This window comes from Cryptomeria japonica, unplaced genomic scaffold (genome assembly GCF_030272615.1).
Source record: "Cryptomeria japonica unplaced genomic scaffold, Sugi_1.0 HiC_scaffold_12, whole genome shotgun sequence".
In the NCBI taxonomy this organism is placed as follows: domain Eukaryota; kingdom Viridiplantae; phylum Streptophyta; class Pinopsida; order Cupressales; family Cupressaceae; genus Cryptomeria; species Cryptomeria japonica.
The window spans coordinates 988,803-1,060,891 of NW_026728834.1; the positions used below are offsets into that span (position 1 = coordinate 988,803).

Here is a 72,089-nt window from a genome sequence, read left to right on the forward strand (position 1 = left end):
AGGTGCCACCATTCAACATTCCTCTATGGGGATGGTCTGAAACCCTGGGGAATGTTGGTTCACCATGTATACTAAATTATTTTCTTGATTTTGGAAGTAGGAGACCTCATCTTACATTTTTGGAGTGATTCCCTAGACTTGACATTTCCCATGTGGCAAGTCTATGCAGTGAATGATTGATTGAATCCTTGGTACAATGGACCAAAAAATGGTCAAAAATTGCATGGAGGGGACCCTTATACATGTGTAGACCTTTTAATAAAGTCTAATCTTTATTCCCATATGACTTGTGAAGACTTTGAAGCCCAAAACCTCTATACCAACTAACAAGGTCAAAATAGGTAAAGTAGGGTTTGAATACTTACATTCAAAACATAGATGAAAAAGTTTGAAATCCTTGAGGGGATCCAAATGGGTGTCTAAATATTAATTTTTTTCAAGGGGTTGTTTGGAGATATTGGTAGGTAGAGAGGAAAAATCCTAAATAAAGGCCTAATTGCTTGTAGCACTATTTCCTAGGTCACTAAGAACAAAAGACAGAAGGGTCTTGTAAGAATAGACCAAAGAGGTCCAAATAAATGCAAAGACCATGTCAAACATGTTCAAACACCCATGCATGATATATTTCACCATTTGAACAAAAGGTCCTTTCGGCAAGGGTTTGGAGTTGTGAGGTGTCTTAGTTTAGGGGGTTGAGCACATAGGAGTAGGAGTCTCCTTGTGAAACCAAGTTGTCCTAAGTGGATTGATCCTTGGAAGGGGTCAAGTGAAATCTTAAGAACCTTTGGAAGGTTGAAGGTATTGGACCATTGGATGGTGCTAAGTACTAACCCATAGAAGAAGCCAAGGAGATTGTTCATTATCATCAAACCCTTTGCATCTAATGGCATGCTTGATTAGCTTCATTAGCACCATGGACTCTCTTTCTCTCTCCTCTCTTTCTTTTTTGTGGTCCTTCTTCTATTTGTTTCCCTATTCTTCTATTTGTTGTCCCTAGTGTTTTCTACTTGAGGATGATGCAAAGAATTGAGATATCTTTTGGTCTCTCCCATGTTGTCTCAAAAGACACATGTGTTCCCTTCTTCCATGGTGGTTTCCTTTCTTTGGGGGATGATGACAATTCTATGTACACACATATATATGATGTACATGAGCTATCATAAAAAGCATGCTGAATCCAAAATTAGGTGAAACCACCTCGTGCTTTGTGTTCTTCATTCATTATCTATTGATTTTCTCTCTCTTGGAAGCTAAATTATTGTGATAACATGCTTGTCTTTTGGGTGAATTCTACCTTAAAGCCATTTCTCCTAGCAAGGCATGTGCAATTTCTTTAACGTGGGGGCATACACTTTCCTCATGACTCTCTCTTTTTCATGCTTAGTGTTACTTAGCGAACTTTGTCTTTGCTTTGTAATTTTTGGTATTTCTCTTGTTCATGACTCATAGTAAGAGAACCTTAGTATTTCTAGTCATGGTTCTTTATTTTCCTCTCATGATCTTCCCTTCTACCTTATCATTGAAGTTGTAAGATCTTGAAATCAACTAGGGGCTTGGTGTATCTTTCCTCTTTGACATGGTGAAAGTCTTTCAATCTGAAATCCTTGTACTTTACCATGATTATTTGCATAAGCTCATACTCTCACTAAAGTGGGGGCTAAATGTAGCATCCTAAAATTGCACCCCTTGCAATTTTCGATCGCATTTGGGTCTTTTCCTTAGTGTTTTGTGCCCCTTGACCTAAATAAATACCTAATTATGCTCATACAATTCAAAAACGTCATCTAACTCAAAGTGCACTTCACATGCCACCTTGATCCCGCCCCAAAATAGGGCATGACTAAGGTGTGGCACCTTGGTCCTCCTTAATGGGGACCCATTTTGGACCCCCTAACCCATCTCAAATTTAAGTGGAAAAAACTCCTCCATGTCGGCTCATGTTATAAAATTAGTCAATTAATCCGACAGGCAAGTGTAACATCCTAAAATTGCACCCCTTTCAATTTTTGATTGTATTTGGGTCTTCGCCTTAGTATTTGCACCCCTCAGCCTCATCGAAGACCTAAATATGCTCATTCACATCAGAAACACCTTGTAACTAAACAATGCACTCAAAAGATACCTTGATCCTGCCTCAAAATAGGGCGGGACTAGGGCGTGGCACCCTGGTTCCCCTTAATGGGGACCTATCTTGATCCCCTCCCCTTGACCTAACTCAAACTTATAGCGAGAAAATCCCCCCTATGTTGGCTCAAGTGAAAAAATCAGTCAATTAATCCTACTGGAAAGTATATATGAGGGATTTCCCCTCTCATTTGACATAACATGAAATCCATCGGCAATCATTATCAAGAATTTGAGCATTCAAGAGCAATTGAACATTTTCAATCTTCCTTCAAGATATGAAGCAATAATAGAGTCAAGAATGCAAGCATTGAAGAGGAGATCATCATCCTATTACATGAAATCATAATTCCATGTGGAGGCAACAAAAAATTCACAAGGAAGTATAAGCATTTCATTTTCAGTCAATTCAACATCCCCTCAAAGAGCAGGATTTCTACTTTCAGTCATTTCATTTACATTATTTCAACCACTTGGTTAATTCCAAAATTGGGGTTTGACCTGAAGGCAAACCCCTATTCCCAACATATTTCCCTTTCTTTATGTGTGCAGGAAATAGATCTACAACTGTACTTATGGAATTAACCTTTATTCACAAATATGAAAAACCCTTTTCGACATGCGAAACATTTGGAGGACTGATTGGAGGGTGCCCCTGTCCAAACACACGGTCTCTACAAATTTTTACTGATTTCATGGAGCAGCTCCGAATCATCTCAAACTTCTTTGATCCATGTGCACGACTAAATCCCGAATATGTATCTCATTGTTTTCTCATACTTTGTCTTTATTTCTAGCACTTAATCTTAATTCAATTAATCAAGTTATAAAAGAGGATCAATTGCATTCTAATTTCAACCAATATACATAGTATTCAGTCCTCGCATGTCATTTAGGATTGGATCTAGTAAATTCAACCCCTCTTTTGAATGTAAAGTTTCCCCAAGTGAAAATTGAGCTTACTGAATCCGCATTTCCCATGTGGAGAATTAGCTAAGCTCTCCAATTTTTTGCTTTACATTTTGGTGAGCCCAACTCCTTACACCCTTAATTCTGATTTTATTTTTCAGATCTGAGTGTATGCAATTCAAAATTCAAATTTTCATTTACAAGTTTAATTTCCTTACAATTTTTAAAAATTTAGAGGTGGAATTCACAAAAATCCTAATTTTAAGATTCAAAATTGAGCTTGTCATTTGTCTAAATTGGATTGATTGTTTCAGATCTGAGAACTCTTCAATTTTGTAATTCAAAGTTTTCATTTACACTTTCAATTTTCAAAATTTTAATATTAAGTGGTTAAATCACAAAACCCTAATTTTTAATTTTAAAATTGACCTTGTGGATTGTGTAGATCTTGAATTTGGTCTTTGCTTCAATTTCAAAAATTCATTTTCCCTCCTTGCAAAATTCAAATTTTCAAATTTAAATTTTTAAAATTAAGTGGTTTATGCAACAAATCATAATTTTTAAAATTAAATTAATCTTGCGTAATTTCTTATTTTCCTTTAAGCATTTAATTGGCTGAATTATGTCTAAGGCCTCTTGTTTTACTATTGGCAATTGACACTCATCCTATGAATTTTGTTGCATGGATAATAGTTTTTGGGTTGTCATTGATGGAAACTCTTCATGAGAATCATATCTAGTAATCACAAACCTTGATTACCGGAAGTGGATGTGAATCGATAACCAATTAACCCATATTTCAAGTTGAGCAAAGCAGTTTTGGTGTGGAAGCTTTCTAGTGATTGCGTTGTTATGAATCGTGCATGGGATGATAGGGATAACATAGAGACATCATTTTATCATCTTTTTTATGATCCACTTTTGTTTTTGGTTATCCAATCAAGCCAATTCAATTCTACACTTTACACTATGGGTCGACTTGATAATTATCTATTTTGTGACTGTGGATATATAAGACCAATAGAGAAGATCTTTTTTGATGTATGGTATGAGGTAATATGAGTGAGTAGTGATCAAGAATCCCTTTTGGCATAGTTACACATGCACATTCTTGATCTGGTAGCCGACTGAGATAGTAAATAGAGTAGAGTAGCATAGGTGATACAATCAGAGTTTTGCACTTAATCAGAACTCATCCAGGCATTGTTAGGTTCTATTTTGGAGTTCTTTCATTTTAATTCATCATTGTAATTGATATGTAAAGCAGTGATCCTTCTGGGGTTGTAGCCCTTATTGTAATTAAGTTGTAAGCTCTAGGCAATGTGCTTGAATGCTTGTGCATTCCCCTTCATGTAATATTGTTTTCCTATTGGCCATAGTAGAATAATATTGTGGGTTCAAATCCCACCATGGTTTTTCCCATTTGGGTTTCCACATAAAAATCCTAGTGTTATGATTTTGTGGTTGATTTTTTTATGTTTTTGCATTTCAATTTCATGCTTATGCTTCTAGTGGTTTAAGGTTAAGTCAAAAATTTAATAACTGATAGAACACTAATTCACCCCTCCCCCTCTCAGTGTTCCTTGATTCCAACAATTGGTATTAGAGCGTAACTTCTTGAGGAAGGTCCAAGAGATTGAGTCAATGGATTTCAATTTTCAGAGACAACTTAGTGTGGCACTTGAGGATCTTGACACAACAAGAAATGAGATAAGTTCCTTAAAGACAAACCTGAATGCAGCTGAAGACTCCATTAATGATTTGAAAGATAAGGTCAACACTTCAAGAGACAAGAGGAAATTGTTGATGAACAAGCTATAGGAGAAAGAAGATCAATGCATGGAGAATGAGGACAAAGGTGACAAGCTTGAGAGAGAGACTATTTTTTTGAAGAATAAAATACAATCCATTGTGATGAAGCTAACTAAGGATATTGAAGACCGAAAGAAGAATGAAGAGAATTTGACTCAATCATTGAAGGATAGAGAAGAGGAATGATTTAGGATTACCTATGAGAATGATCAATTGGAGCTTGGGTTGACACAATCAAAGAATAATGGTCAAGAACTTGAGTGACAAATTATTGCCCTAAGAGATGAACTTTCTACTGCAAATGAATACAAAGAAAAATTCAATGCTAGCTTCGCAAGGCTTGATGAGATGCTGGAAAGTCAAAGACATGGAAAGGAAATGAGAGGAATTGGATTTTAGAAAGGAGAATCCTCCCAATCTGGACAAAGCAATGCAAAGCCAAATCAGAAGAAGAGAAAGAACCCTTTGGTAAGATAGCCTAATGATCATAAATTCAATGGTAGATTTTTTATTTGCAATAAATTTGGTCATATGGCAAATCAATGTAGAAGTAGGATGAATAATGAAATGAATAATATGAACAATGGTCCTACCTTTTCCGGTCACTGTTTCATATGCAATAATTTTGGTCACAGGTTAAATATGTGTAGTGCATTAATGAATAATTTTCAAAACAAGAGATGCTATGCTTGTGGGATGTTTGGACATATCTCTAACTAGTGTAGGATGATCTCATCTTGGATGTTTATCCTTAGGTTGTTCAAGTACCTGGCCACTTTCTCTGACTTTTCTTCTCGTCTCTTTGATCTGAGACCAAGTTTATGAAACTCTTCTGTATATGCATTCACATCAAGGTCTCCCTGTTTGAGGTTTTGCAATTTCCTATACATCTGCACTTCATAGAAAATGGGCATGAATTGTGCCTTGACTTTATCTTTCATCCTTTCCTAGGAGGTTATCATACTCTTTCCCTCCTTAACTCTATCCCCTTGTACATAGTTCGACCATGTAAGGGAAAACTCCTTCAACCTCATTTTTACCAACTTAACTCTCTTATCTTTAGGGATTTCTTTGTACTCAAAATGATAGGTCAATGCCTCAATCCATCCCATCACCTCTTCTACTTCCGTACTTCCACTATATATAGGCAACCCATCAATGGTGTCCCTATTGACTAACCTCAAGGCATCTACAAATACCCTCTGATCTGCAGGTATATCCTCTACCCGCTTAGAGGATTCCCCATCTTCTTTATCCCCTTCTTCATCAGTGTCACTTTTGTCTTCCTTATCCTTAGTCTTTTTCAATTCTTCAAGCTTGGACTGAAGCATCTCTTCAATCATCTTCACCGCATCTTATGACATACTCTTAGGAGGCATTTAGTCAACCCCTATTTCAATCTCTTCCTCTGACATACACTAAGACCACACCACCCAAGTGATCTTCAAAAATCCTTCTCTGATACCAATGTGATGAGGAGGCAACAGACCAAAAGGAGGTAAACCTTGAACCTGCCAAACTCTAAGGCTCATAGACTCAACTGGTAATCCCTGTTTCCAAATATCCTTACAGAACATCAATTCAAGAAATAGTTCAATGACACCAAAAAACACCTTGGACAACCCCAAGGCTCTACTATGTCCACTTACAGACAACTAGCACTTCTCAATTTTTCATGTGACTACACACACCTTTGCATACAATGAGTGGGCTACTACTAGGCTTAAGGGTTTGAATGGACCACTTAACCAATTCAAAACACCAATCCTTGGAAGGGTGTTCTCACAACACTTGAACACAAATGAAATAGGATTTCATGGTTTAGTTCCACAGGAATATCCAATTTGACTCACTTGCCCACAAACTTGATCCAATTGCTATTAGGCCTCCTTTTGAACTATTCTAAACAATATCTCAGTTTTCAGTACCGGATTAACTTGCAAATATTCCAACCGGTGGTGCACTAACATACCTAATAGGGCTTTCAGACTTATTTGACTGAATGCCTTTCACAAACTAGTTTTCTTCTCCTAATGAGTGACCATAACTGACCATGAAATGTGATGTAAACCTCCAAAGTACTCTTCTACCACATTTAAACCCTTTTCCAGTGCTCTACGACTCAATTTTCACGCACTGCACTCATCAAACCAATTTATCACATAGAGATGTTAGACCTAGGGTTAGTTCTCCATCCTCTTCGACCTATTGTATCCTCTTAATGGATTTGGCTACTGACGTATGATATAGTGGCCTATCATCTCCTATAATGACAAAGTGTTCAATTAAGGATTGATAGGCCAAAACCCATTATTGCAGTCAAACCCTAGGGATTTAAGGGTTTAGGCTACCTGGTAGAGATTTGCTTGTAAAATGGGGAAGCGATCACTTCAAGACTTCACACTGATAGAAAAAAAAAGGTAAAACAATCTAATTATAGGATTTATGCTATGAGAACTCTTACCAATCCACCTTCAGTATGCAATCAATAGAAATTAGACAGTTTTTCCGAGTTTCCAATAGTTCTTGATGCTTCAATTTCTTTCCAAAATCAACCAATAGAACCAACATACATTCTTATATTTCTGGGGCCTTTAAATGTGTTTTCCAAATGACAACAACCTACTCCAAATTTTTTTCAAACCGAACTCACCATTGTAGAATCACAACTTACAAAAAGTGCAAAATTGTCAAGACAAAAAATTGACAATATGACAACTTTTGCATAATTCGACCAACTTAGACTGTAGAGTGTCATAGTCCACCAAAATGATTAAATTTGATTCTAAAACATCAAAAAGGACTCAAATAGACTTGTGGTCACTTGATCCCCCAATTTAGACCATTGTGACCCTTATTAACTCAATTTGCTCTACCAAATGCTAGATGACAATTTGACCCAAACATGGACAAACTTGTCACACTCCTAGGAAATTGAATTACAAAAGGGACCCATAGGGTCTTATTACATTTCTTCTAACTAATAGAAAATCATCTTTTTCCTGGCTCATGCCTTCATAGGTAGGTTCTCCTACACCAATTACACCTCTGGGAGTTTATTGATTTATGATTAGCCTTGAGATGTGAGTTGATTATCAAGCTCTTGGTTATTATTTTGTGGGTGTCATGTTGATTTCCTTGGATGTTAGGTGTCAACCTAGTTCTTGAGTGTGAGCTGGAACCCTATGTCATCTCCTAGCATGAGGGGTGGTTCCTTATGGTTCCACATGGTCAGGTATTTTGATGCCTTCTTCCATTGGGATGTTCGTGTTGGATACTCTTGTGCATGGATGTGGAATTCTTATCTCTACAGCTTATGGATGGATATTGTAACAGATGGATGCACATGATTCATATAGCATATGTGTTGTGGATCTCCTAAGATAATTGCATATGTAGATGAGAACTATGACCCTATGATATATATGTAATGATAGCAGATATATTGGGATATAGTTATTACTCTAGTAAGAGAACACATTATTGTGTTTTTTGTATCTTGGATATTGATTCATTGATGGAAATGATGTGAATGGATCTATTTATGTGAATTTAGTGTTGTATGTATGTCTAATGTGGTTGGAACTAGATTAGGATGTGGTAGGATGTGACCATTACCCTTGTAATAAAATATAGTGTAGTAATCCTTGTTGCCCCTATATTGTATCCTAGTTAATCAATATCTATGGTATTAGGGATTAAGGTTCATGAATGAATAATGAAGTTATTGGATTGGGAATATGTGTATCTTATGTGATTGAATTGAAAATCATTCTTTCGACTTGTGTTCAATCTTCTATCAGAAATGAGAAAAGTTTACTTTTTAGAATTGAAGATTGGATATGTATGGATAATTGATGATTAGGAGATTGTGTAACTAATATCCAGTGATTGCACATGATAGGACTTGTTGTCAGTTGAGATCATGATATGTTGTAATAGATTATGAATGTCATAAATGGATATTCTTTATGTATGTAGTTCTAGATTGGAAATGTGATTTGGTTATCTTGTGAGTGTGTATCGATAGTATGAATGAATTGGACGTTAACGGTATCAAGGTATATGGATGTGTTTATGTGTTAATGATAGTTAAGTAATGGTGTTGAGATACCCTAGAGAATGATTGCTAGTGAGATGTATTGTTATTCCGTCGGCGTACTATGTTCATTTGTTTATGATTATGAATTAGATGTGTATGTTTGGATGTTTGCTTAGTGAATAATGGGATGAATATGTTGTATTGGTAGATACTTTAAAAAAAAAAATTCTGTTAGTTTAGTTATTTTATCTAGGGTATTTTGGTGGGCATTAGACCCCTCTATTTCTAGGAAGAATGATGCAGTTGTTCAACATGATACAAATAGACCTATTCTTGGCCCTTAGTCTAGAACTCAAAGTTGGGACAAAGGTAAGACTGTTCAAGCCCGGGTTTTCTAGGATGTGCTAAATATCAATGAAAATATTATTAAGAAGAATGCTGAAATTCTATAGGCTATTGGGTTGGGTCGCCGTACTCTTTTTTTGTCTTTTATTTAGTTGGAGCTAGTTGTTGGTTATCTTTTGGCTCTTTACGGCTAGTTGTCTCTTATTGTCAAGAGTTTCAAGTCCTTTCAAAACCTATTTTACTCTAATCAAAAACATAAAAAATGGATAAGCTATATGAAAAATAATAGATAAAATGGAGTGATTGTTTTATATCTTAAAAATATATTTCAAAATAATTATTAAGTAATTAAAATAAAATCATATTATTAAAATAACATCACATTATAAAATCTTTTGGAAACTCATTTTCCTTCCTTGGTTTGAATGAATGTGTGTATTTATTTTATCTTTTAGATATTGATTCATATATGAGGTGTATTAAAAAGAAAGGAATGGTTTTACATAGAAACGTTGAATTAACATCTTACTTGCTGGAACTAGATTAGGATGTGGTAGGATGTGACCATTACCCTTGTAATAAAATATAGTGTAGTAATCCTTGTTGGCCCTATATTGTATCCTGGTTAATCAATATCTATGCTATTAGGGATTAAAGTTCATGAATGGAGAATGAAGTTATTGGATTGGGAATATGTGTATCTTATGTGATTGAATTGAAAATCATTCTTTAGACTTATGTGCAATCTTTTATCAAAAACGAGAAATGTTTACTTTTTAGAATTGAAGATTGGATATGTATGGATAATTGATGGTTAGGAGATTGTGTAACTAATATCTTGTGGTCATAAATGACAGGACTTGTTGTCAGTTGAGATCATGATATGTTGTAATAGATTATGAATGTTGTAAATGGATATTATTTATGTATGTAATTCTAGATTGGAAAGGAATTAAACAATTAAGTAATGCGATTTGGTTATCTTCTGAGTGTATATGGATAGTATGAATAAATTGGAGGTTAATGGTATCATGGTATATGGATTTGTTTATGTGTTAATGATAGTTAAGTAATGGTGTTGAGATACCCTAGGGAATGATTGTTAGTGAGATGTATTGTTATTCCACTAGCGTACTACGTTCATTTGTTTATGATTATGAATTAGATGTGTATGTTTGGATGTTTGCTTAATGAATAATGGGATGAATATGTTGTATTGGTAGATGTTTAAAAAAAAAAAATCTGTTAGTTTAGTTATTTTCTCTAGGGTATTTTGGTGGGCATTAGACCCCTCTATTTCCAGGAAGAATGATGTAGTTGTTCAACATGATGCAAATAGACCTATTCTTGGCCCTTCATCTACAACTCAAAGTTGGGACAAAGGTAAGACTGTTCAAGCCCAGGTTTTCTAGGATGTGCTAAATATCAATGAAAATATTATTAACAAGAATGTTGAAATTCTATAGGCTATTGGGTTGGGTCGCCATACCCTTTTTTTGTCTTTTGTTTAGTTGAAGCTAGTTGTTGGTTATCTTTTGGCTCTTTAAGGTTGGTTGTCTCTTATTGTCAAGAGTTTCAAGTCCTTTCAAAACCTGTTTTACTCTAATCAAAAACATAAAAAATGGATAAGCTATATGAAAAATAATAGATAAAATGGAGTGATTGTTTTATATCTTAAAAATATATTTCAAAATAATTATTAAGTAATTAAAATAAAATCATATTATTAAAATAACATCACATTATAAGATCTTTTGGAAACTCATTTTCCTTCCTTGGTTTGAATGAATGTGTGTATTTGTTTTATCTTTTAGATATTGATTCATATATGAGGTGTATTAAAAAGAAAGGAATGATTTTACATAGAAACATTGAATTAACATCTTACCTGCTGGAACTAGATTAGGATGTGGTAGGATGTGACCATTACCCTTGTAATAAAATATAGTGTAGTAATCCTTGTTTGCCCTATATTGTATCCTGGTTAATGAATATCTATGCTATTAGGGATTAAGGTTCATGAATGAAGAATGAAGTTATTGGATTGGGAATATGTGTATCTTATGTGATTGAAATGAAAATCATTCTTTAGACTTGTGTGCAATCTTCTATTAGAAAGGAGAAATGTTTACTTTTTAGAATTGAAGATTGGATATGCATGGATAATTGTTGGTTAGGAGATTGTGTAACTAATATCCTGTGGTCACACATGATAGGACTTGTTGTCGGTTGAGATCATGATATGTTGTAATAGATTATGAATGTTGTAAATGGATATTATTTATGTATGTAATTCTAGATTGGAAAGGAATTAAACAATTAAGTAATGTGATTTGGTTATCTTCTGAGTGTATATGGATAGTATGAATAAATTGGAGGTTAATGGTATCATGGTATATGGATTTGTTTATGTGTTAACGATAGTTAAGTAATGGTGTTGAGATACCCTAGGGAATGATTGTTAGTGAGATGTATTGTTATTCCACTAGCATACTACATTCATTTGTTTATGATTATGAATTAGATGTGTATGTTTGGATGTTTGCTTAATGAATAATGGGATGAATATGTTGTATTGGTAGATGTTTTAAAAAAAAAATCTGTTAGTTTAGTTATTTTCTCTAGGGTATTTTGGTGGGCATTAGACACCTCTATTTCCAGGAAGAATGATGCAGTTGTTCAACATGATGCAGATAGACCTATTCTTGGCCCTTGATCTAGAACTCAAAGTTGGGACAAAGGTAAGACTGTTCAAGCCCAGGTTTTCTAGGATGTGCTAAATATCAATGAAAATATTATTAACAAGAATGCTGAAATTCTATAGGCTATTGGGTTGGGCGCCATACCCTTTTTTTGTCTTTTGTTTAGTTGGAGCTAGTTGTTGGTTATCTTTTGGCTCTTTAGGGTTGGTTGTCTCTTAGTGTCAAGAGTTTCAAGTCCTTTCAAAACCCATTTTACTCTAATCAAAAACATAAAAAATGGATAAGCTATATGAAAAATAATAGATAAAATGGAGTGATTGTTTTATATCTTAAAAATATATTTCAAAATAATTATTAAGTAATTAAAATAAAATCATATTATTAAAATAACATCACATTATAAAATCTTTTGGAAACTCATTTTCCTTCCTTGGTTTGAATGAATGTGTGTATTTATTTTATCTTTTAGATATTGATTCATATATGAGGTGTATTAAAAAGAAAGGAATGATTTTACATAGAAACGTTGAATTAACATCTTACTTGCTGCAACTATAGATGCTAACAGACATTAATAATAACGTTTTATTGTCTATAAATGCAATATGTGTACATGTGAGACAGTGCTAATTGACAGAAAGCTACTGCTTCTCACTACAAACGATAGTGCTAAATGACAGAAAGAGAGCTATTGCTCCACTCAACAAACTTGAAAAGCATGTTCTGCTGCTCCTTAGGCTGCAAATTCTTTATTTATATATAGCGAGCGCACTTGAGCAGTGGCCTGGATCTCAGTCAGCGGTGAGCCACAAAACGTCCCCTTGGCGAGCGAGATGACAGATAGAAGCGGCACCAGGCTTCACGTTCAACACCTGGAATACCATGTTGTCAGGATTCCAGGAACTGGTTTTCGTGTGACAGATGGCTGCCGCCTCCACCGTGCTGCCATCTTCGCCCTTCACCCAAACTCTTGCGGTCCTCGTACCTTGCAGATCGTGGCAGAGATACACCGCATATGGATATTGTGAACTGTGGCAGTAATACACTGCCTTGTCTTCTTTGCTCTCGTATTTCACTCCCGTAATGGTATACTCCTGCCTTACAGATTTTGACGTCTTTGAAAAATTCGTCGCCAGCACAGTCAAGCGATTGCTTCCCAGCTTCGACGTGGTGAAATCAATCATGGCCTCCAACGATGTTGGGCAGAATTTGGTTTCGCCCTTCATAGCAGGACTTTCACAATCTTGTAAAGTCTCCTTCATAGCCAGGGCCGTGATGGAATCTGGCGCTATGTTGAGCTCCTTCAACGCTACGGAAAGCTTGTCGGAGGAGAAAGGGATTTCGTCTGCAACGGCGCGTGGAAGAAAATACTTCTGATGAGAATTGGGAATGCTTTCGTGCAGAAAGGTGAGAGGCACTTTGGTTCCGCCTACCAAATCTTTCTCCAGCAGAAGCATGCACAGCGATATGTCCCTTGGCATTTGCGTAATTGCAGCGTAATTGATGCCCGCGACGCACCTCCCAACTCCTTTTGCCTGTTTTTGCGTCCCAACTTTTCTCGGAGGCATCCCCACGTTCACCTTCACTCCTCCCTTGCCCACGTTCACCTTCACTCCTCCCTTGCCCACGTTCACCTCCACTTTCTCATCGTTGGCTGAGATGAGTTCCTTCAGAGCTTCTGGCATGGGTGTTGTGGGCAGCTTCTCGTGCCAGTACGCCATACTCGGAGTCCAAGAGACCCTTTCACCCTGCAAATGCGCCGCTCGGATAGCTGCTACTGACTGTCAATTCCAAACAACAAAAAACTCATAAGCAAGCTAGCAAAGAAAAATTGTTTAGATTCGAGTCAAATTAATTACAAACTATATGAACTTTCTTGAGAAAGCATACAATAAGAAGAATGAAATTAGTTAGAATTCCCATCTTGTGAAAGACACCAAGTTCAATGATTCAGACATACCAAGTGAGAGAGGACTTTGTCCATATAAATACTGAGCTTAAGACGAGGGAAGCCGCCATTGTGGATGCAGGCATACCATACATGCATATGCATGCCCATATCTCAAATCATTTCATCCTATTTGTATTGTGGGACATTTTGATATTATCTAGTTTTACTAAGATATTTCTATGCACTCTTACTCTTACTTTTATTTGAGCTTTATTTATTAAAAAAAAAATATTTATAGTTTTAGCAGCACGACTCTTTTGAAAAGATATATATATTTTTATAACTTTAAGATAGAAAATATTTTATTTTTTCCATAATGTTATTTTGAATAGTTATTAGTTGTATATTTTTTCAAATTATAAATAGACATGAGGTGGCATATGTGGAAGATATCAGATCAGATCGTATGCTACATTGGTTTACAGTGTCGACCAACTTTAGGCAACTTTAAAAATATCAACGTCCATATCAGCTGATGAAGCGGGAGCCACCTTATTGATAATCACGGGCTAGAATTCAGTAACATTATTTTCTCTCACTTGCAAAATTGAAAAGCAACGCTATCAAAGTAAAGTTATCAGATTAATCACAAATTACGTGAATTCTTTTTTCTGTTTTTTCGGTGATCTGAATTATTTTGTCAATTCAAAGGACAATACCCAAAGCAGAATTTGTGGTATTGTAAACACATAACAAATCATATAAAATTTCATTTCATTGAAAATATATAAGAACCATACAATTTTTGGCAAATTCTGTGAAAGAGAGTTGTGTGCCCTTGAATCCATCCCATTTGGGCAAACTCTATAAAAGAGAGTTGTATGCCTAGAATCTATCCAATTTGGGCAAACTCTGTAAAAGAGAGTTGTATGCCCGAGCCTGTACAATTTAGGCAATCTTGTGAAGGAGCGTATGCCTATAACTCTGTAACTCTATAACTCTCCAACTCCTTGCAATTGGATTCGAATTGGGCTTATTTATAAGCTTTCAAAGAAGCTGAACAACCACCACATTTTTGTCCTCATCAGAAGTTGAAAAGATTTAAGGAAGCAGACCATTTTGTTTGCGAAAAGTTTCCTAAGAAGACTGCATAAATACAGGTATGATTTGTCAGCAATTCTTAGTTGCAGAACGCTACCATTGTTTCTCTGTTTTTGTTAGTAAAAATTTTCATTATTTGTTTTTTAATTAAAACCCCTATTTTTTTTATTGCTCAACTTCATTGTTATTACTAATGTGGGTATTTTCCAAAATCGCTGATTATTGCCTGAGACTTTCATTCATTTATTTGTTCACTGACAGGGGTTTTAGAGAACAGTATCCAGACTTTTTTGCAGGAGCTTTGTTTACTGTGACTTAATTTGAAGAATTTTCATTTAGCTTCATTTTCATTTTCAAGACTTTTGGCTCTATGGCCAATGCATAGGCTAAGGCTACTGATATCCTTCTGCACAGACACTTTGTCCTCAATGTCGTTCTTGTGTTGAGAAAAATTCTCCTTACAAAATCATAGATTTCTCGCTTGAAACGAAGCAGAAGAGCGGAAATGTTTTTTTTTTTATATTCCGTTGTCCACAAAATTCGCCACAACAATGGCAGGAATTTGAGGTGTTTCTATAATGCATATGAATTTTTTTATCCAGCAAATCAATATCAGATTGGACATTTTTGTTGTCCACTTGCATTAGGGATCTTTATGAATTTTGAAAGCCGCGATTAAGAGGAATTTTTTTAGTCTGCACACCACTACAGGCTGGTCTCGTTACCCATTAACTACTCTTTGATCCCAACAAACAATTTCGAGGGGCAAACCATCCTCCCACCAAGTCAGCCATTCGCCTATCAAATATTTGTAGGGAAAATTCTATAATCCTATTCAATTTGACCCTTCCATTGGTGTGCACTTATAGGTTAAAGCTCGGGACTCTTTTTTGCAAATGTAGATAGAAATCTGCATAATACCAATTCCATTCTTATTTCCCTGCAACTGGTAGGGGTTTCACCTTCAAGGTTGTTTGTGCAGTTGCAACAAATAACTCAAGACAAAATTTGTGTGTATATTACAACCATTGCATTTCATGGCAGTTACAAAACCTGGGCATGCTCCATTTTTTCCGTTTGCATAATAGTATTACAGTATCAGCATGGCCTGTAGCCTTCTTACATTGCCTACTGGTGCACTAGGCCTATCCTATGCATTCCGTGTTTATTTTTCAAATTCATTTTGTACTGACATTTTGCATTTCTAATTGAATTTGAGGTCTTGTATCGAATATTGAATGAAGTATTCTTTAAATGAAACCCGTGTGAATTTGATAGTGATAATAGCTATCCTTGTTGAACGGAATCATAGGATTATAAATTTATAAATTTAAGCAGAATACAAGGACACTAGGGCTCATTGAGATTGAAGTTGTGTAATTATTTTGCAAGTGGGTATGATAAAAAAATCACAATGGAGTAAAGTGGATTCCTGAACCTTCCTCTTTTTCCTTTTTCCTTTTTCCAGTTGGCTAAAACTTGAGTGAGCATACATCTAGCTTTACCATTCATGGAGTTTGATAGGGATATTCAGTATTTTAATAGTTTTATTATGCAACGCTTTTTGAATGGATTCGGGGGCATATAAATTTTAGCAGAATATAGGGAAACTGGGGTTCACTTTCCTTGAAGTTGTGTTTTTTTTTTTCTTTATTATTAGACAAGTGGGTTAGGTAAGAAACACCCAATAGAGAAAAATGGATTCCCAAACTCAGCTTTTCTTCTTTGTAAAGGATAATATTGTGATATGAATTGACAATATAAATGTGTTTTTGTCTGGCAGGGTATCCTTTGCACAACACAGTCTTACAAATTTCACATGCTTACTGCTCAAGGTAAGTAACTATTTCTTAAAGTTGTTTCTTTTGATTTGTTCTTCAAACATATATGACCAAAATATTAGGCTTTGTTTTTTTTTCATCTAGCCTAGGTAATAATTCACTGAGATGGAGTTTATTCATTTGTAAATCCTAGAGTTCTTGTATTCTGTAAGAGAGAGAGATTGTTGAACAAGTGTAGTGTAATTCTTTTAATTTTAATAAAGAAATAGATACAGTTTTTAAAGTGATATCTGAATAATAGTAAATTTCTCTATGTCTTTTGAAATTACCTTAAGGTCATATCTTTGCTTCTACCAGTGTTGATAAGTTAGAGAGATGTAGCTTTCCATGCTAATTTGATAGGTGATGTGACACTTCTGAGGTATCAATAACAGTACACAATAGTTTTCTCCCTCAAAGATAGTTCAATATTAATGTGAAGCTCTTCAACATTTAAAGTTGTTTGAAAACAATAACAATACACAATGGTTTGCTCTCTCAAAGATAGTTTAATATTAATGTGAAACTCTTCAACATTTAAAGATGCTTGAAGACAACTTAGGCTTCAGATAGCTCATCTTGTAGTGTACTCTAGTTCATTTCATGTCATGTTGCTTTCTTTGCCAAGTTAATTGGTTTAGATAAGAAACATTTTCTTATTTATCTTTTACCTTTTGCTAGGATTTTCACCAATTGAATGATTTCATTCAATCAAGAGCATTAGCATAATTTCAATGTTCTTTTCCAAATAAAAGATAAGATATTACATAGTTGTTAGACCATGTATCCCAAATTAGATTATTTTTGTTTTGTAAATAACTAGTTAATTGTCTTTCACAACAAACTTTTGATATTATGCTTAGTTTTTGTAAATCCAAATCTTTTGCACTATTCAGTTGCATTCAGAACCCGCATGGTATTACACACTACACTTTCCAAACTGCCACTTTATACTAGTTTTGAAAACTAGTTCTTAGAACACCACAACCAGTTATCAGTTTTGTACCAAATATCAGTTGTAAATTGTTTTTAAAATCATATTATATATGTATTTTTTTAAAGAAAGATTCCTGCAAGCAGTAAAGTGAGAAAAGTTGTTACCTTTTCATATGTAGTATTATTTATTTTTATACATTTTTTACATGCTCAAAGTAACTTTATACTAGAAAATTGTTCTTAACCTTTGACGGTTCTCATGACAACTTATATTTGGATATGATTTCTTTTGTTGTCCACTAATACATGTCTGTAGCTTTCTGTGACACATCACTGCAACTAAAGTCAATAGCATTTTGTGCTATGCTTATTTATTTATTTATGCCTCAAAGACTATAAAGATAAATTTCAGTCCATGTTCACCTACACGCTATTTCAAGAGAATTAAAAATCTTTTCTTCTCATATTCATACGGTTTTTCTTATTTTGATGCCTTCAGTTTAACCCATCAATCTTAATCCACCTAAGCACAAAAAATACAGAGTTGAATAATCAAGATGTTAAGCTCTAAATCATGAGACAGTTTGAGCAATCTCAATTCGACTATGATTTTACAGCATAGTACTGATATTTCTTCATTTCCCATATTTCATTTTCTCCTAGTGCCCACAATCTCTACCTTTCCCTCACCAGATTTAGCATAAGGCAGGGACTCTAGCTGTATATCACAGCTCTTGTTTTTATTGATCTTTTGAATTTAATCTGGATAATGTTTAAAAACAATTATAGTACAACAGCAAAATTATGTGAGATATTATTTTTGATGGGGTTTGTGGTTGCAATGTGTATAGAGACGTTAGCAAGGAATTCATATGATTTTTTTTATTTTCTCTTTCCAATTAGAAGTATTAGTTCATATAACTTTTTCTTGTTTTCTCCTCTTTCCACATTACTTGTGTAGAGGGGTTAGCAAGGAATCCAATAAAATTCTTATTGTAAAAATTGTATGGTGAGGGTTGTGCTCTTTACTGAGACCCTATAGTAGTCAATCATTGGTCCAAAATTAGTGGGAAATAACTACTTCATTACCCTAATTTGAATCCAAACAATTTAAATACCATTATTCAATGTGTCAACTACTTTGTTAAATTAATAAAATTCAATAAGTAATTAAAAGACTAAAACTGAAAAAAAGAAAGAAAAGAAAAAAGAAAAAAGATAACAATAAAAAAATATAGACCATACATTGCAAGTTGTTAATTGAAGTTCACCCCTTGAGTGCTATGTCTCTATTTTTGCTTCAAATGTGCAACCGATCTATTAAAATTCCCTTGTTTAAACATAGGTATACTCTTGACAAAATCTATAAATACACTTTCCCATAAATGAGAAGGTATTGGAAGTGGCATGGGTAAACCTATTATTTTGTTACCGAGTTCACTTGTAGCACAAATGACACACCCATTTACATATTTTTACATAGTTTCATTCATTTGAGGAAAATAACAATAATGTTGCAACTAAGCTACTGCTTTACGTGCACCAAAATGACCAGAAATAAGAGAAGTATGTGCTTCTCTAGTTACATGTACTCTTTCATCCCTTGGACCACACAATTTACCAAGATCATATAGCAGTTTGTCATGAATGTGTAATCTAGAATTCTTATACTTGTGTACCATGGATTGGTGTTTCATATACATCCTTGAAATTTCCATCTCTAGCATACTATTCGATATAACTTTCATGAGCTAAAGAACTATGCTATAGGATAATACATGGATTAATATAAGGACTTTTTGTCGATGTTATAAATCATCAATTTGGATCAATTAAGGGAATCCTCCTAGATCAATCATCTCTTTGGTGTTACTCATAATTACCTCCTAGTTTCGTATTAGTTAAGTCACATATGTAGACTTCCAGCAGGGTTTTTTAGTCTCTTTATTGATACTTTTTTATTCCCTTTGTAATAACCATCCATCTCTGGAATATTTCAGCCATTTATTTATTTTTCTGCCAAGACCAGTTATCAATTTCTTCATTTAGTCATTCCAAGCTATTTTTGGACACCAAATTTCCTAAACTCTAGATTTTTAATTTATCCTAGTGTATTTATGTCATTTTCCATTTAAAAAGCTCCATATAGGTATTCAAGGCACAAAAAAATCCCTCTGTTTTTTGTTGCAACTCAATGTAGATAATGCAATGTGTTTAGGTAGATTTAAGGTTAGGGTTGTTGGAAATTGACACTATTGGTTAGGTTTCACTATGTTGTCATTGATGGAAACATTATTTTGGGTTCCGACTTCATATGGTGTACCGGCAAGCACTTTATAGACTCTACACCGGCACTAGCACCGACACCGACAGGATAAAAGATTTCTTTGGTCACCAGCAATGCAGATCGACATGGTATGGTAAAGGTCATCGGTATTAGAGGCCGACACATCTTGGATCCGGCATCAGCAACTTGTTTTAATGCTTATTCATTTATGTTATATGGCCAACATGTTAATATGATATTGTATATATCCTTGTAAGCCGACATAAGGCATAAATTTGTATAGGGTATATAGGGGAGATTGATTAGATCATTTTGAATAAGGATAGATATGTGGAAGTGATACATGGATATAATGTAATGTGAAATATATCATAGAGACTGTGTATGCGAGGAACTCATTGTAAGGGTTATTCTGGTACTGAGGTTTAGGGTTTTAACTGGAATAGACTGATCTTAAAACATAATTGTATTCTTGCATAGGAGATGCTATATTAAGCAGTTCATATTTCTCTAGATTGTTGTCTGGATTGTTATGTAGTCAGTGAGGCTCCTATTGTGATGAGCAGTGTGGTCTAGGTTGTAAGCCTTCTTGCAAGTGCAGGCCCATCATATATTTTAATATCTCTTCATATGGCCAATGAACTGATATTGTGGGTCACAAGCCCCACCATGGTTTTTCCTCTTTGAGGTTTCCCATGTATAATAATGTGTGTTATGTTTCTCATTTATGTATTTCTCTTAATGGTTGCATTGCTTTTTTCAATTTTGTTTATATCGATATACCAATTGGTGAATGAATGTTTTGTTAAGGCTAAAATCTTATATTCTGGTATAACACTAATTCACCCAACCCTCTCAATGTTATTGGTTTCCAACAATTGGTATCAGAGCCTTGTGCGTCAAAGGAAGTTTGACAACTTGATAAAGATCCTGAAACCAGAACCATTGGATATGGATTTGGAGAAGTAGCTTAAGATGGCACTTGAAGATTATGATGCTGAAAGATTGAAGAACTTAAAGCAACAAGATGAGTTTAATTATGCTAAAGAATTTATTCTTGTCCTACAAGAGAGACTATCATCTGTTCAAGCTAGGAGAAAGGAACTTTTGCAAAATCAAGATGATGAAAATGCACTTAAGGAACAATGTCAGAAATTGAGTCAGGAGAACATGGTTATGAAGAATTAAATGCAAGCTATGACTATAAGGATGTCTAAGGAGACTGAGGATAGAAAGAAAAATGAAGAAGATCTTGTTGTATCCCTAAAGAACAAATTTGAAGAGTGTGGTAGGTTGACTCATCAAAATGAGATGTTGAGGTCTGATTTGGTACAATCCCATAGCAATGAGCAAGAAATTGAAAGACAAATGTCAATACTAAGAGATTATTTAACTACTACAACTGAGTAGAAAGAAAAATTCAAGATCAGCTCAGCATAGCTTGATGAGTTATCGAAGAGATAGAGGCGGATTGGAGATTCCACTGGACTTGGATTTGAGCAAGGATAGAATTACGGTACTACTAATGAAGATCAAAACCATAAGGCACTGATAAGGAAGTTCAATACTTATAAATTCACTGGTAGATTTTTTGTTTGCAATAGATTTGGTCACATGGCTAGGCAATGTAGAAACAGAGCAAATTAGAACCCTGATTCTGCTCCCTATAAATGTTCTAAATGAAATAAAATTGGTCATAAGATAAAAGATTCCAGAATGAATGTAAAATTCTATGCTTGTGGAAAATTTGGACATATGGCTAATAAGTGCAGTTCAAATTTCACCGGTTTTAGCAAGGTAATTCAAAAGAACAAGGTTACATGCTATGCATGCAATGAAATTGGACATATTGCTAAGTTTTATAGAAGCAAAAATCCATCGGTTAGAAATGTAGGATCAAATGATAAAGGAAAAGAGAAGGTTAGTGAAATCCGGCAAGATCACACTCAAAGATGGGTTAGAAAGATAGAAGAGCAATCATCAGATGGGATTGTCTCAGTTACCTATTTGATAGAAGAAGCTATTGCTGCACCGACAGTGAGCTCATCCAGTAACTAAGGCAAATGCTTTAGGGGTATGCAAATTTCATGGAAGATGTTCTAGATATTGGAGAGGATTATCCAACATTGATATGTTTAGAGTGAGATCTGGTATCTTTCACCAGTAGTCATTTATGTTAATGGAAGATTAGGGTTTTCTCGATGTATAAAATGCCGATTACACTTTATTATCAACCACCTAGCATTCAAAGCAATTTTAGAGCAATTCAGAGCAACTTAGTGCAATCAGAAGCTATTCAGAGGTGATTAGATTTATTCTTGAGCGATCACATCGACATCTGGAAGGATTTGTTGGAGGTTTTCACTGAGAGTGAACAAAAGGTATTTTTCTTGAATCATGGAATTGGGATCATCTTCTGCTCTTGTTTTCATTGCAAATCCAACTATAGGAGAATTTAAGGACCTCCTCAGGCCAATTTTCAAATTCTTTCCACATGTGGCTAACAAGGAAGATTCAGTTGGAGCATTTTCTCACGTCATGGAAGGAGTGCTATATGTGGAAGATGTTAGGGCCTACATTCATTGTCATATAGAAGACTTAGGAACTTCTAAGATCAAGGGGATGTATATGAATGAACTCATGGGAGAATTTGGTAAAATCAAACTAGCATATAAACACATCAAAGATCTAGGGTTCACAGATATTCTGGATATGCCAGAGTTCGAGGATAAGATTGTCAGATATGTAATAATTAGAGTACATGGGGAATTTATATGGCTGGACAGACCCTAGAAAATTACTAAGGAAGCCATCCGAGCAATTACGAGTTTGCCATCAATAGGGAAACATCCGGATAAGAAAGTATCAAATCAATTCGTAAGGAAGATCATCGGTGCCACATCAAGCAAGAGATCGATGAAGGTGAGCACCATCACCGACATTGACATCAAATTTGGCAATATGGTTGTAGACTACAAGGTAACTCAGTCTAATCGACTGAATTCAGTTTCCAGTTCATGCATTTTGGCTGCTTATAAGCTGATGAGAGAAAATATCAAGTTAGATCTTTGTGACTGGATGCTTGAGGAGTTATTGATCAATTTAGGGAAGATTAAAGGTGAGAAGAAGGGCACGTTCTAGTATGGAAATTTGTTAGTCTACTTAAAGTTATACTTTTTGAATGATACTCCCATTTCTGGAAGGAAGTAATGGGTTTTTGACATCTTGATAGGAAGAAAAATAAAGCAATCAATTGTTGCATTGGGAAGTCTTAGAGTTGATAAGGTATGGGGTTACTTCAAGGCTTTTTAGAAATCTATGAGGTCTAGAATAGGAATACCTAAGAAAATAGTAGAGAAATAATCTACCGACATTTGTTTCATCATGAAGAAGGATGTGACTCTCATGGAGGCAATCAAGCCCTGAAAGATTTGGATAGAGGAAACGGGCTATGAGGTAGATGCATTAATCATTGATGCCTATGCAAAAATTTTGATTGATGCTGCAAATTCTTTATTTATATATAGCGAGCGCACTAGAGCAGTGGCCTGGATCTCAGTCAGCTGTGATACCAAGTGAGAGAGGACTTTGTCCATATAAATACTGAGCTTAAGACGAGGGAAGCCGCCATTGTGGATGCAGGCATACCATACATGCATATGCATGCCCATATCTCAAATCATTTCATCCTATTTGTATTGTGGGACATTTTGATATTATCTAGTTTTACTAAGATATTTCTATGCACTCTTACTTTTATTTGAGCTTTATTTATTAAAAAAAATATATTTATAGTTTTAGCAGCACGACTCTTTTGAAAAGATATATATAATTTTATAACTTTAAGATGGAAAAAATAATTTATAACTTTAAGATAGAAAATATTTAATTTTTTCCATAATGTTATTTTGAATAGTTATTAGTTGTATATTTTTTGAAATTATAAATAGACATGAGGTGGCATATCTGGAAGATATCAGATCAGATCGTATGCTACATTGGTTTATAGTGTCGACCAACTTTAGGCAACTTTAAAAATATCAACGTCCATATCAGCTGATGAAGCGGGAGCCACCTTATTGATAATCACGGGCTAGAATTCAGTAACATTATTGTCTCACACTTGCAAAACTGAAAAGCAACGCTATCAAAGTAAAGTTATCAGATTAATCATAAATTACGTGAATTCTTTTTTCTGTTTTTTCCGTGATTTGAATTATTTTGTCAATTCAAAGGACAATACCCAAAGCAGAATTTGTGGTATTGTAAACACAACAAATCATATAAAATTTCATTTCATTGAAAATATATAAGAATCATACAATTTTTGGCAAACTCTGTGAAAGAGAGTTGTGTGCCCTTGAATCCATCCCATTTGGGCAAACTCTATAAAAGAGAGTTGTATGCCTAGAATCTATCCAATTTGGGCAAACTCTGTAAAAGAGAGTTGTATGCCCGAGCCTCTACAATTTAAGCAATCTTGTGAAGGAGCGTATGCCTATAACTCTGTAACTCTATAACTCTCCAACTCCTTGCAATTGGATTCGAATTAGGCTTATTTAGAAGCTTTCAAAGAAGCTGAACAACCACCACATTTTTGTCCTCATCGGAAGTCGAAAAGACAATCCAATATTGAAAGGTTATTACATTTATATGAAGACAAAAATTAATTAAAAATTAAAATATTTAATACTCGGACTTATTTCTAATCCCCATGACCATCTTGTGAAAGACAGTCAGTCCCACCGACAACATGTTGTAGTGATTTAGAGATACAGAAGTAAACGTGAGAGTCATAAAAGGACGATATAATGTCAGGGCGTACGTGTCCATAGTCATTGGGAATATAGATTTCTTATGTGATATTTAAATAATCATCAAACAGTTTTATAGTAAATGGCTGGTTGTGGCAACACTCTATTTAAATAATCATAGTTTTATAGTAATTTTCATATTATTTTATCTTATTTTTATTGATCGTTTGAATTTAATCTGGATAATGTTTAAAAACAATTATAGTACAGTAGCAAAATTATGTGATATATTCTTTTTGATGGGGTTTGTGGTTGCAATGTGTATAGAGAGGTTAGCAAGGAATTCATATGATTTTTTTTCTTTTCTTCTCTTTCCAATTAGAAGTATTAGTCCATATAACCTTTTCTTATTTTTCCCTCACTTCTCATTAGATGAGTTCATACAACTTTTTCTTGTTTTCTCCTCTTTCCACATAACTTGTGTAGAGGGGTTAGCAAGGAATCCAATAAACTTCTTATTGTAAAAAATGTATGGTGAGGGTTGTGCTCTTTACAGAGACCCTATAGTAGTCAATCATTGATCTCAAATTAGTGGGAAATAACTACTTCTTACCCTAATTTGAATCCAAACAATTTAAATACCATTATTCAATGTGTCAACTACTTTGTTAAATTAATAAAATTCAGTAAGTAATTAAAAGACTAAAGCTGAAAAAAAAAAAAAAGAAAAAGAAAAAAGAGAACAATAAAAAAATATAGACCATACATTGCAAGTTGTTAATGAAGTTCACCCCTTGAGTGCTACGTCTCTATTTTTGCTTCAAATGTGCAACCGATCTATTAAAATTCCCTTATTTAAACATAGGTATACTCTTGACAAGATCTATAAATACGCTTTCCCATAAATGAGAAGGTACTAGAAGTGGCATGGGCAAACCTATTATTTTTTTACCAAAATTACCAGAAATAAGAGAAGTATGTGCTTCTCTAGTTACATGTACTCTTTCATCCCTTGGACCACACAATTTACCAAGATGATATAGTAGTTTGTCATGAACATGTAATCTAGAATTCTTATACTTGTGTACCATGGATTAGTGTTTCATATACATCCTTGAAATTTCCATCTCTAGCATACTATTCGATATAACTTTCATGAGCTAAAGACCTATGCTATAGGATAATGCATGCATTAATATAAGCAATTTTTGTCAATTTGGATCAATTATGGGAATCCTCCTAGATCAATCATCTCTTTGGTGTTACTCATAATTACCTCCTAGTTTTGTATTAGTTTAGTCACTTATGTAGACTTCCACCTGGGTTTTTTAGTCTCTTTATTCATATTTTTTTTATTCCCTTTGTAATAACCATCCATCTCTGGAATATTTCAGCCATTTCTTTAGTTTTCTCCCAAGACTAGTTATCAATTTCTTCATTTAGTCATTCCAAGTTATTTTTGGACACCAAATTTTCTAAACTCTAGATTTTACATTTATCCTGGTGTATTTATGTCATTTTCCATTTAAAAGCTCCATATGGGTATTCAATTCACAAAAAAATCCTTTAATTTTTTGTTGCAACTCAATGTAGATAATGCAATGTGTTCAGGTAGATTTAAGGTTAGGGTCAAGGTTACATTATAGTTAGTGTCCACATTGAATTAAGTTAGGGTAATGGTTATATTAGGGTTACAAATTAATTAAGAGAAATATTCAATTTTAGATTAAATTAGGTTTAGGGTTGGGTTTTAATTGGGGTTATAGCTATAATTAGGGTTAACATTAGAATTGCGGTTAATGTTAGAATAAAGATTATATATCAAGTTATAATTATGGTTATGGTCAATATTAGAACTAGGGTTAGGGATAGGGCAAGGTCAAGTTTGAGATTAGGTTGAGTTTTTAATTAAGATTAAGGTATGAGTTCTTAAGTTCAATAAGAGTTAGGATTGAGGTTAGGTTAGGTTAGGATTCTTTTAGGCTTAGGGTTAGGGTTCAAGTTCAATGAGGGTTAGGGTTAGAGTTCAAGTTCAATGAGAGTAATATATATAGCAAGCGTAGTTGAATAGTTATATGGATCTCAAGTGGCTCTGAGCCACAAAACATTGCCTTGTAGAGACTAATGGAAGATATAAGTGACATATAATTGTTTATTAAAATATTTCTATGGATGTAGGCATAACACATGCATGTTAATATTTCAAATTACATTATTTTATTTTTGTCTTTATCTTATTTTTATTGTGGGATATTTTGATATTTTTGGTCAATATCTACTATCACATTATTTTCTTTCTATCTTCATTTTATTTTAATCATGGGAATTTGATATTTTTAAAACACACATACTAATGTACTTTATAAAGATATTTCTATGGATGCATGCATAGCATACATGCATGTGAATGTCAATATCTCAAATTACATTATTTTCTATCTCTCCATCATATTTTTACTGTGTAACATTTTGATATTTTTTAGATATGTAGTAATGTATATTAGTAAGATATATTTGTGTTCTATTAATTTTATTTAAGATTTATTTAATTATTAATTTTTAAAAAAGATATGTGTAGTTTAGTAGCTTGATTCTTTTAAAAAGATGTGTAATTTTATATGTTTAAAATATAATTTTCTTCCATAAGATTATTTTGTATAGTTTTCTGTTATTTTATATATTTTTAAAATATATCATTTATTTATTTTTTAAATAAAATTATTTAATATTAATACATGCATTTTAAAAAAAATGTTTTATATTGAATGCAAAATTCGATAAACTTTCTTTGTAATTCCCATAATTCATATGGCTAAAATGAAAAAGAAAAGACTAGTTGTATTATTTTTTCTTACAGAACAAACAGGTTTTGAAGGGACTCAAAACGCTTTAACAAAGATCTACAACAAGTAGCTGGATAAAGATATACCCATTTTAAAATAGAAACCCAAAGTCAACAAAAAGTGAAAACCTAGCAAAAAGACAGCAAAGAGGAAGAAACTAATACAAAATTTTTAGGGCCTTCGCAACCTTTGTTTCCAGTTGAGTCATGTTTAGAGCAATTTTCTTGAGTTCCTAAATTTTTTGGTTTGCAAATTTCTTCTTCAAGTTGGCTTTGGTTCTTTTGGATGGCCCAACCATTTCCTCCTATTTTTTATCTATGGAATCCACATCCAAGGTAGCTGCTTCTTGATGGATAGTTTCTAGTTTCCCTACCATGGTATTTACACTTTCAACAAAACTCTTCACCACCTTGTGTCTACATGTAACCAGAGAGATAAGGTTCCCATTGACTTTCTAAAATTTATTCTCCATCTGACTCAGTCTGCCTTCATATTCTTTCTTGAGTTTATCTTTGAGAAAAGATATTTTTCTATCATAATCTCTCTTTATATCACTTACAGTGCTCATCGTTTTCTGCACATAGTCCACAATTGATTTTCTCTAGTCCACCATCCACTATTTTACACCTTGATTTTCTTGTTTCCTATTGACTGCCCGAAGTTTGATATTGATGCCCTTGATCTCATGGAAAGCCCATTTAAACATCCTAAAATTATCCACAATTGAATCATGGGTAATGGCCAAGACATCATCTGGGTTCTTTCTATCCAAGATAAGAAAAGACAAATTTGTATTTAGATCATTTGAGAAGGGGGTCTATCACTCCTAATGGGTGCAAAAATGGACTTATTCGGGATAGAATTGTAGGAGGGAAGTGATTCAGAATTAAAAGTGGACACAAGGGATGCTTTGACTCTCTTAAATTTGTGACCAATCTTCAAGGAAGAGTTTGGCTCAGAGGAAGACTAGTTGTATTGTTTACTCATTATAATATCATATTTACAATCAATATGGATCGACCAACTTGATATAGAACTACAATATAATACTAGAGACACACATTATTACTTTAATGAATTCAATCAAATGAGATGAGAAGGACGACTAATTTAATAAATTATTTACTAAATGACCCTGAAACACTGTTTTTGGAAATAACTACAACTGATTCTTAATATAACTAATATTTTTGAAAAGCTATCTATTTGTAATTCAAATTCTACATTTAGGATATGAAACTAAATTAATGAGGAAATCTTATTGAGTCTTCTAATCAAATATTAAAATCAATGAAATTAGATGCATGGATATTTATTTATAAATTATATACTAGATAATATACAAATTAAATGAAATATCTTATATAAATTATATTAGAAGCTCAGTCTAAAATAATAGCATTATTTTTTAATATGTTGGTGTGAATGGAGTGTTATCTAATCAACTCATCACCTAGGTTCTATTGACACTAATTGTGTAAGTTTACTTAGGATACCCACAAGATACTTATCACTTAAAGTCTCAAGTCATAATCTGATTACGACACATGTCATAATATTAGATAATATTATGTTTCATTTTGGTCTATATAACACATTGGCTCTTAATGTAACTGAAACACTATTTTTTGAAATAACTACAACTGATTCTCAATATACCTAATATTTTTGAAAAGGTATCTATTTGTAGTTCAAATTCTACATTTAAGATATGAAATTAAATTAATGAGGGAATCTTATTGAGTCTTCTAATCAAATATTAAAATCAATGAATTTAGATGTATGAATATTTATTTATAAATTATATACTAGATAATATACAAATTAAATGAAATATCTTATATAAATTATATTAGGAGTTAAGTCTAAAATAATAGTAATAGTTTTAAATATGTTGGTGTGAATGGAGTGTTATGTAATCAACTCATCGCCTAGGTTCTATTGACAGTAATTGTGTAAGTTTACTTAGGATACACATAAGATACTTATCACTTAAAGTCTGAAGTCACAATCTGATTACGACACATGTCATAATACTAGATAATCTTATGTTTCATTTTGGTCTATATAACTCATTGGCTCTTAATGAAATTTTATTTCATTATAATTCATTATCATTGTATACTTGCGTCTTGTGATAGATACTCTTATTCTCTCACATTTGATCTCTTGTATATTTTCATTGGAGCTCTTAAATCATGGATGGTTACATATTTAGCAAAATCTTGCATGGTATAAAGCATTCCATAAAAACTCATTCATGATACTAAATCTTGTGGGATTACTTCTTGATAGTATAAGATCTCCACTTTTTATCACGCGATGTCTTGAAAAATTAAGAAAACTTGATAATAATACTAGATCCTATGGGGATCTTTGTGAATTTGTACTATAGGTTCACTTTAGATAATGTTAATGTAAATCTACTATCATCATTGAGTTCAAAGGTCTAATGTCCCAAAATATTAGATTAAAATGTTACAAAATGTAATGCTCCAAAATATAAGATTAAAATGTATGACTTTTTTTCGATAAAACTCGAATAATTTAAATAATTTAAATAATTCTTGTAGGGTATAATATTTATTTAAAGAATAAAACACTCCCAAATTAAACATTGATTTACATCAATCTAGTCATAATTTCAAATAATTGAATTAAGATAGATAATAGCAAATAATAAAAAATATAAAAAAAATTAACAGAATGAAATCAAGAAATTGACACCCTCAAATTCTATTAATATTCATATTTATGGACTTAATTCAGCTATCATATATATATGGCATGATATTATTGCGACAAGTATCACTCTAGTGTCCAAACCATCCAAGTATTAAACTTATTTGGTACCCATTTGATAATTTTTTTATTTTCTTTTGTTTTCCTTACCTCTTCATTTCTTAATTTCTCGGGGTGAGCTTGGCCAATAAAGAAAACTATAATATGGATAAATTCAATCCAAAGTTTATTTCTTTTATTTTACATACTATGAAACAATGAAAGTTAAATGAAGCTATATTTTAAGAAATTTTCAAGTACTCTCATAGATATATGATAAGATTTTCAAATCTTTTCTATAATTTCTTTCTCAATTTATATTGTGCTTATCATACCAAACTTAAGGATTTGTTCTATAAGTTCATGGCGGTCTATTAGAGTGGTTTTGTTAGAGAAATTTTTGGTTGACAATATAGATAGATTAGTGTTAAACTCTTGGAGCATGTGTTAACCCCTAAGGAATTTTTGGCATTAGTGTCAAATGGTTGATATTTCCTTGACATTTGAAGCATTGACATTTTATGCTTGCCGTTGAAAACTTGTGCATATATGGTTGTGACTAAGTCACTAGGTGATGGCTAAGTGGTTAAGCCACCTAAGTGACTACCTGAAACATGTTATAATGTTTATTCACCGCACTGACAAGGACATACCAGGCATATTGGTTTGTTTTATTATTTCCCACTGAAATACTTGGTGAGTAGGACATGACATATCATCGGCATTTTGTAGAGGCATATTATATGGTTTCAAAGCTTAGCTTTGTAAAATCTTTATTTTTGTTTTGAAAGCCTTTAAGATCGAAGTAGGGCACACACATGGAATTCAAGTTTTTGTTCTCAACCAAGGAAGTTGCAATAAGTGTGCATGACAGTTTTTCATGGGCAATGCATGATAGTTTGACTAGGAAAAACATGGAAATGATAGGAAGTTTGAAGACGTCTTTAGGTGTTTTCATTCCAAAACCCATATTTTGTGTTTGTTAATCTCTTTCCAGCATTTAGTAATGTTATTGTTTGAATTCAAACTGTTTGAGCAAAATTGTTATTTTCTGTTGCTTGAGTTATGAAAGTGATTAAGGGGAGTTTGATTTGTGTAGACACTTAAATTAATTATTTGCATTAATTAATTTAATTCTCTCTCACATGATTAATTTATTTAATTTTGTTAATCCTTATTATTTCTCAGTATTGAATAAATTTAATTTAATTAATATTGTCACTATAGTCCAATAATTAATTTATCAAATAAATTAATTATTTCCCTATTCTTCTAAAGTCCCTCCAATAATTATTTCCTCTAAACCCACTCAGTTAATTAATTTTAATTAATTAATCTAGTCATGTGATTCCTACAAATCACTTTTTCCTAATCCCACTTAGCCTAATTAATTCTTCTAGAATCTTTCATAATCCCACATATTATTATTCTTCTATTTTAAATTCCCTGCTCATGTCACATCAACATTGAGCCTCTCAAAGAAATTCAAATTTATTTGAATCCCTCTATGCATCCTCATTTTTAAATTTCAAATTCTTTTCCCCCCTTATTATTATTCTTCAATTTTAAATTCCCCACTCATTTCACATCAACATTGAGCCTCTCAAAGAAATTCAAATTTATTTGAATCCCCCTATGCATCCTCATTTTGCAATTTCAAATTTCTTTCCCCCCTTTTCCCCAAGGAATTTTATATTCTTTTTTATTCCTTCAAGGTATCCTTGATTGATGCCAACTACTTCAAACCAATCCTAGCCCTTCATCATCTTTTGATCTCCACCCTCCATTTAAAATTTGAAAATCTATAAATGGAGGCCACTTCTCTCATTTTAACCATCTCTTTATATTCTATCCTTATACTGTCAATTTTTATCTTTCAATCATAAATATAGCAATCTTCATTAGGAAGACATTGTATTTCTTTACTGTTAAAATGAAATGATTCTATGAAGGACTCATCACAAGCTTTTAAACATAAAGAATCATTTTCATTAACTTCATGTATAAGATTGAAAGCTTCATACTCTGGTTGCATGTAAATCTGAAAATTTTCATCCTTTGTATTTTTTGGAACAAGATAACTTTCCATACTATTAAAACTAAAAGTTTCTATTTCTAGGTAATAGAAAGACCTCAAAAAACCTTTTTCATTCAATCTCGTAGGTTCTCTAATGTTGTCTTGATTATTCTCACTTACCATTGTTTGACTTGCATGAGACTGAACCGTTTCTTGCTGAACTTCTTGCTCATTCATGACAAGGTAGTTGTAGGAGAGAGATGAAACTGAGATGAATGGAGCCTCATCATCATAAAATTTTAATTCTTCTTTCAATTGGGATACCTTTTATTATATTCTTGCAACAACCTTGTCTTTTCTTTTAGCTCTTTGAGCTTGTGAAATCTAACAAAAAGACTTCTCCATAAAAGAGAAGATACATGATCGTCTGTTATACTTAGTTTGGTTTTTACAACATGAGAAATTATTTCTTTGTAGTGATCCCAAAAGTCATGCAACACTTTATCATCCATCTCAAGAATTTACAAGCTGGTGGGACTTGGTCTTTTCCCCAATCTTGCAGCCTTTTGATTTTGCATGATGATTTAATAGAGTCGCCAATCCTACACACACAGAGATAAATCTAAAAATCTAGGGAAACCAAATGCACTAATCTTTGATTCTGAGTCCCCAACAGAGTTGCCAAAAATCTATTGGTAAATAGATTTGTCCCTTTCCTGAAATTTATTTGTTTTCTTTGAACAAAATTATAACTCTTGTATGCCCCTTTATGAAAGGAAACAAATTACCAACAATTGGATGAATTAATTAAAATCCAACCTCTGCATTAGAGGGAAGCTCTTCATATGATTTGCAATGAATTTAATACAAAATTAAATGTTGACACTTTTTACCAGAAAGCATGGAAAGGCTTTAGCATTCATCCATCAACACAAAACAATGCCTTCAAACTGAAACAAATATAATATTCTGAAGATTAAATAGGAGCTCACTAACTCTAATTCAAACACACGTTCACTTTATAAATTTAGAGCATAGAAAATGCACAGCAGTATTGATGTCTAATCAATACTCTCTCATGCCTCACAGGACAAGGGGGATCAACATAACTCAATACACAATAAATCTGCTAACAATTAATAGTAACCATGAATTCAAAAAAAAACATAGAAATAATTGATCATAAAATGATATCATGCCCATAGTAGATTTCTCAAGAAATATTGCTAATCTTTAAACACACAAATTCAAAGACTGCACACCATAACATTTTATTGATAATCATCGATTCCAGTTTAAAGCAATTCATAGAAAAACAAAATGGATATTGTCTGTTGCTCGAAAAATCATAGTTTTTCTAGCCCCTTTCTTTTCTTTTTCCCCCATATATATAGTCTCTCTTGTTTTTAAGAGACTTTCAGTTATCAATAACTAATTCCTAGAAATATTATTAATTAATCTTTTCTTTAATCTTTTATCCACTTCCAAATAACTTTTTTTTAAAAAAATCTTCAAATCTTTTATCTCAGAATTTTTATAGACCCATACTTAGAGATAAATAACTTTTTAACGTGATAATATTTGTCCGATCGCGCCAGTGAGAATTTAGAAAACTAGGTTTTCTAAAACATATTAAAAATACAGCGCGATCCAGCAGTTGAGTTGACAGTTATGCCCCCCGCACTGAGATTGATTTTTTCTCTCTCAGAAAATTCATGGTTATAGATTACATTGAAAATTATAAACATTAGACATGCCAATGTTATTGGATTATTGAACTCGCTGAAATCACTCTGAACCTGCATCTGATGAATTTGAACTCTGAATTTGAACCTCCAAAATTGAACCTTGAACCTTGAACCTGCACGCTTGAACCTGCACACTTGAACCTTTGAACCTTGAAGAAAAGAAGGTTCAAAGTTCAAGTTCAAAGACCAAAAATTACAATGAACCCAAAATTTGAACTTTGAACCTTTTTTACTTGTGCGCTTGAACCTATGGGCTTGAACCAAAAAGGTTCAAAGTTCAAGTTCAATGAACAAAAATTATGAAACCCGCTTCAGTTGAATTTGAACTTTGAACTTGAACCCGAACTTTGAACTTTTTGAAAAGGTTCAAGGTTCAAGTTCAATGGCAATTGTTCTTTTGGGTTTCCATAGGAAAACCTCCATAACTTTTTACTGAGTGCTCTGTTTCTTATGAAATTTTAACTATAGAATAAATGGGCCTAGTACAGCATAACCTAGAAATAATTTTTTCATAGGACATATAAGACTTGAGATTTAATTGTTTGCGTATATGGGTAACCAAAAAATAAAACAATTAAAATCTCCCAGCCAACATGGAGTTTGGCCATAAAAACTTCAGCATTAAAACATTAACAATAACTAATTTTTAGTTGATTATGAGGCTCTAGGAACAAGCAAAAATATAGGGTAAAAAATGAAAAAAGGCATAACCTTTGCATATTAACTCGGATTTTTTATTTTCTAAAAGTGTTGGAAAGATGATTCAGAGATCTAATCTATGGTTTAAACCATTTTTTCAAGATTTGTCTTCAAAAATTAGTTGAACACGTCCAAATTTGACCTTTCCTTTGAGAATTTTTGAGAATTTTTTTTTTTGAAATTTATCAAAAAGTCATAAGGAGTTCACTTTTGAAAGTATGGTTTTTTTTAGATAATCAGTTTGGTGTGTTTTAATCACATTTTCAAAATGGGATTAAAATGAACTCTACACATTTGGATTTCGAATTAAAAAGAGCAAGTGTAGTTTAAACCCAAGACCCACTTATGTATGCTCTCCTCTCGCATCCTAGTGTCGAAGTTGAGTACACTTGAAATAAGTGATCTTGTTTTCATTTTTTATTTTGTATCATTTCATTGTGTTTTTTCATATTAAGTCAAAAAATCCAAAAAGAAATCATAAAACCTAAAAAAGACATAAAATTGAAAAAAAAAAAAAATTCAAAAAATCAAAAAATCATAAAAATCAAAACATTTCAAAAGCCAAAAAAAAAGTGCATTACCCGAGACTACTAACCTATCTTCTACAGGACATCGGCCCAAGATTCCACTCGTCAAAGATTTCATTGATCCAACTTTGAGGCTACTAACATGTTTGTTTTGTAGGTTGCCTAAGAAAATTTGACCAAATGTTGTATTTTCTTAATCATTTTTCTAGGCACTTACTTTCAATTAGGGGTAAAAGATCAAGTGCTTGATTGTGTTTGGGGAAAGTGTAGAGGTAGGAGAGTATACTCTTGTCTATATAGAAAATCAGAAATATAGACCCCAGAATCTTTTTAAGTTTGTTGTGTGCATACCTTCCTAATTTGTTTGACACATTCACATAGGCATTGGTGAGAGTTGAATGACCCAAGTGAGTATGACTAAAACCCAAGCATTCCAATTCACTATAATAAATAAGCCTCTTGGGATGAAAATTCTGGAGGATAGAGCTATTTTAGAGTTCACTCTCATATCGTGCATTCTGTACGGCCTTTTGGCCTCGATCATGCTTACATGACTACATTTTTCTCAGTACTTTGTAAGGCTATAGGCCTTAATCACACTTGGGTGACTACAAGGAGTAGTCTTCAAACAAAAAATCCTTACTAATAGCCTCAGGATTAGAAGCCACCCAGTTCACCTTTAAAAGGTGGATAATCTTTTTGCAAGGGGGATAGTAACTCCCCCAAGAGACTTGCCATTTTGTGCTCCCATTAGTGTTTGGAGTTGGCTAATACAATATTGAGAATCCATTGCGTGAGACTTAGTGGTCATATTCTGATTAGCTATTGGGTGTGTACCTGAGTCAACAAGAAAAGGTTTTCCTCCTCAGCCAACTTCCTAGGGTAACATGATGTTCTTGATGTATTTGTTTGAATCAATGGCTAATGTGTTTGCTATGTCTTCTTGCCAAGAGTATAATTAGTCTATCCAAGTCAACATCCTAATCATCATAATCTGAGTCATTTCTTAGTCCCTAATCATTTCCATGTCCTATTCAATTCATACCCAAATCATACCCTAGTCATATAAAAACATTGAACCAACCTTCATCAAGTCCAAGTCATAACAAAATCCAAGTCTTCCAACTACGTCAAAACTCCGCTCACTTTATATTTAATAAGATGAAGTTGTAAAAACATCCTAAGAAGTCAATCCACCACCCAATCAAGAAAAAGAAGCTCACACAAGCACAACTCATTAGACACCGAAATTTTTGGTATACAAATCGCAAACTCTTGCTTAAACATAGGACCTTTCTACACCAATATCATGATTACATACATGGTCATAGAAATGAGTTTGATGCTAGTCATGAACTAAGAGTATGAGATTTACACTAAGGATCTAGCTTATCTTTCAACACCAACAATCACCAGAATCAGGGTGTTTGCATACCCTCATAAAACTTACCATTCAAACCAATCACTTATTGAGTCATGTTTATACCAAGAATAGTCTAGTTATCAAGTTTATTCTAATCATCACTATCACTTCTCTTTGATCTTTCATCATCAACATTTTCTAAGGACTTAGCACATCAACCAATCTTCAATCAATCATCTTTAATCAATCAATCCTCAATCAAATCAATTCTCAATCATTCGTCAAATTAACCTCACACTAAGGTTTTATGCCTTGTGAAGTTTTATTTAGACCTCATCCTTAATCAATCAATCATCCAGTCTTTATGCTTGGGAAAGAATTCTCCCCAAGTATCTTTGCCACCTCCTTTGGGTCGATCAAGACTCTTATCTTATGTCTTTATTTTTCTTGGGATCATTAGTCAATCCTTAGTAGAAGAAAGGCTTCGATCATTATCCTAAGGGCCAAATATTACCCAACTTGGTTGTTACCTTGCTTGTGGTTTCATCAACATCCCCCACCTAAAATCCTCATCCAAGGACTAAGGTGAAATCCTAATCAAACTTGTGTCCTAATCTAAGGACCCCATTAATCAATCAATCCAATTTCATCAAATCCAAACCAAATCCAAAATCCAAGATGTTTTCTAAGTCCTTTCATCAAATATTTTTCTTCCAATCAATATTTCTAAGGTTATTCTTGTATGGTCACAACTCAATCCTGAAAGAAAAAGATGGCCAAACAACAATATGACATGCTGAACATTAATGCCCTATATCAAGACTCTACATAAGGTTCTGCCCAAAATGCGTAGCCTGACATCCAAGATCAATAAGAAGAAGGGGGCCCTGACATGGTTGACCAAGATGAACTCTCCCCAAAAGTACAAACATTTTGAAAGTACAATCAAGAAATGATGGAGAAATACATCCGATAGAATCCTAGTGGTCTTATAAAGACTCTTATTGAAAATAGAACTCGACTTCCCCCCAATCTTGTTAAATCCATTCTTGATCAACAAACACAAGGAGGTCTTGCTCCTACCCACATCGTCACACCTATCCTTCAACCCCAATCAATTGCACCCCCATCTACCATTCAAACCCAATCAATAGCACTCGTGGCATCCGTGCTCATAGTCTCCATCCCACCTTCTTCCTTCTTGGCTTCCATGTCAATATCCAATCCGATAACATAAATTCTCCAACATGCTTCTATGCCCTCTTCTTCTACCCAACCATATTTCTCCATTTCACAATCCTCCATTTCTCTCAACAATGTCGCTAATTTTATCCAGGCCTCACTTCCCCCCATCACAACAATTAATGGGTCAAAACTGATTATCACTTAAGTCCTCGTGACATCAGTCATCACATCTCATGTCCGCTATTCTTTATCATATCAATATATTAGTGGTGGTAGAACATCTTCCATAACCCATCCAATACTAGATGCGAGCACAATCCATCATGTTCAAAATCCACAACAAGATATCATCAAGGAAATCTAGGACATGACAAACATCATCAAAAAATGAAGGAAGGGAATAACAAGAGGAAACCTTACTCATTTCAGGAATTTTGTCCCTATCTTTATGACCCATCCATATCAGTTGCACCATACCCATCAGGGTTTAAAATGCCTAAATTCACAAAGTACGAGGGCAAAGGGGACCCTCGAAACCATGTCAGTGAGTTTAATATCTTATGCCAAGAAGTCTCTTATAGTGACTTGTATCTTCTTAGGCTCTTTCCTAAGAGTCTCACGGGAGACGCTCTTTCATGGTTCTCATCCTTGCCTTGAGGTTCTATCACCTCCTTCCCAAACTTAGCAAAAACGTTTGTGGTCCACTATGCTTATAACATTGTTAACAATGTTTCTATGATGGACCTTTGTAACATGAAATAGAGGCCTAGAGAAACTTTTGCTAACTTCTTGCAAAGGTGGTGACACCTTATTAGGAAATTCTAGTGGGATATGCCAAAACAACATCAAATTGAGTTATTTCAGAAAAAATCTAGTACCTGAACTATCTAGACCGTTGACATCTCAATGTATAATTTTTTTCCAGAAGTTGACTGACAAGGGTTTAGCCCTTGAACATGTCTTGTTAGAGGAAGGTACCCTAAAACATTATCAAAAATAAAGTCAAAATTTCTCCTCATATCACAATAACAAACCAAAATTTTGGTCCAAAAACAAGAACATAGTCAATGATGGTGTGAGTGAAGCAAAATGGGTCCAGACTGTGGCCTCTCCTCCAAAACCCACTACCATCAATCACCAATTCAACAATCAAAACAATCAAAATCAATCCCAAAAATCTTTTAATAATGTCTCAATTCAAGGGCGACCACCCCAATCTAACAATAGGATTCCAAGAGACTTTACTCCTCTTGCTGAGCCCCTTGAGGTTGTGTTCCAAAATCTTGTCCAAGCAGGTGCAGTAGTCTTCTTGATGACTCACCTATTTGATCCTAATAAACTCAAACCTAGGTGGTACAATTAGAATGAGTATTGTGAATATCATCGTATTAATGGGCATGATACACGAAAGTGTATGAAGCTAAAAATATTCATACAAGATCTTATTGATAAGGGTGATATTGAGGTAGCAACAATAAAACCTATTAACAACAATGACAAACTAAAGATGTACCAAGAATTGTTCCCAAAACATGAAAAAGGCAAGGGATCATCATCTAATGTGGCAAACTATGATTATACCAACCATGTAACAATTTGTGACTCTTTAGTAGGTCGCATTGAGCCTGCAGATACCCATGTCAATGTCATAACTATCCAAGGAGCTAAACCTCCCCCACCCCAAAATAGACCTAGAATTACTATCCAAGGTGGTTCTCCCCCACCCCAACTACCAAGTCGACCTAATCCCACTAAGATAGTCATTCAAGGTGTGACACCATCCCCTTCTCAGAATGACTGCAATGTAACTACTCGTCACATGAGAGTAATTGTTCAAGGAGTCAATCCCCCACCAAAACCTCCCCCATGTCTTCAACTTGTACATGTGACCTCCTTGACCATCTTGGGAAGACCTCTGCATAGATCTCCATCCTAGAGATTCTTAAGACTTCCCCTATCCACAAGGAGATTTTGGAGCAAGCCCTCCCTAAGTCATGTGTCCCTGACAACATCAATGCTACCCAGTTCCAAGATCTCATTAGAAACCTTGCTACCCAACAACACCTTGTGTTCACCTCTAATGATGCTCCTATAGATGAAGACCATAAAAAACCACTTCATATTGAAGCCCTTATCCAAAAACACAAGATTAAGTGGATCTTGATAGATGGTGGATCTGGACTCAATCTTTGTACATATAGATTAATAAAGCAATTGGGGATTTCTTAGGACCTGAAAGATACATCAAGAAGAATCACAATAAAAGCTTATGATGATGCAAAAAGGGTTCCAAAATCTTGTCCAAGAAGGTGCAGTAGTCTTCTTGATGACTCACCTATTTGATCCTAATAAACTCAAACCTAGGTGGTACAATTAGAATGAGTATTGTGAATATCATCGTATTAATGGGCATGATACACGAAAGTGTATGAAGCTACAAATATTCATACAAGATCTTATTGATAAGGGTGATATTGAGGTAGCAACAATAAAACCTATTAACAACAATGACAAACTAAAGATGTACCAAGAATTGTTCCCAAAACATGAAAAAGGCAAGGGATCATCATCTAATGTGGCAAACTATGATTATACCAACCATGTAACAATTTGTGACTCTTTAGTAGGTCGCATTGAGCCTGCAGATACCCATGTCAATGTCATAACTATCCAAGGAGCTAAACCTCCCCCACCCCAAAATAGACCTAGAATTACTATCCAAGGTGGTTCTCCCCCACCCCAACTACCAAGTCGACCTAATCCCACTAAGATAGTCATTCAAGGTGCGACACCGTCCCCTTCTCAGAATGACTGCAATGTAACTACTCGTCACATGAGAGTAATTGTTCAAGGAGTCAATCCCCCACCAAAACCTCCCCCATGTCTTCAACTTGTACATGTGACCTCCTTGACCATCTTGGGAAGACCTCTGCATAGATCTCCATCCTAGAGATTCTCAAGACTTCCCCTATCCACAAGGAGATTTTGGAGCAAGCCCTCCCTGAGTCATGTGTCCCTGACAACATCAATGCTACCCAGTTCCAAGATCTCATTAGAAACCTTGCTACCCACCAACACCTTGTGTTCACCTCTAATGATGCTCCTATAGATGAAGACCATAAAAAACCACTTCATATTGAAGCCCTTATCCAAAAACACAAGATTAAGTGGATCTTGATAGACGGTGGATCTGGACTCAATCTTTGTACATATAGATTAATAAAGCAATTGGGGATTTCTTAGGACCTGAAAGATACATCAAGAAGAATCACAATAAAAGCTTATGATGATGCAAAAAGGGTTTCTAAAGGAACAATCACTTTGCCTCTTCAAGTGGGCTCTATTATAATTGGGACCTCTTGCCAAGTTTTGGATCTTCATCTCCACTATAATATCCTCCTTGGCTGCCCATGGATTCATTCTCTTCAAGATGTTCCTTCCACCTACCACCAATGCATTAAATTCCCTTTTAATGGTAGAGAGATCACTATCAAAGGTGACCCCCAACCCTTGCAGTACTACAAGATCCTAGAAGGGAAGCATCCATATCATTGCCCATTAAACAAAACTACCCCCACTCCTCCATCTGATGCATCAAACGTTGCCTCCACATCATCCCAAGAAAATCCCAACGTCAAGATCCTATACAATGGTTGTGGAAAATACAAACTAGGAGATGTTTTATTAATAGGTAATCTCCCCTTGTCACCTAAGTTGTTTGGTGGACCCAAAGAAATAAAAAAAAATCAGAAACTTCTTATACAATGTAAAGACACCACCTTCAAGTAGTGGGGCCCACTTGATGAAGAAAATTTAGAGACAAATTTTTCCTCTTGGATATATCGTGAAGAGGATGAAGAACCAACAAACATACCCAAGAACATGCATCCAAAAGCATCAGCCATATTGGAGAAGATGGGTTATAAAGGACACAACCTAGGGTGAGAAGAGAAAGGAATCAAAGCACCAATAAATCCCATCTCATACAAATACATAAAGGGCTTGGGTTATACTCCAATGCCTAATATCACTATCATTGGTGCCCCTTTATGCCCTTCCTTGGATGTCAAAGACTCTAATGAAGAGGAGTTCCATGAAATGCATTTTGCATACAAAGATGATGTTTTATTTGATACCCACCTCAACACCATCACCCCCATAATCCCCCCACTCCACATAAACTATAGCTTGTTCACCCCAAGCTCATAGATTGGGACCAATGAGACAGATCGACTTTAGACATCTATGCCGATGATAATGCTCTCATGACTCTCCTAACTATATGCAATTTTGAAGACTGCAATAGAGTTCATGGCATTCAATTACATGAAAAAGGATACTTTGGTAGTCAGGTCAATGCCCTTAGTTGTAAAAAAGATAATAACAAGAAAAATCATAATTCCCTAGGTGAAAACCTCCCTGAGGCACCTTTGGATGAAGAAAAAGTTAAAAACAAAGGGCATATCCGAAAGTGAAAACTTGGATCAGGCACTTGAGGATGAGGGACTTGACCTCCCTACCATTGTTCCTCCTTAATAGGATAGGTAAACTTTCCTAATAGAGGAAACATACACTATTAAAGTGGGTACTAAAGACACTCAAAAGAATGTATTCATTGCCAAGTCCTAGAAAGATCAAGAGAGACTGAATTTTATCAATTTTCTTACACAAATGAAGATCAATTTTTCTTCGTCATATGCTAACATGCCAGGCCTAGATCCTGACTTGGTAGTTCATAATCTTGTTGTCTGTCTAAATACAAAACCAATAAAGAAGCAGTTATGCAAAATGCATACACACATTGCACTCCTCATCAAAGCAGAACCACAAAAGTTATTAGATGGATTCATAAAACCAATAGACTATCTTGAGTGGAAATCCAACATTGTACCTATTGGAAAAGCTACTAGGAGAATCTGCATTTGTACTGATCTTTGAGATTTGAAAAAATCCTTCCCTAAGGATGATTTCCCACTCCCCAACATAGACATTATTTTAGACCTCATAGTGGGACATGAAATTCTATCACTTATGGATGGATTTTCTAGCTACAATTAGATCAAAATCGTAGAAGAAGATCAACACAAAACAATATTCACAACACCATGGGGCACCTTCTATTGATGAGTCATGTCTTTTGGTCTCAAGAATGGTGGAGCTACATATCAACATACAATGACAAGAATTTTCCATAACCTCTTGCACAAAATCATGGAGGATTATATGGATGATCTTCTAGGAAAATCCAAGACAAGACATGAGCACATCCCTATCTTAAGGAAATTTTTTGAAAGGTTGGAAAAATACAAACTATGGCTCAATCCTAAGAAATGTGTCTTGTCACATCAAGAAAACCGGTAGGATTCATTGTTTCCCATAGAGGCATCGAGATTGATCCAAAAAAGGTGAAATATATCAAGGAAATGCCTCCCCTAAAGACCCTTAAATAGCTACACAACCTTTTAAAAAAACTCCAATCTATCAAATGCTTCATCTCATAGCTTGCCGACAAATGCAACCCATTTGCTCACCTATTACACAAGGATACCAGATTCAAATGGAAATGCCTATGTCAAAAGGCTTTTGATAAACTCAAAGAATATCTTGCATCGCCTCTGATTCTTATGCCTCCTATTCCATGAAAGCCACTTCTTTTGTACATATTTGCTACTCTCGTGGCATTGGGGGCATTATTGGCACAAATAGATGATTAGGGAAAAGAACATGCTATATACTACCTCAGTCGCACATTGATAGGGTATGAGCTCAATTATACCCCTATTTAGAGAGCATGCTTAGCACTTGTCTTTAGTACACAAAATCTTTAGCACTACATGTTTAGCAAAAAACAAAATTGATTGTTAAGATCAACCTCCTCAAATACCTCTTATCAAAGGTTGCTCTTACTGGTAGAACTCCTAAATAGGTCATTTTGTTAAGTGAATTTGACATTGAATATGTGGATAGAAAATCAATCAAAGGACAAGTAATAGTAGATCAATTGGTCGATGCTCCACTTCCAGGTGACCATCCTATCCTCACAGAATTTCTAGATGAGTTTATAATGACCATGACCACATCCTCCACATGGTAGTTATACTTTGATGGTTCTTGTACCCAAAATGGATCGGGGGTAGGAATACTGTTGATCACACCTCAAGGAGATTGCATCCCTAAATCATACAAGATAGCCTTTGCATGCACCAATAACATTGCAGAATATGAAGCACTAATTATTGGACTACGCCTAGCTATCCAATGAAAGATATTGGAATTACATGTCTATGGTGATTTCTAACTTGTCATTAAATAAGTCAATGATGAGTACCAAACAAAAGATGACAAGCTTCTTCCTTACCATAGTATGGTTGAATACCTCAAGTAGCATTTTATATTAATCAAGTTTGATCAGATTCTATGTACAAACAATAGAGTTGCAGATGCAATGGCCACTATTGGTTCTCTTCTTCAGATGTCGACACATAGTCACAAGTGTGATTTTTTGGTCAAGAAACTCTTCATACTGGCATATGACCTTGTAGAGTCTAAAATAGTGTGTGTACTTGTTGATTCTCAATCCCTTAGTATTAAGAGACTTTCACTTATCTAAGAGACAACACCTTTCCCCCACACCTTACCAAAACTCAACAACAAACCTTTATCCATTGATGTGCCCACTATACTATCCTTGGAGACCACCTATTCAAAAGGCATTTTGATGGTTACCTCCTAATGTGTTTAGACAAACAAGACACTGAATGGGCACTACGTGAAGTGCACAAAGGTATCTATGGGGAACATCAAGTGGTCTCACTTTGGCTAAGAAAATATTTTGAATGGGATACTATTGGCCTATAATGGGAGTAGATGCATACAATTATGTGAAGAAATGTATCCCCTGCTAGAAACATGGCAACAAAATTCACACTCCATCATAAGATCTGTAGCCTTTCATTACACCATGGCCCTTCTCACAATGGGGCTTGATCTCATTGGGAAAACCCACCCCGCATCCTCTAATGGTCATAAATTTATCATTACCACCACATAATACTTCACTAAGTGGGTAGAGGCCATCCCTCTTACCTTTACCACTAGTAAAAAAATCTCTAAATTTATTTTGAACTACTTAATCTGTGATATGGAATCCCCAAGGTCATCATTATAGATAATGGTAGACCCTTCAAAAAATAGGATGTTAAAGAGCTCTGTCAGAAGTTTGATATCCAATCCCGCTTCTCCACTCCCTATTACCCACAAGGTAACTATCAAGATGAGGCTTCTAATAAAACCTTAATTCAAAAAGACAGTCAATGAAGTTGGTCATGATTGGTACCTCCAAATACATCATTCTATGTGGGCTTACCGCACTTCCATCCGCACACCCACAAGCGCCACCCCATATTCCCTTGTCTTTGGCTCTGGAGCAATCGTCCCTCTTGAGATTGAGATCCCCTCCCTAAGGGTGTCCCTGTAGAATATCCTCCCAAATGAGGAGTATAAAGTTTCCAAACTACAAGAGCTAGAACTACTGGATGAAAGGCGCCTCAAGGCCTTAAATCATCTCTGAGTATATCAAAATTGCCTATGCTTGATTTACCACAAGAAAGTCAAAACCTGGGAATTTGAATTTGGTGATCTTTTCCTCATGGAAAATCCCAAAAACCTCCAAGAAAAAGAGAAGAAAGGAAAGTTTGAGCCTAATTGGATTGGACCATATGTGATCACAACAAAGTATGGATTAGGGGCATATCAGTTGGCTACTCCTAAAGGAAATCCCTCAGATGAGCCGATGAACATCATGCATCTGAATAAATTCTATGCCTAGTCCTCAAAAGGTCACCAATTGTCTTAAAAATCAAAAAAAAAAGAAAAAGAAAAAGGAAAAAGTAAAGAAAAATCAATTTGTCCAATAGTGAAAACCACTTCGTGGTGCTATGGGCAAGTACCTTGGTGAAAACTTGCATGCAGGAACCAAGGTTAATAATTTGGATCCATTGTCTATCAAGTCAAACTTCCTCACTGCTAGCCCATTTCATATCCATAATCATCGATATCTAATCTTCCAATCACACTCCTCACAAAATAATCACTCCTATGATGATGAGTCTATGCCAAAATCATGAATAAGGATTTCCCCACTAAACTAAACTTTATCCCATAAAGCTAAGCTTGTGTACCCTATATACTGAGCTTGTGCATGTATGTGAGCTTTGTCAAGTCTGGATGTTAGTCCTACGTTTGTAGGTTGGTCCTCATGATCATTTGATCAATTCCCTAGTCGATCGCAGTCACCCCATTGTTTTCCCTTGGGATGAATCATTCCCTTGCCTGACAGTTTAATCTTCCATCCTAATACTACTCTTCGCAAGAGGTATCAGTTGGTCATGTATGGGTGAGTTGTTTGATTTCTTGGATTTTCATTTTTTGACTTATATCTTGTGTCCTATGACTGCATCAATATACGACTTCTTGGATCTTCCATATCTTGGTATGTCTATGATAGGTGCATATTGGGGCATATTTTCATGGCATGACATATTTTGGATCTCTCTTGTATGAACTGGCAACCTGGTACTAGTTTTCATCAACACTTACCTTGTCATGTACAAGGGATATCATTGTGTTTGAGGGTTTCCTTGCACATACCCACAACTTTGTATCATTATTTCTCAACACTTGCATAGCTGTTTGTAAGGAATTTCCACTTGACTATGAGTCAGTCTGCGCCTTGGGTTTCTCATGGCATCCTGGTTCCTATAATAAGTGGTGTGGGTTACCTAGAGCAATATCAAATCTAGGTTTCTCATACTACTGTAGCATTATTCTCCTCCATTTTTCTTCTTATTATTTCCTTCATCATCCTCATCATATTCCCTTTCACCTTTCATCCTAAAGTCTTATCCATTTCGAGAGCACACCTATGTTCTTGAAACCCGCATGTCCTCTCAAGGGGGCATACCATACCACTACCTCCTAGACATCCTTCCTAACCCACCTATGACTAGGGCATCATGCTACTAGTCCTTATCCTTTTCTATCCACTATGTTTTATTCTTCTTTGATATAACATCACTTCATGATGCTATATCAAAGAGGGGCAAAATGTAGACACTTAAATTAATTATTTTAATTAATTAATTTAATTCTCTCCCACATGATTAATTTATTTAATTGTGTCAATCCTTATTCTTTCTTGGTATTAATTAAATTAAATTTAATTAATTTAATTAATATTATCACTATAGTCCAATAATTAATTTATCAAATAAATTAATTATTTCCCTATTCTTCTAAATTCCCTCCAATAATTATTTCCTCTAAACCCACTTTGTTAATTAATTTTCATTAATTAACCTAGTCATCTGATTCTTACAAATCACTTTTTCCTATTCCCACTCAGCCTAATTAATTCTTCTTGAATCTCTCATAATTCCACTTATTATTATTCTTCAATTTTAAATTCCCCACTTGTGTCATATCAACATTGAGCCTCTCAAAGAAATTCAAATTTCTTTGAATCCCTCTATGCATCCTCATTTTGAAATTTCAAATTAATTCCCCCCCTTATTATTATTCTTCAATTTTAAATTCCCCACTTGGCTCACATCAACATTGAGCCTCTCAAAGAAATTCAAATTTATTTGAATCCCCCTATGTATCCTCATTTTGAAATTTCAAACTCCTTTCCCCCACCTTCTCCATGGAATTTTATATTCCTTTTTATTCCTTCAAGGTATCCTTGATCAATGCCCACTACCTCAAACCAATCCTAGCCCTTCATCATCTTTTGATCTCCACCCTCCATTTCAAATTTGAAAATTTATAAATGGAGGCCACTTCTCTCATTTTAACCATCTCTTCATATTCTATCCTTATGCTGTCAAGTTTTATCATTCAATCATCTACATCACGTCGTCATGCTGCTGGATTAATGAGCAAAAACATCTCCAACCAATCATCATCATACCAGGCTACTTGTCATTTTGAGGTTTGCATGTTCTTGTTTGAATAGGCTAAGTTATATGCATATTCATTTTTTTTCAAAACAAATGTGGGTTTAGTGAGTTTTGTGAAAATTATTTTTTCTTTATATATATGCATTCTTGTCAGTTAGAATTTAGGTTTTGAGACAGTGAAATGGGTTAATCATTTTGTTTACAAATGGTTATGAGTCATGCATTTGTAAAAGGGTGTAAAGAATTTTATTTTGTTAAACCCATATTTCTGTTTAGAGTGTATCTCAGTTCTTGAAAAGGGCTTATGATTATTTTTCTGTAACTATAATATTTATCAAACCCTAGTCAAAGTATTTTGGGATAAGGGTTATGCCTACTTGTATAAGTTTTTTGGGGGTTCTAACCCTATTCAAGGGCTTGTCATTGCTTTGCACATTAAAATATGGGTCCTTCTATTTATGAGACAACTTTGGTTTAACCTAATTCTAGGTTGGTTGATAGTTTTACAGATGCAACTTTTGATTTGAAAGGCAATTTTTGAACAATGGCTGATTTTTTGTGTGTCAACAAAAGATATTATATATGCATTTTGTGGAAGGGTTTCCAAGAGATAGTGTATGAAGTTGTCTTAACCAGATCTATCATCTTGTTGTTTTGTACATTGACTTTTGTTTTCACAGAGATATCATTGTGATGAATTACTTAGATTGAATCAGATTTGTGAAAAATTATTGAACATCAAATTAATCTCTTGAATAGTTCTATATAGTATACTACTATGCATTTCTTCTATATGCACATTAGTGTTGTGTATGTGAATAAATTATTCTTTGCATGATACTATTATGTAAATGTACAATGGTATCTTGTATTTGAACATTGAGAAATGTTGTACAATTGCTTCTAATGCTCATATGAGATTAGAAGATGATAAGAAGTGAAATAGAGCATAAACTCTATATGTAATTCAAACTATTTATGTGGAAAATTTTGATAAGATGATGTGGCATTGAAAATTCTATTAGTGAGATACATAAATTAGTTAGTGAGACATTGTAAAAGTGATTATTTTTCAAATAATTCAATGAGGCAATTGGAGTTGTTTTATTCCCTAGGAGGGTTTCCACTCAGGACATATCACTGTATCAATTTGTGTTGTATTATTTGTTCATGATGATGCATATACTTGTCATTTCATGTTGATTATATCTATCAAAATTGAAAAAGTTTTTTAAAAGGTAGAAAATATTAATTAACAATAATTCATCCCCCCTCTCAGTGTTGACTATACTCCAACAAGTGGTATCAGAGCCAAACCCCTATTCAAAAGAAAACTAGGGGTTACCTAGTAGGAGTACTTATGGCTAGTCAAGAGGGTCAATCCTCTGTTAGAGAACCTCTATTTGATGATTTCAATTATTCCTTTTGGAATTTTAGAATGAAAAGGCATTTAACCTCTCTAGGCTATAAAGTTTGGTCTGTTATTTAAAATGCATACAATGCCACTACAACACCTTCTACTCCTGATGAGGAGAAGGAATATGAGTGTGATGCTAAAGCATTTGATGCTATTTGTTGTGTCTTAACTAATGATGTTCTTGTTAAATTCATGGATTAAAAAAATGTTAAAGTTGTTTGGGATAAACTCTCATATATCTATGACAGTGATGAACATGTTAAAGAAGAAAAATTACAAACCTTTAGAGCTAGGTTTGAAAGAATTAAAATGACTAAAAATGAAAAAAATGCAGATTATTTCTTGAGAATTCAAGAAGTTGTGAACTCTATACGACGTCTTGGTGAAGATTTGAAAGAACCAGTTGTTGTCAAGAACGTGTTAAGGTCATTAACACGTATATTTTATTCTAAAATCTCTACCTTAGAGGAAAGGGATATCAGAAAAGTCACATTAGATGCTTTGCATGGTGTCTTTACTACTTATGAAATGAGGATCAATGATAATTGTTCTACTAGTAGAGAACTTTCTTTTAAGTCTATCAAAAAGGATAGTGATAGTATGTGTGAATCTAAAAATCTAGATGAACATGACATGAATTTTGTCAACAAACTAAGAAGAGGGTCTGGTAAATATAAAGGGAAATTACCCTTTAAGTATTTCAATTATGGTAAGATTGGACATTATGCTTCTCAATGTCCAAATAAGGATCTTGATAGTGATGATGAGAACACTAGAAAATCAGGAAAGAAAAAGTTCACTAATTTCAAGAAGAAGAATGTCTTCAAAAAGAAGATTTTGTATGTAGATGTTACAAACAATCTTTCTGATGAATCTATTGAATAAGGGGAAGAAACATTGTTCATGGCTATTATAACTCCTAATGAAAAACATAAGGAAACTAGTGTAGATCATTCTGAATTTGATGTAAGAGCATCCCTGTTTCTTTACAATCTTACATCAACCAAAAACAAAATATTTTCTTTTTAGTTTGTTCCTATTTTGTAGTGTTGGCATTTCTCATCGGATCTTGTGGAGCTGGATTTTGTAGCTTGTGGATCTTCCATTCATTGTTTCCAATGTTTCTTGGCTTGTGGCCGACCTTCCTTTGGGTCTGCACTTCATTCTATGAATTTTATGGAAGGATATCTTTAGCGGAGGATGACCTTGTTGTTTTACACGTTTTATCTTGTTCTATGGTTATTGTTCCATCTTGAGCTGACACAGATCATTCTTGATCATATAAATCATTGAGCATTAAGAATGAATCGTCAGAACATAGAAGATAAATCTGAAGGTTAGGAGGTTTGGAGTTGGCTCGCATTCTTGCTTGAGCCCAGATATTGTATTTGAGAATGTATGTAATCAAGCCAGTGTGTCAAATCTTGTGAGCCCGTATGTTTCCGACAGATTATAATTGATTTTCAAGTTATAATAAAGTCTATTCTGCATTTCCTCTATCACAATTGTGTTGTTTTTTCTATGTAACTCTTGTTGCATAGTCTGAATTGATCTCTTTGAGGAATCTCCTATCGTGGCTACACCAAGTAGTATCAGAGCAAGTTTCATTTCAGAGATTGTGTTTTCCTACAGGTTTTTTATTAAAGGGTGGCGGATTGAGGATCCGATCTACAACTTCAAAGGACTAGCATAAAGATGGCCTAAAGGGATGCTAAAGGTGGTGGAGCGCATGGAAACAAAGACCCTGATATGATGGAAATGTTGAGAGGAATTGCAGCCCAATTAGAAGTTGTTGAAACGGCCCAGAGAAGAGGTTGACATTTTGAAGATGTGAGTGATGATCGATGAAGAAGAAGAAGTGGCTGGAGAACAAGGAGACAATCCATTGGTGAATGATCCGAATGAGGAAGGGTTTATAAGAGATTTTTCAAGAGTGAATACTAGACCACATTTTACCCCATCGGATTATGATGGCAAGTTGGATTCAGATGAGTTGTTGGATTAAATCATGAAGATGGAAAAGTATTTTGATTTTGAAGGCAACGAGAAAGATAGTGAAAAATACTAAAATTGCACCCCTTATAATTTTTTATTACATTTGGGTCTTCATCTTAGTGGTTGTTCCCCTTGGTCTAATCGGAGACTTGATTATGCTCATACAAGTCAAAAACATCATATAACTCAAAGTGCACTTCACATGACACCTTCATCTTGTCCCAAAATAGGGAAGGACTAGGGTGTGATGCCCTGGTCCTCACTAGGACTAATTCATGGCGCCCTAGTCCTCCTTAACGGGGACCCATTTTGGACCCCCTCACCCATCTCAAATTTGAGTGGGAAAAATTCCTCAATGTCAGCTCATCATGCTAGAAAATTAGTTAATTAATTCGATAGGAAGGTATATAAGAGGATTTCTACTCTCATTTGATAGATATCATGCATCCACAAGAGGTCTTGAAGCATCAAAGAGATCAAGCATTCAAGCATTCAAGAGCAATTTGTTGGCAAATGCACACTCCAATGAGACACTGTAGATGATTGAAGGTTTTGTCATTGATGGCAACCTTACAATCCTATGTCACTGGTAAGGCAATCCACTGGCACTAGCAAAGTTAGAATCTACACTGGCACATAGACCACCGACACCGGCAGTAAAAGCAAGCATACCGCCATAGAAGCCAACAAGATTTTTGTTGTAATATATTTTTTTTATTATTGTAAAATCATTTTAAGCTGACTTGGCAACATTGTAAAATGACTCATATATATAAGAGATCATTGTAGAACATTTGGTAATAGATAGAGGAATGTAATTAGGTGAAATAAGGTAGACCTATTATGCGAATTATAGGTTAAGGGTTTATGTAAGAAGCAGAGCAGAAACCGGTACTGGATCGGGCATTATAGATGCTATTTTGAAGTAGTACAAGACACTGGATTTATATAATCCATTTTGTAAGTCAGTGAGACTTCCCATTTTGTAATTGAGTAGTGAGCTCTAGGCACTTGGCCTTCCTGCATGTGCAGGCCCCTCTTGTAGCAGTAATATTCTCTTATTGGCTAGTAAGTGAATATTGTGGGTCACAAATCCCACCAAGGTTTTTCCTACACCGGGTTTCCTCGTTAAAATATTGTGTTATGGTGTGTTTTCCATGTGGTTGTTTTTATCTCTGTTTATCGGTACATAGTATTAATGCAATCGAACCTGTAACAACTCTCACCAGGAATTTCAACAATGCATTTTCCAGTCAAGTGGGTGCCAAATCTCCTAGTTGCAAAAGTGAAAATAAAGAAAAAAATATCAGGTCTAATGCTGAAAAACCATTTATTGGCAACATTAGACCAGGAAAAAGTAAAAATAAAGGACGCATCTAATGGTGAAAACCTCCTCAAGGCACCAAAAGATGGGAGATTTAACACTTTACTTGAGCACTATCAAGAAAGATCATCCATTTTGAGCAAACCAACAAACGCAGTTAACATTGGCACAAAAGAGCAACCAAAGATTCTTCATCCAACAACTTCTTTGTCTGAGCAAGAAATGTAACAATATGTGGAACTCTTCAAACGATGGCAAATAAATTTTGCCTAGTCATATGTAGACATGCCAAGGTTAGATCCAAAACTTATTATGCATCACTTAAATTTTAGTCCAAGAGCCAAACCAGTCAAACAAAAGTTAAGGAAAATGCATCCGCATATCGCTCTTCTAGTCAAAGCAGAACTAAAGAAATTATTGGATGTAGGATTCATTAGACCTATAGCATATCCTCAATGGGTATCTAACATTGTTCCTATTTCAAAACTAGATAAAAGCATCAGAATATGTACAGACTTTAGAGATCTTAATAATGCATGTCCAAAGGATGACTTTCCTTAGCCTAACATTGACATCATTGTAGATTTAACTGCTGGACACTCCATGTTTTCTCTAATGGATGGTTTCTCTGGATACAATCAGATCAAAATAGCACCCAAAGATCAAGAAAAGACAACTTTTACATGCCCCATGGGGTACTTTCTACTGGAACGTCATGCCTTTTGGATTAAAGAACGCAGGTGCTACATATCAAAGAGCCATGACAACTATATTTCATGACATGATGCATACATTCATGGAAGACTATGTGGATGAGATATTAGCTAAATCATACAATAGAGAAGAACATATAGACATACTGGAAAAGATCTTTGACAGGTTAGAACAATACAAGCTAAAGCTAAACCCTAAGAAATGTGCCTTTGGTGTTACTTCAAGAAAGCTATTGGGATACATTGTTTCAGCAAGAGGAATTGAAGTAGATCCAGCTAAGGTAAAAGCAATCATGGAAATGACATCTCCCAAGAATATCAGTCAACTAAGATCACTACAAGGAAGACTCCAGTCAATCAGAAGATTTGTGGCTCAATTAGCAAATAAATGTCAACCATTCACTTACCTATTACACAAACATGTTAATTTCAAATGGGACCATCATTGCGAAGAAGCATTCAACAAGATCAAGGCATATCTCATGCAACCACCTATTCTAATGTCACCAATTCCAGGAAAACCATTATTACTCTATGTATCAACTACTGAAGCATCATTGGGAGTTTTGCTCACACAAGAGGATAATGAAGGAAAAGAACGAGCCATGTACTACATCAGTAGAACACTAGTGGGATATGAGGTTAACTATTCATCAATAGAAAAAGCATGCTTGGCAGTAGTTTTTGCTTCTCAAAAACTATGACACTATCTAATATCTCACTCCATCAAGTTGATAGCTAAAATTGATCCTCTAAAGTATTTACTCAGCAAAGCCACATTGACAGGACGACTAGCAAAATGGATCATGATTCTAAGCGAGTTTGATATCAAATATGTTGACAAAAAATCTATCAAGGGACAAGTCATCGCATATCAACTAGCAGAGACACCACTTCAAGATAATCATCCTCTACAGATTGAATTTCCTAATGCTGATATCTTAACAACTATAACAAAAGCATGGCAACTATACTTCGATGCTTCATATACACAACACGGATCAGGAGCAGGCATTCTTTTCATCACACCACAAGGGCATATAATCCTGAAAGCATACAAATTAAGCTTTCCATGTACAAACAATATAGCAGAGTATGAAGCATTGGTAATAGGTATCAAAATTACTGTAGAATGGAATATTAAACAACTTCAAGTCTCTGGAGACTCTCAGCGTGTCATTAATCAAATCAATGATGACTATCAAACAAAAGATGACAAACTAATGCCTTACAAAAAGATAGTGGATGATATCAAGAAATACTTTGTAGAAATAACTTTTGAACAGATTCCAATAAATGATAACAAAGAAGCAGACGCCATGGCTACACTTGCTTCTCTATTGCAGACATAGGAAAATCAACAACATTATGAATTCCTGGTTGAAGAGTTGTTTCATCCCACCTTTAATTGTCCTGATTCCCAAACCATCTATCAACTTATTGGACACGATTCCTCCCGCTATGGCCAAACCTACACATACCTGAAAGACAACATCTTACCTCCTGACTTATCAAAGAACCAAAAGAGAAACTTTATTCACCAATCTTCCCATTATACTCTCATCATAGATACCCTATATAAACGAGGTCTGGAAAGTACTCTCTTAAGATGTCTCGAACAAGAAGAATCTAAGAAGGCCTTACATGAAGTCCATAACAACATTTGTGGCACTCATTCAAGTGGTCTTACCCTTTCAAAAAAACTCATACGCTTGGGCTATTATTGGCCGACTATGGAACACGAATCTTTTCAGATAGCTAGAACATGCAAAAACTCTCAGATCCATGAAAATTTGATTCATGTACCAGCATAAGAACTTCATGCTTTAGCAACATCTTGGCCTTTCTGCCAATGGGGTCTTGATCTAGTAGGAAAGATAAATCCTTCTTCATCTAACAGACACAAATTCATCTTGGTAGCTACTGAATATTTCACAAAATGGATTGAAGTGGTACCTCTCATCAATATCACAGGAAAACAAATTACTGCATTTATCTTGAACTATATCATCTGTCGCTATGGAATACCAATGACCATTATCACTGATAATGGGAGACCATTCAAGAATCAAGATGTACAAGAGCTATGTGAGAAGTTCAAAATCTAGCATAGATTCTCTACACCATATTATCCATAGGGAAATGGGGACGCAGAAGCATCTAACAAAACTATCCTTAAAATTCTTAAAAAGATAGTGAACGATGCTAGGAAAGATTGGCATACCGAGCTAAACCCTGCTCTATGGGCCTACCGCACTAGTATCTGCACACCGACAGGTGCCACACCTTTCTATCTTGTATATGGATCAGAAGCCATATTGCCAATTGAAGTAGAGATACCTTCTCTACATGTATCACTAGAAGGTCTCATCCCAGATGAAGAACAAAGAGTATCTAGACTACAAGAGTTAGAACTGATCTATGAATGTAGACATAATGCCTTTGATCATCTAAAGGTATATCAGCAAAGAATGTGTCAGAGCTATAATCATAAGGTTAAACCAAGAACCTTTCAAGTTGGAGAACTAGTGCTAAAGAAAAATCCATGCAACCAAGAAGATCAAGAAAAGAAAGAAAAATTTGAACCAAACTGGTTAGGTCCATTTGTGGTCACAACAGTATTTGGGTCAGGAGCATATTAGTTATCAACACAAGATGAAGATCAGCTTGAAGAACCTATCAATAGCATGCACCTGAAGAAGTTCTATGTCTAAAAAATCAAAAAAATAAAAAACAGTGAAAAATAAGAAAAAAATCAAAAATAGTGAAAAAGCAGAAAAAAATCGAAAACAATGAAAAATCAGAAAAATCAAAAACAGTGAAAAATCAGAAAAAATAAAAAACAGTGAAAAATCAGAAAAATCAAAAACAGTGAAAAATCAAAAAAATCAAAAACACTAAAAAAGAAAAAAAATCCTAAAAATTGAAAAAAAATCAAATATTAGAAAAAGTGCAATAAAAACAGATGGTGAAAACTTGGCAAACAGGTGCTATTTGTCCAGTAGCTCTTCCATCTATTATTTCATGCATTCATTCTTCCATTAGTGCTATACATGACCATTATAAAGCCTTTATACATACGTAGACATCCCAGGTGGCTTCTTACCATGGTTTGGATCACTGAATATATCATAACAACTTTGTTTCTAGGCTTGGGACAAAATCCTACACCTAGTTGGGGGCAAACTCTTGATTAATTTTGAGCTAAATCAAACAAGTAGAACAAACAGTTAGACAAATCTTATCAAGCGAAAACTAAGACACATCCAACATTGAACACAAGATCAAACTATCAACTATCATGCTATCACGAAATCAATCTAAGCACATCACACACTTTTCAGTGGATAATATCTTTTTGAATAATGATTGTAACATGATTGTTCAACTTTTCTATATTGCTTTTCGCTATCATGATTTTTGAGTGACTCTAGGATGTCATTGACTAGAGGAACAAGGAAGGAACATGATATTTTTCTTGTCTGTTGTCTGAAAATTAATCATTAATATGTGCAAATTTGTCTTGAGACATGATCATCGGAGTATCATTGAAGACATTTTTGATTTGCGTATTGAAATGATTAATACTGCCTGCTTTACGCAAACAACACTCAGGTCATCTCAGATTCAATTATACCTAGATGCTTGTGTTAACTTGCTATATCAAAATCCAGGAAAGAAGTGCTCAGGTCATCATGGTTTAATTATACCATCGATGTTTGCACTCACTTCCCACATTTCAAAAGCTCAATGATGAATAAAAAAACACAAAATAATCCAGTGACTGGTCCGGTCATAGTTTGCATTCTGTTACATTTTCATTTTCATTTTAGCTTGCATTTCATTCTTACATGGGATCTTACAAGCTCCTTTTATCCAAGGTTAAATCTATTGCAAGAATCATCAAAGTATCATCACAAGTGTATACGCAATCAGAATAATGACTCATATTTCTCTCAGATATTATCGACCCAACTCAAATCTTATGCTATCTCTCTCAACAGAATCAACAATCAACATATCCAAATATTTCAGCAACTTGCTATCAACAAACTGTTAGTTCCTTATCTATCAACCTTATCAAATCAAATCAATCAATCAAACCTAATTGATTCTATCACGACTTATATAGGATGTATCCTTCCTGAAACCAGACGATCTGATTCTAATTCATGTCTTATAAAGGATGTATCCTTCCTGAAACCAGACATTTTGATCATGTCTTATACAGGATGAATCCTTCCTGAAACCAGACGCTTTGATCATTGTTGTCTTATATAGGATGAATCCTTCCTGAAACCAGACTGAATCTAATCAATCAAGATTTTTCAATCTTACCAATCTAAGCAATCAAGCTAATCGAAGAACTCGCATTTTCATCAAACACAATTGTAGAAATCAAATCAAATCTATTGGGATATCAATCTTTCAAAAAATCCAAAGATCAATTATCTCAATTGATCTCCCGAGGGGGCATCATCATACCAGAATTTAGTAATCAAGAGCTGAGGAATCTTATCAAATCAATATCATCATCAAAATGAGATTATTCTTTGAATCAACATGTCATCACACCTCGCTTCAAAGAGGGGAAAAATGTATACACCTAAAAATGGTCTGAAGATAATTAATTAAATAAGCAATTATTTAATTAATATCTCCTTACCAATTTAATTGAATTCACTACGCAATTTGATTAAATCTCTCATTCATCTACTTATTAATAAATCTAAGGATTTATTAAATAGGTTCATTTCACCTCTTTAATTAATTAATTCCCTCATCCAAAATCATTTCTTCTAAATCCCCTAATTAATTAAAACAAATCAAATCCATGAGTTGTTGAGATTAATTAGCCTTTTTAATATTATTTGAATTTTTTTAATTCAAATTCTCCTAACTTCTACCACTCCTAAACCTAACCATTCCTAAACCTAACCCATTCTACCTACCCCCATGTCCCCTTTCATCCTAACATCTTCTAGAACCTTTGTGACACTTGTCACTAAGTGTTCCCTTTAATCCAACTCCCTTTGCCAACCTCCTCCAATTTAACCATTGATATCTTTAGATCAATCTCAACCGTTGATTCATGCCAACTCACCCCTAGCCTTGGAAAATCCTATAAATAGACCTCATTTTGAGCAATATGGATCCCATCTCATTCGTAGCTTAAGCACTGTTATTATAGGCATCTAGCTTCTAGTTTATCAGTTTTAGCAATGTTATCATGCTCATTTTAGCTTAATTGCATCTTCATTCTAGTTCATTTTCTAGATCAATCATGAACTCATATAGCTTAATCATGCTATTCTTGCTAGATCATGCATTTTCAGCATTCAAATCCTCCATCTAAGTGTAGTCAAGTCACTGGAATTTGCATAGCAAAATTTGAGAGCATTTTTCATACTCGCATTTACTAGGAGGCAATAAGTCGATTAGCTATGGTTTTGTCTTTCATTGTTTCAATTTACTAACCATTGCTTGTAATGATTTATTGAGTGCATTATGTTTGCAGGTACAAGTACACCACACAGAGCATGACAGTTTTAAGTTAAGAAAATCTTATTACTGGTTAGATACTGATTCAGCCCCCCTCTCAGTATCTGTGGGAATCCTAACAATTGGTATCAGAGCTTGGTCCTCTATTTTTAGAAGACTAACAGCTTGAGGAAGATCTTGACACCGGTAGAGATGGAAAACTTGATGAAGCAACTTGAAGCAGCTCTCTCAGACTATGATGGAGAAAAATTGAAAAATATCAAACTTGAAGATGACCTAAAAGCAGCTCAGGATATTATTTAAGCACTTCAAGAAAATCTTACTATTTAAAGAAACAAGAGAAGAGAACTTTGTGAAAAGATGCAAAATGAGAATGATGAAAAAGAAACTCTTAGTGATCTGATGAATAAGTTGAAACAAGAAAACATGACAACAAAGAATGAGATGTAGGATATGACTATGAGATTTTGTAAAGAAATTGAAGATAGAAAGAAGAATGAAGAAGACTTGACTAGAAGACTAAATGATGCTACAAATGAAAATGCAAGACTTAGTAATGAAAATGATATGTTGAAGATAGATCTGATGCACACATAGAATGACTCAAATGATCTGATTAGGCAAAAAGAAGTCTTAGAAAGAGAACTAGATACTACAAATCTACATAAAGAGAAATTCAAGAAAAGCTCAGAAGAACTTGGTAACTTGCTGAAGAATCAAAAACCTAAAGGTGACACTTGTGGAATTGGCTTTGAAGTTGGAGAAAGCTTCGGTACTGCAAACACACAGGATCATGGCAAATCGGTAAGACAACCTACTGCTTATAAATTCAATGGCAAATACTTTAACTATAACAAGTATGGTCATAGACAAAATCAATGTAGATCTAGAGCAAATCAGAATACCAATGCACCCACCGATCAATGTTCAAAATGCAACAAAATTGGTCATAACTCTAAAAATTTTGAAATGAATGTAAGATGTTATGTTTGTGGAAGATTTGGACACTTATCTAATCAATGTAGAACACAAACCAACATAGGTTATGGGAAGTCTATTCAAAAAAATAATGTGACTTGTTATGCTTTTAACAAGATTGGACATATTACAAAATTCTACAGAAGTAAGGCACCATCGACAGACAACAAAGGTTCTAGTTTGAAAGGAAAAGAAAAAGTTGAAGAAGTTAAGCAAGAATTCTCAAAACAATGGATTAGAAAGTCAGACCTAAATGGTGTTGGGAATACTCCTCCACCGGTAGAACCAAGCAACACTCCACCGGCAAAGCAGAGTAGCACTCCACCGGCAGGAGTCTCTTCATCTAATTGAAGAAAATTCTTTTGAGGGTTTAGCAATCAAATGAGAAATATGCTATTATTCCCTTGGTTGATGGTAAGAAGTTGAAATTACTTCTATACCAGTAGATATGTTAAGTGATTACTTAACTGACAAGCATTAAATGTGGTAGTTGGCAGATTGACATTATAAATTAGTGTTTTTGGCTCCATTTCACTTCACCGAGCATTCAAACATTCGAAGAGTGCAAAATTTCCAGAGCTAAGGCATTTCGAGCAAAGAGGCAAAGCATTTCAGCAATCAATCTTTCCAAAGATAGAAAAAGGTATTTATAATCATGGCATCCTCTTCTATACCTAAATTCATAGTAAACCCTACTGTAGTCGAGGTAATCAAATGCCCTAGGCCCATATTTCAGCTAGTTCTCAAGATAGCTAAAAAGGATGATAATGTTGGTGCATTTTCCCAAATCCCCAAAGGAATTGTTTTTGCAGAAGATCCTAGAATGTACATCCATTGCCACATAGAAGAGTTAGGTGATGAGGAAATCAAGAACATGTACAAGACTATCATATATGATGATTCTGGTAATGTGAAACCTGAACACAAAATTATTGAAACCCTAGGATTCACTGAAATCCTCAGCATTCTGGATTTCCCTAAGGTAGTTATTAGGATAGTATTGAGCAGGGTACATGACGCATTCTTTTGGCTAGATTTGGTTCATAAAATTACCAAGGAAGCTGTGAAAGTTGTAACAGGGTTACCTTCCATTGGTAACAGACTAGACAAGACAAAAAAGGTCTCAAATGACCTAGTAATGAACCTAATAGGTGCAACATCTGACAAAAGGTCTTTAAGGGTGAATGATGTAACTGACACAAATGTGAGATTCATTAGCATGATTCTAGGTTACAAAACAACTCATGCAAACAAACTTAACTCAGTTTCTAGCTTATGCATAAAAAGTGCTCATGATATGGTTAAAGATAATGTGAAAATTGATGTATGTGAATGGTTAAAGGATGAAATTATTGACAATCTGGTAAAGATCAAGAAGGATAAGAAAGGCACATTCAGATTTGGTAATTTACTTGTATGTTTAATACTACATATAACAAAATAGGTGCCCGGTATAGGTAATAAGAACCTTGGATTTGACATACTGGTAGGGAAATAGTTATCTGACTTATTGAACAATATGGGTGAACACAAAGAGAAGAATATCAATGAGTATTTTCTAGCATTGAAGGCCCATATGAAAAACAGAGTCAGACTGTCACAGGAAATTGTAAATAAATACAAGGATAAGATATGTTTTGTCATCAAGAAGGATGAGATGTGGATGGAAGCAGTTACCCCAAGAACAATTTGGGTTACTGAAATGGGTTATGAGACAGATGATCACCTAATGGAAACATATGCTAAAGCCCTTCTGGAAGCACCCAATGAACCTAAGGAAGAGGTATTTAGTAGTGCTGAAACAATTGAAAAACAAATTCAATCCAAGAAGAGAGTGAATAAAGTAGAAGCAATAGTGAGGAGAGGTTCAAGGTAGGCTAAGGCTATAAAAGAAGATGTACTGAAACAAACCAACATCACTGAAGATGAGTTAGAAGCACCGCAGCCTGAAACTCACCTTTCACCGGTAGCTATTTCTTCAGAGAGTGATATGCCTGTAGCATTTAAAAGAGTTGTAAGGAAAAAGGAACCTTCACCTAGAAGAACCAAGCAAAAACAATAGGCAGTGAGGCCCTCGGTCAAGAAGTCTACTCCTAAGAAGAAAAAGTTGACACCAAAGAAAAGGACTCAACAAAATATTGTTCCAATTGACAAACTTTTGGATGAAATAATAGAGGAAGGACAACTTATGAAAATTAACAAACTATATGATACATTATCAGTTTATGAAAAGGAGAAAGTTGAAAATAGTGTAATTCTACACTTGGATATCTACAAGAAATTTTTGGTGCAAATTATAGATGAAGTACCAGTAGAACTATTTAAGAGACTTGAAGCTAGAAGGCAAGCTGTTATAGAGCTTGACAAGAAAATAAAGATTGAGAAACTACTTGTTGTCTACCCAGTTAACTCTCTGAAAGAAATAGATGATCTAATTACAGAGGCTAACCGGTTAGTATTCTCTACTACACACAGGAATATTGCACTAATGGTTGGAAGAGTAAATGACGTTGCAGAAGAAACTGAAAATGCATGGGATATATTCCTTGTTGAGAAGGAAAAACAAGAAGAGTATAGAAACCCTAAACCAATCAAGGTATATCAGAAAGACAAGGATAAGGGAAAAGGAAAGGTTGGTGGACCTCCAATCATCAAAATAAGAGATAACTTATCCCCACCGCCTCTGGTTACTCCACCGATAACAACAACTGAAAATCAACCGGCTAATGAGAGTATGGATGTATCACAAGAGGATACAAATCCTAATTCTAAGGTACTATACACAATTGATGTTGATACTTAGAAAGTCAACATTATGATGGACAAGGACACAACCAGTAAGACAGATATGGCTAGTGAGCCACTGGTAAATAATGAAATAGATAACACACAAGGAAAACAAACAGATGGTAACATAGAGCAACAGGTTCATGTGGAAATAGTGCCACCAACAATAGGAGAACAACAAAAACCTTTTCTTAAAGAAATGGAAACATAGACTAACCTACTAGAGGTCACTACAAGCAAGGATATTACTCTCACTGGCGGAATTTAGAATGTTGACCCTTCAACTATAGGATTTAAATCAACAAATGTAACTGAAGTTCTTTTAGATTCTATAAAGAAAATAACAGATTGTAGTTCATAGGCATATAAAGCTATAGATGACACAATTCTAATTTTGAAGATGATATCTCCAAAATGCAATGTAGATAATAAGGATTATTTGAGTCAACTCAACACTTTGTCTAAATATATTATTGACAACTCAGTGACAGTTGAGCAAATAAAGGAAGAAGCATTCAAAGAGAGGTTAGAAAAACAAAAACAAAAATTCCTTGAGGAACAAATAAAGAAGTGTACAAGGCATTTTGACACACTTGTACCGGAACTGTGTAGCAAACTTAAGGAGTTCAAAACTTTGTACAGAGACATTTGTAAGACAAACTTTTTGATAGTTGATATAGACAAGAAAATGATTAAGATATAGGAGGAAACTAATAAGCTAGGTGACAATTTTATTAATTCATCTGATTCATTATCAATTTTTGAGCAAAAGATAACAGGTTTTGAGGAAGAGTTACTAAATCTAGAAAGAGAAAAAGAGAAATTAAAAAGTAAGGCTAAGGATCTGAAATGGAGATTAAGTCCAAAGTTGGACTACCTCACATGTTTAAGGAAAGAAATATCTGATGCATTAGTTCAAGTACAGAAAACATTGGCAGAGAAAATGCAACACCTCACCGGTACAGTTCAAAGAACAAAGGCAACAATAAAGGACAGTAAAAAGTTTCTTGAAAGCCTAAATTTGGTTTTGGCGGATCTTTTTCAAATTGTAACCACCTGGTTACAAGTTTGAGACAAGAAACCATACTCTATTGACACTTTGACAACCTTTGTCATTGATGCCAAAGGGGGAGTAGTGGTATGAGAAAATAATCAGCTAAAGACTCATCTGCTCAGGGGGGTTCACACTTTTTTGGTTCACACATTTTTGGTAACATATCTTTGGACTACACTTTTTTGAATTTTCTCATGAGTGTTGCTATCAATGCCAAAGGGAGAGATTGTTGGAAAATGTACACTCCAATGAGACATTGTAGATGATTAAAGGTTTTGTCATTGATGGAAACCTTACAATACTATGTCATCAGCAAGGCAATCCATCGGCACCAACAAAGTTAGAATCTACACCGACACACAGACCATCGGCACCAACAGTAAAAGCAAGCATACCGCCACAGAAGCTGACAGGATTTTTGTTGTAATATATTTTGTTTATTATTGTAAAATCATTTTAAGCTAACTTGGCAACATTGTAAAATGACTCATATATATAAGAGATCATTGTAGAACGTTTGGTAATAGATAGAGGAATGTAATTAGGCGAAATAAGGCTAACCTATTATGCGAATTATAGGTTAAGGGTTTATGTAAGAAGCAGAGCAGAAACCGGTACTAGATCTGACATTATAGATGCTATTTTGAAGCAGTACAAGACACTAGATTTATATAATCCATTTTGTAAGTCAGCGAGACTTCCCATTTTGTAATTGAGCAATGAGCTCTAGGCACTTGGCCTTCCTGCATGTGCAGGTCCCTCTTGTAGCAGTAATATTCTCTTATTGGCCAATAAGTGAATATTGTGGGTCACAAATCCCACCGAGGTTTTTCCCACACCGGGTTTCCTTGTTAAAATATTGTGTTATGGTTTGTTTTTCATGTGGTTGTTTTTATTTCTATTTATTGCATTACTTTCTGTTTACTGGTACACAATATTAATATGCTCTACATGTTTTAAGTTAAGAAAATCTTATTACCGGTTAGATACTGATTCACCCCCCCTCCCCTCTCAGTATTTGTGGGAATCCTAACAAGATATCATGCATCCACAAGAGGTCTTGAAGCATCAAAGAGATCAAGCATTCAAGCATTCAAGAGCAATTAAGCATTTTCAGTCTTCCTTCAATCTTTGGAGCAATAATAGAGTCAATATTTCAAGCATTGAAGAGGAGATCATCATTATAATTCATGAAGTCCTAATTTCATGTGGAGACAAGAAAAACTTCACAAGGAGCTATAATCATTTCATGTTTAGTCAATTCAACATCCCTTCAAAGAGGAGGATTTCTACTTTTAGTCATTTCAACTTCATTATTTCAACCACCTAGTTAATTCCAAAACTAGGGTTTGACCTAAAGGCAAGCCCCTATTCCCAACGCATTTCCCTTTTCTTTTGTGTGTAAAAAAATAGGTACACAGTTGTAACTCTTGAGATAAACTTTAGACATAGAGATGGAAAAACCCTTTTCAGCGATCAAAAATCTTGGAGGACCAAGAGGGGGCACCCTGGTCCCTGCACACAATCCTTGCTACTTTTTACAGTTTTCACAGAGTAGCTTTGAATCATCTCATACTTCTCAGATTTAGGTGCACAAAAAAATCTTGACTTTACAACTCATTGTTTCCTCATATTTGGCTTCATTCCTTGCATTCAATCTTAATTCAACTAGTCAACTTACAAAAGAGCATCAAACACATTCCACATTCAACCAAGCTACTTAGTATTTAGTCCTTCTCAAATTAGTGATCGAATCTAGTGGATTTTCCCCTCTTTTTAATGTAATGTCCTCCAAGTGAAAATTGACTTAGCAATTTCTCCATTCCATGTGGTGAATTTGCTAAGCTCAAAATTTTCCACTTTACATTTTGGTGAACATGACGTGAATTATCCTTACTTTTGATTTTCATATTAAAATCTGAGTGTTATGCATTTTACAATTCAAATTTTCAATTACAAGTTTAATTTTCTTGCGATTTAAAAAAATTTAAAGGTTAAATTCACAAAAAAAAACCCTAATTTTTAGATTCAAATTTGATCTTGTGATTTGTCTAAATTGGATTAATTGTTTCAGATCTAAGAACTCTAATTTTTACAATTCAATTTTTTATTTAAATGTTCAATTTTCAACAAAATTTCAAAAATTAAGTGGTTAAATAAAAAAACCCTAGTTTTTAATTTTAAAATTGAACTTGTGGATTGTGTTGATGTTGAATTAATTTTCAGATTTGGGTTATTTCTTCAAATTCAAAATTCACATTCCCACCTTACAACATTCAAATTATCAAAATTTAAATTTTTAAAATTAAGCGGTTTATGCAACAAACCCTCATTTTTTAATTTAAATTAATCTTGTGCAATTTTCAATTTTAATTTAAGCATTTAATCAATTTTATTAAATATAAAGCTCATAAAAGTTGGCCCTTAACCTTAAGCGTGCCCTTTTCTGCTTCCTTCCTTCAACAAATCATCTCATTACATATCCTAAGTATGTCCTATTTGGACCTTCAAGGCTTGATTTCGCATATCTAGACAACTCCAATTTCCATATCCTTCTAGAATTCGCATTAAAATCACAATATCTAGCTTCCCCGAAAATTTGGCAAAAATTTGGTCAAATCAAGAGGGGGCTACCTGGTCCCGAACTTTTTCTCAAAATTTCAGGAGCCTATTTTGACTATATTTTATTGTTCAAATCCAGATATTTGTGAAATTTTATTGATTTTAGGTCACCCTAAGGTCGAAATCAAATCTAAATTTAACATTTCAATTTTCAATTTAAATTTTAAAATTAAGTGGTTAATTACATACACCCTAATTTTAAAATTAATTCCAAAATTTCAAAATTAAGAGGTTAGTTTTTGACAACCCTTATTTTTAAATTTAAATTTTCCCTCCTTTCAAATTTCACTTTTCAAATTAAGAGGTTATATTCATTAGGCACTAATTTTAAAATTCAATTTGTTGTGGATAATTTTCATTTTCAATCTCTTAGGAGATTGCATCATTTCTTTCTAGAACTTTGCATTATTCAACTTAGATTTCAAAATTCAAAAATTAATTTCCCCCCTTTAGTGCATGAGTTTTAGTATTATTTTGTAAGGCCCTCCCTAACCAAGCTTTGACTAACTTAGTTGACCATGTTTGACCCTACTAATAAATGCTATAATTCAATAGGATGGGCTATGTTAGATAGATAGATTGGTGAGAAAAGTAATTGAAACAAGTTACAGAATCATTTCACCTTGAGGTGTACATTTTTATGCATTACGCATTTAGAACTTATAAGATTCCAGGATTTGGATAACATTGATGTATGTTGATGCTTCATTTATATGCATTATGATATAGAACTGTATATGATTCCATAATAGGATTACTTTGAGGTGATATATGTCATTATTGGATTTGCAGGACTTCACTATGATGATAGAAATAGGATGTATGTTTTATGTATGGATTTAAAATTACGAGGATTATGATAACTGCATATGTAGATTTATTTGGATGTAAGATGTATTGTTTTGTTTAAATGTATATGGTATGCAGAGTGTTTGACGTGTATTCTTATTCATGTGTTTAAATGTTATATGAAGTTATTTGGAAGTACTAATGTGTAATTGACATGCGCAGGGAAAATTATCCATGTGACCATGGAAATATTATGGAGAACCAAACCTAGACCTATGTACATACGTAAAACCAAGGTTTGTCTATTTGGAGAGACAACACCCCGTTTGTATAGTATTTTATTTGTAAAAGTGGATGTTGCATGTGTGTTAGATTGAATTTATTTATTTGTGTAAATCCAACAAGAGACAAGATTTCATGCATAATTTTGTAAAAGTATTTTTATTGTGTCACTTGACACATGCGTTGATTTATGTTTTGGTTTTTTTTTTTTAATTGTTTCTTGGAGGGAGTTGTTTAACCATAGCTTTTTCAATTAATTTAATGTGATTCCATAATTGCCTTGGGAAGAGAATATTTGGGGTGGTCAACTTAAGTTTGACCCGAAAATTAACTTCAGAGGGGTTTAAAAGGGGTTTAATGGACACCTAGGGGTAATTTAAGAGTGTTTCCTAAAGCCCATAAGGTATACCTAAGGGTTAGGAGTAATTTTAGGCATGTTTCAACTCCCATGTGACCATTTAGACACCCTAAAAAGTGGGTTTCCTAAGTTGAGCGAAAATTGAAAAAAAATTAGAAGCATCATCTAAGTTGTTAACTTTCCTTTTTGATGAGAGATCCCTTTTGATCTTTTTTTTGACTTTTCCTTTTTTAGTTTTAGAAACCTGTGAGAACTCTCACTGAGGTTTTTTTAGGCAAGAATGGGAGATTTTATAGGAAATCACCCACTCTCCATTTTTGGAGACAAGAATTTTTTTTAAAAAAGATAGATTTGGTTTTAGGAATTTGGGCTAAGTGTAGAGAAGCAAGGGATTGTGGATTTGGGTTGCTCTTCCTCAACTAATCTAGCATACCTTTGGGCAGTTTGAATTAGTTGTCTATTCACATGTTGTTGTTCTTCAGTCATTGTGGAATTCTCTGATGATGCTGGTGTGACTAGATCCACACTCTATACTGGTGCACTATGTATAGGTTCATTTATGATCAGCTCAACTGTCGGTTAAGAATCTATAGACCTTGAATTTCTTCTAAATTGTTCATCTATCTTCACATTTGCACTCTCAATGATTTTTTGCAATCTTTTGTTAAAACATCTATATGCTTTTCTCTTAGATGAATAACCAAGAAATAATCCTTCATCACTTCTAGGTTAAAATTTACCAATATACTCATCTCTCCTACTATAGCATTTGCTTCAAAAAAATTTGAAGTATTTAAGAGTAGGATTATTTCCAAAGCATAGTTCATAAGGGATCTTATCGGTTTCACCGTTGATGTGAACTCTGTTAAAAGTGTAAACTGTTGTATTCACTGCTTCTCTCCAATACACATGAGGTAGATTTGCTTCCAATATCATGCATCTAGCTGCTTCTAGAATAGTTATGTTTTTCCTTTCCACAATTCCATTCTATTGAGGTGTCCAGGGCATTGATAGTTGTCTTTTGATTCCATTCACTTCACAAAATGTATTAAATTCCTTAGATATAAATTCACCTCCTTGATCTGATCTCAAACATTTGATTTTCTTACCGGTTTCATTCTCTACCATTGCCTTGAATAGTTTGAATTTTCCAAAAGCTTTTGATTTCTCCCTGAGAAAAGTAACCCAACACATTCTAGAATAATCATCAATAATTAGCATAAAGTATCTATCTCCCTATAGACTTCTTGTTCTTTTCGGACCACACAAGTTAGTATGGATTAAATCAAGAACATAATTGGATTTCTTAGAAATACTCTTAAAAGTTATTCTAACTTGCTTTCTCATTTGACATTCTTTACATACCGGATTATGAGGTTTCACAATCTTAGGTAAATCCCTTACTGCCTTAGTTGAACTGATCTTTACAATGCAATCAAAATTTACATGACAAAGTCTCTTATGCCATAACCAAATTTCATCAATATGTGCAATCAAGCATGTCTTATCATTGTTGTTCAAATGAAAGATACTACTTAACCAATCTAGTTTTGTTCATGATTTTGCATTTACCATTCTTGAACTGTAACTGAAATCCTTTTTTAACTAATTGACCAACACTCAAAAGATTATGCTTCAAAACTTCAACATAATAAACATTGTCAGTATTGTGCTTACCATCCAAAGATATAGTGCCTTTTCCTTTGATCAAACAAAATTTATCATTGCCAAATCTTACTAGACCTCCACTATATTCCTAAAAAGATAAGAATTTACTTTTATCACTAGTCATATGATGTGAACATTGAGAATCTATGATCCATTCATCCTTTTCTTGAATTTTAGCTGTTAGGGCCTACCCTACTGGTGGAATAGTAGGTGCTAGTTGATCTTCTTTTATTGCAACAAAATCCCATCCATTATCTATCAGTTCTTCATCAGAATCAACAATAACTCCTTCATCAGCATAGTAACAAGATTTATCTCTATTCTTCTTAAATCTATATCTATGATATTCAGGGTTAGGATTATATGTTCTTTTTGCTTCCTCCCTCAATCTTGCATGTCTGTCAGGACATCTAGATGCCATATGACCAACTTTATTGCAATTGAAACATTAAAATGGTGTTTTACCTTCATACTTACTTCCAACTGGACCTTTAGGCATTTTCCTTGCAAATAGTGCTTCAAGTTCTTCCAGTTCTTCATTTTCCCTTCTGATATCATCAAGATCTCTTGCATAAAGTGCTTTCCAATCATATTTTTTTGATGATGATGATGATGTTGTAGATGATGATGCTTTGAAGGCTAAATCTATCTTAATTGTAGCAACAAGACCAAATTCCTCAAGCTCAAATGCTAAAAGTTTTCCAACCAAGGTATCTCTAGATATTGATGTATTAGGCATTATTCTCAACTCATTAATAGCAGTTACTTTCATTTTGTATGTCAATGGCAATACTCTTAAAACTTTAGAAACAATTTCATCTTCACTTAAGGATGCTCCACAATATTATATTCCTAAAACTATTTCATTATCTCTTTCCATAAAAGCAGAAATTCTTTCATCTTCTTCCATTTTCAAATTTTCATACCTGGCCTGGAAACATTTTAGTTTTACAATTTTGACAGTGATATCTCCTTCATTCAGTCTCTCCAATTTATCCCAAATAGATTTAGCAGTGGATCAGTTTGATAATCCCATGATTTATTGATCTGATAATGCCCTCAAAAGTGCTTCTCTTGCTTTGCAATCATTTTCTTGATCTTTACCCAATGTTGGTGGATTAGGTTGATTCAGTGTAGGACCAACATAACCATTCTTTGTAACTTCCTGTATGTCTCTTCCAATGCAATTCAGATGTGTCTCCATTCTGATCTTCCATATAATATAGTTAGTTCCATCAAGTTTCAGACTTTCCTTCCTAAAAATGTTTGTTGCCATAGGATCTCCTCAAGCTATTAGGCTTCCACAAAAAGAGGATTTAGCTCTGATACCAATTGTTAGGACCCAGAAGGAAATTGAGAGGGGCGGTGAATCAGTTGTCTATTAATTTCAACCCAAATATAACTTAATCAAACTTGATACTTAATACTGGTAAACCAAACTTAATGTGGGTTAATAGATTAAAATTTAATATCAATATCGGTGACAATGCATGAAACAAAGAGAGAAACAACATCCACAACACATAACATAGATATTTTAATGTGGAAACCCTGTAAGGGGAAAACCCATAGTGGGAACCTTACCTAGAATCATATGATACTACTCCTAAAAGAATCCGTATACAAATGGGGTTTGCACATGTAGAAAGGCCAACCGCCTAGAGAACATTGCTCAAATGGGAGTCGTAATGACTACAGTAGGATGGTTAAATCCTAGAATAATGTACTACTCAAAATAGCATCTACAATGCTAGATTCAGTACCGATTAAGCCTTGATAATCACCTTCAAACATTCCTTGAATCTTCTCTATGGTCTGCTCATATGATCTTCAATATTCGCACATACCATGTTACAATACCATAACCTTACATACCATATATCCTTTATCTCATCAATTGAGATCTTACATATATACAAAACCTAAGACCAAATGTGTAGGTCATCTCATTAATAATATTACAATAAAATCAATTACAAATAAGTCAAGATGCAATACATAATGTCAACTTAATATATTTACAATAATATCCAATCAAAAAATCATCTCCATAATGTGTTATGTTGATCTGGAATAGATAATGCATACCGGTCCATAACCTAGACCAATTTGTTGGTAACAGTAAATATGTCAACCCGATTAGACCAATAACCAAAATACCAAAACCAAGTATCCAAACCATGCCTTTGACATAATCAAGTGATCTCTAGATGATAACATGTCATCAACCATGTCGGTGAACCATATAACCTGTCGGTGAACAATATACCAGTGACTATGCATAAGTCACTGAACATGCTGGTAAACAAAATGTGCTGGTTCAACATAACCAAAGATCTCCGAAAGGATAAATGTTGACATCAATGACAAAACTAATGCAACACATCCATAATACCAACAATCCTTAAGTCTAAGAACACGTTGCCAAGCATTGTTCTTTTCAAATTGATCCAACTCTTCTTCCATGGATCTTATCCATTTTTCATCTTTACAGGCTAAACAACATCTTTAGGTTCAACTTTAGAAATCAGGCATACTTCTTCTGCAGCTAACCTTCTTCTAGTCATCACACCTTTATTCTTATCACCAATAATCTAATTCTCAAATTGATTTAGTCTAATATACCTCAAATTCTTCTATTTGTTATGATCCTCAGGTTCCTACACATCATCACCAATAGCAACAACATCTAGATTAACAGTTTCTACTAGATCATTCTTATTAGGATCTTCAGGCTGAATAGGAGTTAAACAAC

The 72,089-nt window shown here is 34.2% G+C and overlaps 1 protein-coding gene across 1 annotated transcript; it reads right to left on the reverse strand.

Moving 5' to 3' along the window:
• Nucleotides 1-12,725: 12,725 nt before the first annotated feature.
• LOC131860455 (BURP domain-containing protein 3-like) lies at nt 12,726-38,054 on the reverse strand. Its single transcript, XM_059214857.1, has 2 exons — nt 37,845-38,054; nt 12,726-13,715 (listed from the first exon to the last, which is right to left on the reverse strand). The coding sequence occupies exons 1-2, from the start codon at nt 38,052-38,054 to the stop codon at nt 12,726-12,728; spliced, it is 1,200 nt and encodes a 399-aa protein (XP_059070840.1).
• Between the last annotated feature and the right edge of the window lie 34,035 nt (nt 38,055-72,089).

Coding starts and splice junctions, on each gene's coding strand:
- LOC131860455 (XM_059214857.1), bottom strand. CDS start 38,054: ATGGGGGGAAGTGAGGCCTGGATAAAATTAGCGACATTGTTGAGAGAA. Junction 13,716..37,844: donor CCACGAGTGCTATTGATTGG/GTTTGAATGGTA, acceptor TGGAATTGACAG/TCAGTAGCAGCTATCCGAGC.